The 72,089-nt window shown below is 44.3% G+C and overlaps 4 protein-coding genes across 11 annotated transcripts; 2 read left to right on the top strand and 2 right to left on the bottom strand.

Annotated features, from left to right (window-relative positions):
• Nucleotides 1–12,350: 12,350 nt before the first annotated feature.
• On the bottom strand, nt 12,351–13,422 carry LOC108165268 (ADP-ribosylation factor-like protein 3). Its single transcript, XM_017301303.2, has 3 exons — nt 12,705–13,422; nt 12,552–12,638; nt 12,351–12,476 (listed from the first exon to the last, which is right to left on the bottom strand). The coding sequence occupies exons 1-3, from the start codon at nt 13,344–13,346 to the stop codon at nt 12,351–12,353; spliced, it is 855 nt and encodes a 284-aa protein (XP_017156792.1). The 5' UTR covers nt 13,347–13,422.
• A 6,627-nt stretch (nt 13,423–20,049) lies between these two features.
• LOC117186398 (G2/mitotic-specific cyclin-B-like) lies at nt 20,050–21,402 on the bottom strand. The gene has a single exon (XM_033387139.1). It carries the CDS (start codon nt 21,253–21,255, stop codon nt 20,224–20,226), a length of 1,032 nt encoding a protein of 343 aa, XP_033243030.1. The 5' UTR covers nt 21,256–21,402; the 3' UTR covers nt 20,050–20,223.
• Nucleotides 21,403–27,026: 5,624 nt separating this feature from the next.
• Nucleotides 27,027–38,043, top strand: LOC108153302 (mucin-4). Of its 8 annotated transcripts, none has more exons than XM_033387122.1 (6): nt 27,027–27,131; nt 27,200–27,250; nt 27,313–27,479; nt 27,546–27,844; nt 27,913–31,445; nt 34,944–38,043. In XM_033387122.1, exons 1-6 carry the CDS (start codon nt 27,127–27,129, stop codon nt 37,999–38,001), a joined length of 7,113 nt encoding a protein of 2,370 aa, XP_033243013.1. In that variant the 5' UTR covers nt 27,027–27,126; the 3' UTR covers nt 38,002–38,043. The 8 variants fall into 8 exon arrangements, with proteins under 8 accessions (XP_033243013.1, XP_033243010.1, XP_033243012.1 ...); XM_033387119.1 differs by having other exon boundaries at nt 27,028–27,131; nt 27,913–34,371; nt 34,834–38,043; XM_033387121.1 differs by having other exon boundaries at nt 27,028–27,131; nt 27,913–34,052; nt 35,574–38,043.
• Nucleotides 38,044–63,981: 25,938 nt separating this feature from the next.
• On the top strand, nt 63,982–66,116 carry LOC117186473 (G2/mitotic-specific cyclin-B-like). Its single transcript, XM_033387344.1, has one exon. It carries the CDS (start codon nt 64,983–64,985, stop codon nt 66,012–66,014), a length of 1,032 nt encoding a protein of 343 aa, XP_033243235.1. The 5' UTR covers nt 63,982–64,982; the 3' UTR covers nt 66,015–66,116.
• Nucleotides 66,117–72,089: the final 5,973 nt, after the last annotated feature.

The following is a 72,089-nucleotide window of genomic DNA, read 5'->3' on the forward strand; positions in this document are numbered from 1 at the left end:
GTTGATCGAACATATGTTTGGGTGGTTACTTTAAGTACAGTTAAATACGAAGATAATACCTTGCTTTTCTTGATTATTCTTTATGTGTTTCTCTGCGGCTTGGGAAATGGATATGACATCAGCATTGATGTGCCCGAAACAGCAAAGAAGCAAGCTGCAGTAATTATCCGATCGACATGATTAAACATTTTAAAAATTTGTATTAGGCGGCTGGCTCACATGTCTCCGGTTCGCAGATCGACCCCTTGCGATTGTCTACGTTCTCTTTGAGGAGCACGCTAAAACTTAGGTCCTCCGATTGCAAATGGCTACGTAGACGAAGCCCCACTTGATGACGGCACCGTCTTGAGCCAGGATTCGAGAAGCATTTGAATCTGCATGGCTCCAGTTAGACCTGCCCCAGAATATCGTGCTGCGGTTGCCGTGGAGACATGGCATGACACTCCCTCCCCGATCCCGGACGGGGCCATAGAGGGCCACACAGTGCGTTCGAGTGGAAATTTGTATTCAAAATGGAGCTCGAAATGAAATTATCGACCACAGACAGATTTCAGACGTGGATTCAATTACAAAACACACTTGGACAGTAGTTGTGGAGTGGGTTTCTGAGGGGGTATGGGGGTTATGGAATTGGTCATTGTCTTGGGCCGCACACATTCATACGCACTGTGTGTGTGTTATGACATTTGCTTACGAAATGAACAAGCACTTAACGGCCAGTCCTAATGTTAATTAGCTACACACACACACACACACACACACACACACGCACTCACACCTGTGCCACCCCGCACACCTCTTGTGCTTGTGAGTGTGTGTGTGCGTGGGCCGTGTTTCGGTATGCGTCTCGTAACGTATACGTAATTGCTCTGTATACAATTGTAATTATAAACCACTAATAAGATTCGAACACGAAACGATTTTCAAACCGCTATGAAACGTGGCAACGCAGCAGACTTCTACAGCACCCTACAGCACTCATCCTCAAAGCTCTGCCAAAGTCGCCCCCAAGCCCCTTCTCCATGACGCGTCTGAGTCTCGTCGCCGCTGCCACATCAACAAGTTAATTTTGCATCTGTGAGGGGAGGGGTCATTGCTGGTGGTGGTGAAGGCATTGGCATCTGTGCTTGGTGGCATGAGAAGCTCCTGGATAGGGTATTAAGAGAGAGAGCAGTCGAGAGGAGAGATGGGTACGAGTGGAGCGCTCAAGTGACTATTTAATGCGATTAAAATTGCAAAAGCTTTGCTCGACCCGGCTTCACGTGGATTCCGATGGCCGCCAGATGAACTCATGGGCCTCTAGTGGCATGTCGTTACGACATTTGAGCAGTATGGTCATCGGCTGGCCTCGAAGGAGTGTATTCAAAATTGATTCGCTTATCGATAGTTTCTCAAAGTTTTCAAATAATGAAATTGGTTTCATACAAAAACGATTCAAGATATACATTCTTTATTTCTCATACCCCAGTAAAAACATTATCAGAGGTTGCACTTTGGATATACAGTCGTAAACTGTTGTACATACTCGTATGTATGTCCTTCTGTGGTATAGTTTAAGGTTGAACGAAGCATCCACGAGGGGGTTTAACAGTAAGCGAAATGGATTTCAATTCGAATAATGATTTCTGCTGAACCAGTTCCATATCTGCATTGGATGGAAGCCTTCAATAGATGACCTTGCCGGACTGTACCTCTGTTCTAGTCCTTCACGTTCTCGTTCTCGTTCTCGTTTGGTCTCTATCTCAGCAGAGATTACGGGATTTTCGCCTTCATCCCTGTCTCTCTTTCTGGTTTTCCCGGCAAGTCGCCTCGAAATGAAAATGGAAATTGACAACTGGCCAACGGGAGCGGCATCCCTGCTGCGAACGCTGACCGACCGACCGACCGACCACCAAGAAGGAGTGCATTCATATGTGAAATGGAAAAATTATAATCCAAATAAGAGAATGTAAACGGAGAAGGAGACGGATACGGATACGGAGAGTGCTAGCTTCGAGCTTCGAGGTTCGAGCTCAGAGGCTTCTGGGGCAGACCTCAGGAGCGAACGGTGGCGAATCGGAATCGATGACGGATGCGCTGGCAGGACAACAAGTCATCGGTCGCCGGGTCCTCTGGCCACGTTCACATGTCGCTCATAGATTGGGTTCGCCGTCCTTCGTCCTCCGTCCGATGGTGATGGTGATGGCGACGGCTACTGCTACTGCTGTAGCCATTTTTGAAAATTTCTTAAAATTCAATAAATATTTATGAGTTGATAATACCAAAGGCACGCGTACTTATACGCACACACAGCTGACATGGTCGCTTGGTCGCTTGGTTGAATTAAATGGATAACGGATACGGGCACGGCGCAAAGGAACAACTCCATGCGAGGCGCCACACACAAAATGCAAACCCAGTGGGGCACGACCGTGTACGACCGGGCATGGCGATTGAGTGGCTCTTCGGATAGATGGGCGTGCATCTCAAAGTGGGGCACTCCCATACACTACACTACATTGCAGCCAGTAAATGTGCATAATTCATAGTTATCTGTTTGTAGCTGGCATTAGCCAGGACAGATTCTCCTGTGAAGGACAGACACAGAAATATAAGCAGTAATCTAAGCAATAAGTGCATTTCAGATGATCCCACAACCACACATACAAGCAGGTTATATGGAAAAGTACGCACTCATTTCCTGTTTTATATCAAAACATGTTTTGGAGGTATACATCGTACGGTAATTAATCAGAGATCTCATGGAAGCAGACTCTGTCATTAATCCTTTTAGGAATATCTGCACTTAAGGTGAATCAACAATCGCACCGTCAGTTGTTGGAATGGTTCAAAAGTTACCTTTCTCTCTCTCTCTATGTTTTATTTCCACACCTACGTCAAAAGTACTGGCCAAAGTGCTGTTCAGATGTAGAAGGAGAACAGGCGATCTCCTGAAAAATCAGTTTGGTAATTATTCACGGGTCCCCTCTGTATGTATTCTAAGCAATCGCCTAGTCTAGGAACTTCTTCGACTGGGCTCAACACCATTTTCCTGCTGAGGCAATGTGGAGACTGGCGATATTCTTACAATTGTGGTCGATTTTTGACTTGTTCGACCGCATGACAGCAGCACGACCCAATTGTCAGGAACTGAGCGATTCCTACCAGGCCAGGCCTCTGAAGAGGCAGAGACATGATATGAGAACATACACCTCAGCTGCCTTCTCCCAGATCCTGGCCATCAGCCATTTTATAAACTGGAACAAAATTTCCGAGTGTGACCAAGCCTCGATGTTGAAAACCCTGGTTCTGCTCGTTGTTTCCAAAGAGAGCGTCTTCAATAAAAAAAACATCTTTTCTACATTTGAAAAGAAGTAGCTGAAAACTAATCGCGCCGAGAACGAGAAGAATATACATAGATAGATTGCCACACTAGGAGATGATCAACTATCTGTTACCGGAATATTAATTCTTTTAATTTGAATCACATTATCTAACAATGATGACATCCATCGTTGCCCCGATGTGTTTAGCGCTTATCAAAATCACATGCGGTCTTACGCACTTCGCGGATGCGCTGAAGACGATGAATTTGGGTGTAGGTAGTTCAGCGTGAACAAGAGACGATCAACTAAAGAAGACAGGAATTTGTCACCGGCAGGAATGGGATTGATCGTACAATTGAAGATTATTGCAAAATGCAATTTAGATGAAACGTTTGCTTTGTTTTTTTTTCCTCATTTCCCATCCGTGGGCAGATCAGAAGAGTCGATCGAGCTGGAACCATCCGTATGTCCCATATGTCAAGACATATGTATGGCTGAGGCACTCCGCGGGTCTAGATCATTGGGATGAGGGGATTGTGGATATGGCATTAGTATTCTGAAGCTGTATATATTTATGCGTGTTCCGCCTATGAGTCAATGTGTTGATTGGGCGTTCTTTGTCAGCTGTTTGTGTGGGGAGGAGCGCTGGAATGGAATTCATCAGAAAGTAATTATTGGAAAAGTTTTCGGTCTGGTATCTGGCTGTGCAGCGGCGAGGCAATGTCCCAACTATGAGGGAGGTCCGCACTTCTTGGCCCCGTTGTAAGCCATCGACAAACACGTGGAACTTAACGGAAGAGATGAACAAACTTTGGCAAACAACAAGCAGAATCGAAACGCAAACTTATTTATAAAAACGACGAGCGAACCGAGCTTAATGAAATTCTGTGCATATTCCGGCAAACGTACGCCAGCCCGGGTGCTCGCTCGGTTTTTCTACATAACCTTAGGTTCGTTCTGTGCGATTGTTCTTGCGTCTGGCTGAGGCTGAGATAGTTCCTTAAGGGCAGTACGGGCAGGCGGACACGCAGCCGGAGCCGGAGCCGGAGAGCGCGTGTACGTGATGTTCATATTCTCATAAATTCAATAATTTATACGCGAATGTATGTACATATTATGGACACACACACACACACGTGAATCTGGCTTTGTTGGAGTGTGTGTATGCGTACATTGATACAAAAATATAATGAAGAATGAATATCGACTTACATACATATATGTATTTCAAGATCTTTACATTGGATATGGGTTGGCTTCTTCAAAAGCATCGATCTGGGGTCATCAGACATGTCTGCAACCATAAAAAACCGAGTAAGGGATTTATATTTATTATTTATTGTATTTTATGTCTAGGAATTTCTCACATTTCTTTAGCTCGAAACACAAAAAATTATAGTATGCGATGCAAAGATATTTAAATGGTATGCGAGATTGACTTTGGCTACTTTTGGGACTGTATGGAGAGCAGTCTGGGCAGAAGAACACGATGTACAGACTCTATACGATAGACAATGATGTCGACACTTTCAGTTTTGTAACTCGATTTTCAATAAAAACAGTACACAAAACTTTGCCCTCGCTGCTTCCTCACTTTGTTGATAACTTAATTTCGTTTGGCGCTGTTCACTTGGCTGTTTCACAGGCTAAAAGCATTTCATTGTTGGCCAACAACTCTTTTTTCGTGCTGATGCTGCTGCTGCTGCTGCTGCTGCTGCTGCTGAATGGCAAGTGTGTGGGCGAGGCGACGCAACAAGACCCAAGTGTCGGCATTTTAAACGCACACATACTCGAGCATCGACTAAAGCTTCCGCTTTTGGGTCCAAGGAAAACGCTCTTAAAATTGAGCTATCTACTGTCTAAAGCCATTGGCCATAAGGTTTAAGACAGAGAGAGAGGGGACATAGCTCTCGATTTCGATCAACGAGCAGAGTTGGAGGAAACGGTAACCTGTTGTTTCTGTTGTTTTCCTTATCGATTGTCCTCATGGCGATGGGTCGCTCATTATGCGTGTATGCTCTGCTCGCATCGCATAATGCCATTGTAGTCTTTTTAGACACTAATCACTCTCGAATATCAGACCAGTGGCGGCGTCATAATACAAATAATGATGCGTCATAAAGAACAAATTTCTCAGTACAATATACGCTCCTCCACCGCTGCTGTGGCTGTGCTGTTGCCGTTCCCGTTCCTCGCTGCTGGCCTTCTCCTTCTCGCTATCTATGAGTATGTATTGTCATAAATCTTTCATTGATTGCAAACGAAGACATCGACACAATGTCAACGCGGCGGGTAGGCGGGCGGCGGCGTGGCGTGGCGTGGTGGCATAGTGGCACCGAATCACGGGGGATTGGGGATTAAGGGTTTTGGCGGCTCCGTGTCGTGTGGCAGAAAAGAAATTCTATAAAGCGACCAAGCTGAAATATATATAAATATTTTAGCCATCGCCGAGCAATACGATGCTGTTGCTCTGTTGCTCTAAGAATTGGGTATATTAGGCTGCACATCAGGGCAGTCATACATATCCATATGTGTGGATGTTGGGAAGAAAGATCATTTCATATTCCATCTGTTCTCAGATGGTTGTCTGATAGGGCACTCGACATTCGCCATGACTTCCACGTATGGTTCGTCCCTTTCCCTGTTCGTTTATCTCGTTTATTGTGGATTTCATTATGGCTGTGTTTGCGTGTCTTTTGCTTCGCGGTGGCTTATTCCGCCATTCGATTTTGAAAATGTAAATCTCTTGTCGTCGTCCTCGTCCGCGTCCTCGTTTTCGATGCCTTTGGCCATTGGATTGGGTTTGGGTTGGGGTTTCGGTTTGATGCTGGTGTCGATATCGGTGGCGGTGTCGGTGACGGTGTCGGCGGCATCGTTTGTCAACATGTCACCAGCGCTGGTTGGTGATTTTGATCTGAATTATTAAGTTGCTTTTAATGCGTTTGTTTTTGGCTTTAGCTTTGACAGCGCTTGCCGTTTTGCTTCTTATTGGCACAGTTTTCCCAATGCCACCTGGCGGCACCTGGGGAAAGGCAGGTGAATAGCTGTTCAATTGCTAAGGCAGTTTCACTCGGTCTCCGTGAATCTGTTTCATTCCATTATTCAGAGAGCTCTCTGTTGATATGATCTATGGCCAGCATCGCCAGCATTGCCCCGCAAAATTCATAGAGGAACTCCCATCCTCATTATACAGATTTGTTTATCAAGGGTCCACGCCGGGGCGTACGTATGGTCCATGTGCTCGTGTCCGTCTACTTCTGAAGCCCTGGGACTTCATAAATCTGCCACGGCGGACTTTATCAAAACGCCAGGCCGGCAATGGTAACGCCTCTGGCCTCCTGCGCCGCAAGTTGAGCATCAACTACATAAGAAAGTAAATTGAGACACGACGGACACGTGAGTTTGATAGATTGCGGGATACATATAGAGGCATACATACTCGTGCTCGTACTCGTACACTCTCTGGCATACGTACATCATGCTGGCCAGGCGATGGAGATGGCAATGGCAATGGCGTTGCGTTGGCGATGGTGGCATTCTCAGCGTCTAGCATCCTTGCCGTGCCGTGCCGTGCCGTGCCTTGCCTTGCCTTGCCTTGCCCTGCCTTGGCTAGGGATTGTGCCTGTATGCGTATTTCATTAACGTCGCCTTTGAAAATCCATTCATTTATCAAAAGCAAACTTCAAACACGCACATCTCCGTCGGAGTGTGTGAGAGTATTCCATCCGTCTCTCCGTGAAAGCAAACACATTTATGTGTGTGGTGTGTGTGTGTGTGGCGTATGGTGTGTGCGTGTGTGTGTGTACGATGTAGATACTGCAACAATTTACCAGGGAATAACTGGCGTAGCAACATCGTAAAAACGGAGCGGCCAAAAGGATCAATGAAGTATGCCTAAGAATCTGTCATTTATGACACATGACATACTTTATGAGCCTGACAGAGACCCAGGATTGTGGGTCCGCCTGTGGCAGGACCAGGGCCAGGACCAGGGCCAGGGCCTGGATAATAACAGCAGCGATAATAAAGATAAGCTAAAAGAAACTTGGCCAAAATGCAATTGAAAGTTTTGCTCTTGGCAACTTGACGCCGTCGTCCGCAACATAAAATCCGTGTCCTGCGGCTATGCGTGTGCCTATCCTTGTATCTCCGTCTCCGTCTCCTGCCTCTTCCCTGCTTCCTTCAGCATCCCAACACTCTTTCCTCTCCTCCTGCTTTTGCCTAGGCCAAATTCATGTATGTATTTGTAACTCTTGAAATCTGCTCGTAAATCTCATAGACTTTGCTTTATCGAAGACTTTAGTTGTGGGTGTTGTTGCTGCTCCTGCTGCCATCGCCTCAGTCGCCTCCGTCGCCTCCGTCGCCTCCGTCGCCTTTGTCGCTCCTCCTCTGTTGCTCATTGTGGCATGTAATCCTTTTCTCCTTATTTCGGCTGCAGGCTCGTAAAGCGCCTGAGAATTTATATTTATGGCTTGCCATGTTGTACACACACTCGGAAATATTCCTACCGCCTCCTTCACACTCCTTCACATATATGTTACGAATCCATCTCGACGACATCGACATCCACACTCCATGGGGCCAATTTTATGCGTTAATTTTGTGTAGACGTTCAGTTTTGGCATATGGCACAAAAAAGTATCCATATTTGGGTTTCATTCCCATGATTAAGTACGATTCAGCATAAGTTTGTGGCGAACAAATGGAAATACAGATTTTATGCAGCACTCAATAGTCCTGGAGCAGTGGATGGCCGTTCACCTTTGCCCTGAGTTCGAAGATTTTCTGAAAGAAATAAAACATCTGTAGAAATCATGTGTATCAGAATGATTCATCTGATGTTTCGTGTCTGCCAATGAGAAGTCGTTATTTGTAAGACGAATTCCCGCCTTTTCTGTCTTTCCAATAATCTTTCTCCCCAGAATACAAAAATTAAATCAATAAAACTTAAATTACTATTCCGATTCCACTATCATTAAGTGGCATGAATGGAATGAATCACTCTGAAGTTCGTTGGCCTCTCACAGTTCGCCCTGCGCCCGGCTCCCTGCCCCCTGGCCCCTGGCCCCTGCCTCCTGCCGTGCTGGTCAGGTGGGAGAGTGACTGCGCCTCTTCCTCTTGAACATCGAGTGTGTAACCCCACACTGCCTGTGAACCAGGAGGCCTGTCCGGGACGGCCGGAAACCGAAGCCAAAATCCTCCTCTTTGGGCTCGATTCGTATTATGAATTAAGCACAAGGCAGCTCGTCTCGCAATAATTGCAAACTACTGAAGCATTTAATATTTTGAGTGCATTTCCGCGTTACGCGTTGACCAAAAAAAAAAAAAAAAAAACGAGGATGAACAGAAACGAACAGAAATAAAGGGGAGCCGGAGGAGGAGCTGCATAAGCTGGAGTTGGTGCTTTGGCAGGAGCAAGGGAGCAGGAGCAGTAGATGGAACTGAGGACCAAGCTGACCAAATCGAAGCGCATGGAAATTGAAAGTTAAAGAGGCAGCACAATCGACCTGAAGGGGAGAGCTGAGCCGCAGGCGGAACGGTCAGCGGAGGACGAGGAGTGGCAGAGGTCAGTTCTCACTGGCCCCACCGGCCGTAAAGTTAATAAAGAGCCCTGGGGGCGATAAACAATTTGCGTTGCGAAAAGTCGATCAGGGAGAACGAGGACGACGACGGGCGGAATAGGGCGGGCGCTTAAGGCGTCGTCGGGACACACGGAACATCGGACTGCGAACTTGAAATTCTAATTGGCATTTTATGCCGGACGGACGGATGGACGCATTTCTCTGGGATGTGGCATGGGAATGAGATTGGGAGGAGGGGATGTGACGCGAGGTTGATGTGATTGAGGTCCATGTCCAGGTCCATGGCTAGCTGTTGCACAGGTGTGAAATCGTTGAAGAATTCTCACGAATACATTTAATCCGCTTTCAGATTTTTTCAGTTTTCTCTCTGCCTCTGTGGGAGCACTGTGTCTGTGCCCGCTCCGTCCGCTCCGGCCTCCGTCTCTGTTTTGTGTGCCTGAGCTTGGAAAGGATCCATGGGTAGCAGCGGCGGCAGCAGGAGCAACCTCGACCGCTTTGCATTTTGTGGACGATATCATGTTGGATTAAAAAGAGCGACGTCTCCGTCGTCAACTCTACTGCAACTGCTGGTGCCATCCTTCGTCCTTTATCTAGTAGCCCTGAAAAATAATTTCGTGCACAAGTCCTGCAGCCTTTTTTCAGCAAGTTTGTTTGGCATCCAACGCCCTTGCCCGCCCCACACTCTTGCATACAATGAGCGTATCGGGTTACCCTTTTAGCGGTCCACCACTTGACCAAATCGCCTGGCTTTCGCCCTCCCGATCTCCCTCCATCTGGCTCGGGCGGTGCTCCATTTCTATCCTCACGTGTAAACCGCAAATACTAAAGCGGCGTGACTTTATTTGATTATGTTCACAGAGAGAAAGAGAGGCAATCCTTACTGGAGAGCTTCGTACGAGTACGAGAAACATTGGGTCCAGGCATAACACGATTGTGGCCTAAATTGAAATTGAAACTTGATTTTTTGGGCCAAGGCAATTGCTGGGGCCCGACCAATCCTCCTGTAAAGATACCAAACTTATGAACAAGTTTCTAGAAATTTTTGAAGATTAATTTACACTTTGGGCAATCCTCTCCAGGCTTTTCTCACCGGTCCTACACATCGTTCTTCCCGTCCTCACAGGAATGTGCATATCCATAATCGCATAATCGTAAAAAAGTCTTAAAAACGTAAAAAAAAAAAATGCCGATTAAATCTTTATTTTCCGCCTTGGCGCACTGCCGCACCACCATTAACATTACCACGGCGGATGACGAGGGTTGTGGAACGGGTTATCGATATTGATGAGTCGCTGCTGACCCGGCGGCACACACACTCGTATTTGGTTACACATTTCTGAGCCCTTGACTGTTGACAGACATGTGACAGCGGCTGATGGCGGCTGATGGCGGCGGATGACGGGTGGGCCGGATCGTACAAACAGATGATTTAATAACTCTCCTCGCAGAACTGATTAGGAATGCCGCAAAAGGAGTGACCGCACCAGAGGGGTTGGCATTGGCGTTGGCGATTTTGTAAATATGCCTCTCGTGTGTTGACAAAAACTAACCACCACCCCATGTGGGTGGGTGCTCCCGGTGGGACGTTGACGTTGCTCCTGTTCCTGCAGTTCCTGTTCCTGTTGTTCGTCTTGTTCCCCTTGTCACCGCAGCATATCCCCTTTTCTCCTGCACCCGTGTTTGTGTGTGATTGATGACAACGCGAATAAGCGATGATTGATGCTTATTTTACACTTTTCGCTACAACACACGGCGACATGTTTGTCTGGGAGTCGGGTGCAGCGCACCGGCGTTGGGTTATATATCGAGGGATTATTATGAGCACACGTTCGAGCGTCTCCAGACAACGACTACGACGACTACGACGACGTCGACAAGGACGAGCCGCAATCATCAATGTCACCCATCAGCGGGTGTGGGTGAAATCTCTGTCGGTGTAGTAGTAATTGTTTGATTCTGCCCTCTCCTGCCGACGCGTCGTGTGTGTCATTTTGTGTCTATAGGATGCTTCTTCGTATGGGTTTGGTTATTGGTGTTCGGCAATACATCATCGCCTGGGTGACGGGGCCCAGGCACACCCACACCCATTGACAGACCCCACTAGATCTGGACAAACCGGATGACTGAAACCGACTTTGCATAGCAGTCTTCTCTGCTGTCTGGCCGCATCAATGCGGCGCATGGTTCTTTAAATACATGTAGTTTGAAACGCCATATAATGTATAGACGATAGGGCGGCGACTAATTTGTTAAGCTAAGATTGTTAATTAGAGCCTTCAAACGGACAAGGATTATCATAAATTGTGTGAAATACGAAATGCTTTCACTAACCGAATCGATTGATTCATTTTTGTTCCGTGAATAACGCTTCCCTGTGGTTGCGATGCCTCCAAGTGGATAACAATAACATAGTAGAGCATTATAAACCTCTTACTATGCATGATTTTTCCACACAGTTTCCATTGCTGGTCCCACTCTCTTCTATTGAAATGCAGTGGATAACGACGAATAGTACGCTCTATGCCCAATCTGCATCCACAATCATATGCAGATCGAGCGGAAGCCTTGTGCGCCGGCAAGGGCCGCGGCTCTACTATGTACGAGTATGTGAGCCTATGATAAATGTAACTGGTAAAATATATTTTGTAAATATCGGAATCGTCTCTCTGTCTTTAGGTATTGCTGATTGCAAAAGTGACGAATCTGTTGTTTTTTTTCGGGGACGGGTTATCTCTCCACGACTTCTCTTAACTTTTGTCATGATGAAAAAGGAAGAAACATAGAGAGAAAGCTAGGAACCATGACCACTAGTTGATTAGCATTTCAAAATATTTTATCTGTTTACATTTTTTCCATTTCGCTACATCTGTCTTGTACTGCGCTCCCCTCTTCCAGGAGCCACACATGCACGAGGAAAAGTGTCCGGGAGAGAAAGAGAGAGAGGGAGAGAGAGAGACAGAATGAGTAAGCGCGTGAAATGGCGTTGCGTAGCCACTGTAATTTGATAAGTTCATTATGGCTATAATAGTGGTCCGATCTGATCCAAATTCGGCAATCTGCTAGAAACGGTCATTGTCAATTATTCTGCGTTTTTGGTTATTTTTATTAAATACATAAAGTTGTATGAAAAAAAATTGACAATATTATAAACTTAAGCATCAGCAAACATGTTTATAGTTTGTTTTTCGCACATTAAAATTTGTGTATCATTTTAGAAATCACAATTTGCGAAAACTGGACTATGAAATATTGCGAGTGGACAGTCAATTTGCCTCTTTTTGCGATAACCGGAGAGATAACCGACTTTAAAATGGGATAAAGCGTGAAATTACCCGCAGAAAAAACCATAAAATCTTTACTCAAACCTTAACCATAAAATACTGCTTAAATCCTATAAAGGAAACGTAAGGCCTCTGGTAACAAAATGCTTTTGGCACGTCGGACGCGGACACGTGACAGAAAGCTAAGACGCTGCTTGCTCCGGATTTGGCGCTGCCTCTTGTCGCAAGCGAACTAAGAAAATTGTCGGCGGCGCCGTACTGGGACGCACCGTTGTCTGATTAACACTATCGACTGCCAGAGGCCAGAGCTGTCGAGTGCAAGGATATATGTTAATAGGTATACTCATCAATAAGCCTGAGAAATCCTTTCGAAGGATGGCTACCTTTCTGTTTGGGCGACGGAATCGGCCGCGATGCACTTGCGCCATCTTGCTGCTGGAGAGGAGTGTCTTCTTGCGTCGGTGCCAGACCTGCTGGAGGGAAAACCAAGTTGAGGTGAGAAAGATGACGTGTGTGGGCTTGTAGTCGAATATAACCTGCATGTTGACGTCGTAGCGGACGCGCTGCTCGAGCATGGGACGCCGTGCCACTAGCTGGCGGCACAGCCAAACAATGCCGTGTCCCAGATCCCTGGCGTCGTCCATGTGGCAGATGTGAAGGGGGCAGCCGCAGGAGCGAGCCAGCTGGTCCAGGCCAAAGGAGTGCTCCACGTCGTACAGTTGCACTCCGTCGCGGTGTCGCTTGGCCACCAGCAGCACAGGCTTTCCGTCCAGAGCCGTGCCCTGAAGGCACTTGCGCAGCAGCGCGAACGTGTCCTCCAGCTCCTCCATGCCCGAGCCAAGATCGAAGCAGTAGATCAGTGCATGACTGGCAGCGTAGTAGTGCTTCCAGAGGCGCTGCATTTCCGCATTGCCACCGACCTCGGTGAGCTGCAGATCCACAGCGATCTCCTCGCGCTGTAAAGCCGCCGACTCCATGCGGTAGCATCGCACTCCGTTGGTGGGATCCAGATCGTCACCGCCGCGCTCTCGACCGCTCACCCGGTGGCCCAGCTCCGTCTTTCCACTGCCAGCGGGCCCCAGAAGCAGCACCTGGAATTCCTCAGGCGGTGGCAAGGCCCTAAAACAGCAGCAGGAGGAGCAAAAGTAGCGGCACAGCTTGGCGCATAGCACACCCATCTAGGACATGGCCATACCGACCACCAGCTCTGATTTGTTTGATTATTTTTACTGTTTCAAATAAACTTTTGCTCCGAGTTTCCGTTAATTAATGCGGATTTCAGTTTCTGTTTGTTTACATGCCACAGGCGGCGGCCAGCTGATTGTGCCACGGAGTCGTCATGGGCAACGCAAGCAAATGCAGTGTTTTGGTCAGTGTTCCACTGCTCTTTGCCATGGAGACGCCGACGACAAGGGATGGGATGGAAACGTAAGCGACTCGCAGACAAGCGATTCCCTACCCGCTAACTTTTCTTCATTCGATTGTTCGAATGGTGGTGCTTCTCTGTTAACTGGAATCCATGTTACCCTCCCTGTTTCTTTCGCTGGTAGCCTTTCGAGAATCCCCCTGTTAGGCAGCGTAACAGTTCGAAGTGAGAGCTTTCTCTCTCGAGTGATAGACGCCAGATGGCGTTTTTGTCCCAATTCTGAAATAGTGGTATATCGCATATCCCAGTATCTATGTTTATCCGATACAGTGTAGTTGGGACTTTTAAAGTTGGGACCTTTAAAGTTGGGACCCATGATGTTCCCCATATAAAATTTGTACGAGTATATTTCAATTAGGGCTCATAATTCCTTGCAGACCTCCAACAGGCTTTGCAATTATTGATTCGGTTTAATTTCCTGATTGCCCCTGCATCCCAAATGCCAGGACACAGCCCGTCGTTGCCAGCTCCAGTGCACACACATAATGCATATTTGATGAGGCAGTGGCAGTAGAAGTAGCAAAAGCATTGGCTGTTGCAGTGGTCGTTGCGGCTTTGTGGCTTCTATGCTCTGCTGGGGAGCAGAGCCAAAGCTCTTCATACATTTGCGCTAATCGCTCTCTGGCCGTATTTGCCCAGGCCTAAGCCCTGAATGGAAGCCTCTTGTGTGTTATTCCATTGCATTATGATGTGCTCTGCCCATAACAGTAACGGGTAAACACATGTGGCCCGCTTCCTGCCCCATCTGCCGCATCTTTGTGTCGCTGCCGCCAACAAATTGAAAAGTAAGCAAGTTAAACGTTCGCCGAACTTTCGGTGCGAGTGTGGAGAGTGAGAGTACTAGTACAGGCCCCAACTCGTCTGTAGCCTAGAGGCAGTCGCCAGCAATCCTTTTTTGCCGCTGCTGCTGCGCCTCCTGCTTCAGCGCCTCCTCCGGATTTGTATCCTACCTATATGAATACCAAGTTGCTTGGTCTATGGCCAACACCTGACATTAGTTTTGCATGACTTCGTCGTCGTCGTCTCTTTTGGCAGACGCATTAATGCGGAACAAAGCGGTGCGAAATGTGACAACACGGACTTAGGCTGGAGCACACCTCAGGTGTTCAACTGGGCAAGGAGTTGGCCACGGAAGGTGAGTTAGAAAGAGCAACAGGAGCAATACCTCGTTCGGCACTTGATTGCCGGCGAGAGGAGGAGAGGAGAGGAGCCACATGCTTACTAGCCAGGAAACGATTTCTAACTGCTTGAGATAGTGTAAAAGTTATTTGTCATCGGATCTAATTTAATTCCATAGACTGCACCAAATTCTTAGATGATCATTTATGGCACTTTTAACATTGAAAATAAAAAAAGGAAAAAGCACAGCACATTTATGTACCTACATATATATGTATTTATATCAAAGTTTTTTCGAGACAAAGAATGCTGATTTTTTGCATGATTTTTGTAGTGCACCCTGAAATCGTCAAAGCCAAAGAAGATGTCACACTTTTGAGAGCCCAATACTATCTCTAAGAAACCTGCTGAAATGTTCCGAGGTCACAAGAGAACTATCCACTCAAATGTCACTATCGCAATATTTGAAAACGCAAAAATAGGTGCTCCCGTTTTCGCAAAAAGCAATATGTTTCTATTTTCAAAACGGAAAAATTTGTAAGCGAAACACTAATAGATATGCAAAAAAATAGATAGCTGATTGATGCATTGACATCATTAACAGGGCAATTTTTCATTTGCCTTTTTTCTAACTATTTTTTGTATACCCAAAATTCCAACAACACTGCGTTTTCGTGCTAAAAGTGACAAAACATCGATAGCCAAAAATGTTACTTTATATAAAGAAAGCGAGCGGAAACGTTTTATATTTTACGTATATTATATTATATATACTATAGTATATTATACGTAAGTATAATATGCGCCGGATATCGTGTCGGAACCGATGACTGTCGCCTGCATCTTTTCTCTGTCTTTTTTGTATCGCTTTTCAGAAAAGTGACGAATTTAAGTTTCGGTTAATATATATTTGGCTGCCTAGCTCTTGTAGTCTCTGACGGGATGAAAATTCATCGGTCGATCGACAGCCTGGATCCGCCACCACCCATTGCACTTTTGGCTTGACCAATATTGTCTTAAAGATATTAACCGTCTGGATATACATACATTTGATTTTATATGAGATTTCAATGTGTATTTGGTTTTTGTGTTTTTTTTTTAAATCTTTATTGACCACTTCGACAAATACAAAGTTATTGCTGGACCGGCTCGATCCTTGACCCTTTCGCTGCTTCCAGCGTCTGTCGCTCTTGGTTAAACCTGTGGCACTCAAAGAGGGATTGATGCACGCCCTCGACTGTGCCTGTGCCGCGCTCTCGGCAATCGTCTTCTGCCTAGTGGCTTGAGGTAGATATATGAAAAATGAGGATGTGCGTCCAGCGTCCCTTGGGATAAGTTGTTGCAGCGGGTCTGTCATCTTTCTACACTCTCCTTGCGGCGTCCTTCAGCACACCTTTGGTGCATACCTCCATTTGCTGTCCTGCATGGGCTCCCAGGTAATTTATTGACCTCTGCGATTGAATCGTGGTCCCACTGGACCGCATTCTGGCTGTTTCGACCACTTTCCGCTAGCATCGGGAGCCGTAGGACCCCATCGTACATGGTGGTCGTGAACTTCTTCTTGCCAGCTGCCGAGCAAATAAGGCATAGATAAGGCCCTGCTCCCTGCTCCGCAACGTTCCTGGATCCTACAGATTGTCCAGCCGATCCGTGAGTCGCCGCGCTGTAGAACAGCAGCACATGGAGCAGGGCAAGCTGACCACCGCCGTCGGGAACTCCGCATATCAGCGGCAGCGTAGCAGTACAACACTACAGGAAAGGAGCACAGCTTTAATTATTTGTGACTTTTGAGTCACCATAGAAAGAATCAGTGCTGCCAGGTTTTCAGAGTAAATACAAGCTAGATTTAAACAAAACGAGGGGGAACGTTGTGAGTTGCTGCGGACACCGCAACTCTACGGTTATACCCGATACTAAGTCAGTATGGCTCTCCTCCGGCAGACGCCGCTAATATTAAACGACACGACAAAGAGTGCGTGCGAGAGAGACAGAAAATCAGTCTGAGCGTGACGTCGGGCGCTGCGTAGCCACTGCAAATTGATTTGTTTCTATTGGCTATAAAAATGATCTGATCTGATCCAGATTCAGCAATCTGATAGATATGGTCATTATTATTGTGTATTGCGCCTTTTGTCATGTATTAAATAGAGAACGACGCGTCTGTGCTCATAAGTGGTTTATTCAGAACTGAAGAGATGACATGTGTACATATGTACTTACATACGAATAGGAGAGACGAGAGATAACAGAGGCTCTCGCTGTTCATGTACATTATGTTAATTAGCGTTGCCAGACAGATCATATTATGGTTACACTTCAAATTTCAACACTTTTGCTTAAGCATAATATTTTGTGATTACAATGTATTAATCAATTAATCCAAGCGATTTTACAAATCTATAATGCTTTTGCTTACATAAACTTTTGGTTAATACATCGGCAACGTTTTTCTGTGTGGATACATATTCAAGTTTTATCTCTTTACTTTCTACTTTGTCTCTAACAAAATGATATTTTAAATCTATATGCTTTGTGCGTTTATGGTGAATAGGATTTTTCGCAATATGATGCGCACTGAGGTTGTCACCATAGATAGTCATTGGCCCTTGATTTGAGTATCCAATCTCTTGCAACAGACCTTGTAGATATACTGCTTCTCTAGCGGCTGTTGATAGCGCCACATACTCTGCTTCGGTGCTGCTCATGGCGACGACGCTCTGCTTGGCTGATGTCCACGAAAACGCACTACCAGCTAGGAAGAAAACGTATCCGGAATATGATTTTCGGTCCAGCTTGTCATTTGCCCAATCAGCATCGGCGAACCCTTTTACTGGCTCTCCAGACTTTTGGTAGATGATGCTCATATTCATTGTGCCTCGTAAATAGCGCAACACATGCTTAGCTGCAGTTTCGTGCTCCACATGAGGGTCTTGGTTTCGCTGTGATAGTTTGCTCACAGCATGAAGAATGTCGGGCCGGCTCAAAACTGCTAAGTACATGAGCGAACCAATAAGTGATTGATAATATGTCTTATTTACCTTTACACATTCTTCATCTTTACAACCAACGTGAAAACCGGGGTCAAGTGGTGTTGCGACTGGACGGCAATCCTGCATACCGAAAGTATTCAAAACGCTTTCAATATACCTCTTCTGGCATAACTTGAGGGCGCCTTGTTTGCCTTCTCGATGAATTTCCATGCCTAGGAAAAAGTTGAGCTGACCTCCATCTTTCATCTCAAATACGGATGCGATATTTTGCTTGATCGCGCTGACGTCCATCTCTTTTGGACAGATGATTATCAGGTCGTCGACGTAAACTGCTATATAACTGAAGCCTTGTTGATGCTGTTTGACGTATAGACATGGCTCGTGTTGACTTTTTTTAAAGCCCATGTTAACCAGCACCTCGTTCAATGTGTCATTCCAGACACGTCCAGACTGCTTCAGCCCATAGATAGCCTTTTGAAGTTTGAGTACCTTGTGGGGGTTCTGCTCATCTATAAAGCCTACGGGTTGCTTCATATAGACGACTTCTTGGAGTTTACCGTTGAGATACGCGTTAGAGATATCCACCTGATGCATGTGTAACTGCTTTTCTGCAGCAATCGCAAATAACATTCGGATTGTCTCATAACGTATCACTGGAGAATATGTCTCCCAGTAGTTAACGCCAAACTGCTGGCCACATCCTTGTGCCACAAGTCTCGACTTAAACCTTTCAATGTCCCCGTTTTGGTTGCGTTTGATTCTGAAAACCCATTTTGAACCTATAGCCTTTTTTCCGGGCGGAAGATTGACAGGAGTCCATGTATTATTTGACACGAGTGCATCGAATTCCTTTCGCATAGATTTTTTCCATTCTTCTGCATCGTGGCTTTGCAACGCCTCTGCAACGGTCCGTGGAGTCTCAATGTCATCGGAGCAGCTAAGATTGTTGAGGACATTGTACTGCTTCTTTGGTCTGCCAGGTTGACCAGTACGAATGATTTTTGGCCTTCCTGGGCCACGTATTTGTGGGATGTCTTCTTCATCTGAGCTGCGGCTCTGTTCTGGATCGCTTGCACTTACGAAGTACTCCTCCTCATCATCATCGCTGTTGTCAATGTTGCTAATCGTTTCGTCTTCGGGCTCAACAACAGTTTGTACCTGCACAGGTTCTTCGTTTGACTCAAAGCGTATGATGATTTTTGCAAGATCCTCAGTCTGATCTCTATTTTCGTAAATATCATTTACTTCCTTGACGAACTCACCCTCCACAATTTTGACGTCTCGGCGTTCCACTATCATTCGCTTTTCTTGGTCATATAATCGATATGCTTTTGCTGCAAAAGAGTAGCCAACAAAAATGTACTCCTTTCCTTTTGCAACGAATTTGCCTTTTTTGGTTTTTTCCAGTGCAAATGCGCGTGAACCAAATATTTTCAGATGGTTTACCGACGGCTTGCGCTTGTTCCAAGCCTCGAAGGGGGTGCATCCATTTAACGCTCTGGTCGGACATCTATTTCTCAAATATACTGCAGTTTGAACGGCTTCAGCCCACAAAAATTCTTTTAAATTTGCATGAATTAACATACTCCTAGCCATTTCAACGATTGTACGATTTGCGCGCTCAGCAACGCCGTTTTGCTGAGGTGTGTAAGGCACCGTTAGTTCTCTTTTTATTCCGCACGCATTTAAAAAATTTGTAAATTCATTGTTTATGTACTCAGTACCGTTATCGCTTCGCAAGGCTTTGATTGTTTTTTCGGTTTGGCACTCAACATAACTTTTATACATTTTAAATTTCTCAAAAACTTCATTTTTGGCGCGCATAAAATATACGTGAATTTTTCGCGAGTAATCGTCTATAAATGTAACAAAATAACGGTTTCCAGCCAGAGATTAAACATTCATAGGTCCGCATACGTCGGTATGGATCAATTACAGAACACTTTTCGTAACACGTTCTGCCTTTTGTGGGAACGGCAATGCACATATTTTAGCCTTATTGCATGTGTCGCAATTTGTGTTTACGGATACGTTTTTAATTTTCATCCCGATTACACGTTCTTTCTCACAAAGATTCTTTAAATTTTGAAAATTTAAATGCTCGTAGCGGCTATGCCATTTTTTTGCAAGAGATATATCGGATATCAAATGCACTGCATCAGTGGTTTTTTCCACTCCATACACGTATAAATTGTTTTCTTGTACCGCTCGCAACATTATATGTCCATGTTTATTTCGCACTAAAGCTTCTGAATTTCCGAATGTAGTGACATTCCCGAACTCGGCTGCTTTGCTTACCGACAAAAAATGCATTTTTAAATCCGGCACATACAACACGTTTCGCAATTCTATATTTTGATGTTATAATATATTTGATCTTAAAGCATTGAACGAATGAACCAGTTCCAAAAAAACTTAAACTCGAATACAAAATATAAAACAAGTAACAATCATAACGTCAAAAATTTGAAATTAAAACTAAGAAAAAATCAAAATTTAAACATTTGGGGAGTCACAAAATTAGTTGTTTTGGCCCACAATGGAGTTAATCAGGGGGCCGCTCAGCTCGGGCCTGTTTGCGATCTCAAAGAACTGCAAGCCTTGGTGTTTTTTGTGGAGGGCCTGCAGCTCCGCCTGCGGTGCCTCGCGCGCCAACTTGGCGATCTGCCGCGTGATGGGCCGCAGGTGGGCGGCCGTGTAGCGGGAGTAGTGAGCCAGAGTCGGTGTCCAGAGCTGGTCGTTGAAGCCAGTGCCGGCGAGGTGGTTGCCATTGAGCAAGTGCAGCGACAGGAACAGAGCAGCAGCAGCAATCTCTGATGGCTTGCGACTGGCCAAATCGTAGTCAAGTGAAGCCAATTCCACAAAATACTTGGACATGATGTGGTGCTCACGTTGGGCCCCAGCGGCCTTCGTGAAGCGCCGCAGGAAATTAATCGGCAGCGGACGCGACAAATTGTAATCGATGGCCCGGAGGATCTGCAGCTCCATCGCGCGGATCTCACTGGCCGAGTAGGTTTCATCGGTGATGGAGACAAAGTGGTTAATGTTTTTCTGGACCGTCTCCTCGTATTTGGCGGCAATGATGAGGGCCGTCACGCCCACCAGCTGCAGGTTGTCGCGCTCCGTGTTCTGGACCGCCTGCAGATAGCGATCGATGATGGCCACGGTCAGCTGGAAGGTTTCGGCCTTAAACTGGAACCCCCAATGCATCTGGTTGATCGAGTCGATCAGAATGGCACGCATCTTGTGGTCGATTTCGCTATGGCCGGCCAGGTGGTTGTTGCGGATCGGCTGCTCGGCCTCCAGCTTGTACAGATGGTCGTGGATTTCGTTGGCATACTCCGAGACGAGCACGAGGCGCCCCCCGTCCTTGGCGTCGATGTCTTTGATGGCGGGCCGAATGATTGTCGATGGCTTCACGATGTCCCCGCAGTTCTGTAGAGCGCCCAGAAAAGCACGTTTCGGGGCTGCCTCATTCGAGGGCACTGTCGGTCTATCCAGCTGGACCTCGTCCATATTATTCGAGGCGTGATCGTCAGCCCCGCAATACATTTCGAATAGATTTTCCAAAAAAATGTACAATTAACACACACGAAACGACGCTTTGTTTACATTTGTAGCATTTTCCTCGAAACTCGCGATGCTCGTTGGATTTCTGGCCGTCTCGTTTGCTGTCTTTTCGACTGGCGCCGTAATTCTTCGAACTCGCACCGTTTCTTTGAGTCTGTGTGTGTGCGTACACTGCCTGTACAGCAAGCTCACGATCGTCTCTTTCGTCTTTACGTGCTCCTTCTTCAAGTATTTTTACTTTTACCGTTTCGAACGGCGGCAGACTGTCGCGTGTTTCTATCGCCACGACGAAATTTTCCCAACCGCTGGGCAAGCTCGACAACAACATTATTACTTTAAGCTCGTCTTGAATGTCGATATTTAGCTCGGCTAACTTTTCAGTAATTTCCACGAAAGAATTTACATATTGTACCACGTTATCACCGTTTTGCATATTTTGCCGCAAAAGTTTTTGGTATAACTGTACCTTTCGCACTGGTCCCACTGACACATGTACATCGCGTAATTTTTGCCACGCCTGCTTCGACGTTGTGCACGACTTTATGTGCATCAACTGCGTTGCTTTTACATTTAATATAATACATGCCAACGCCTTTTGATCAGCCTTGTCCCACTGTGCCAAGTGTTCCTGTGTTCCTGCTGCTTCCTCCTGTGGCCTTTCGGTTTTACCACTTACATATGTCCACAAATCCGTTGTGATCAATACACTACGCATGGACATAGACCACACATCGTAATTGTCTTCCCCCAATTTTTCAATTTGCAGAGACACACTCATTTTGTTTTAATTGCTACACGCCACTTTCTAACTGGTGCACGATTTATTTGCAATTGCATCAAACAAAATATTAACTTCCAGTTCTACCACGGTTTTTATACCCGATACTCAAAATGAGTATTGGGGTATATTAGATTTTGTGGTAAAAGTGGATGTGTGTAACGTCCAGAAGGAATCGTTTCCGACCCCATAAAGTATATATATTCTTGATCAGCATCAATAGCCGAGTCGATTGAGCCCTGTCTGTCTGTCCGTCTGTCCGTCCGTCCGTCCGTCCGTCCGTCCGTCCGTCCGTCCGTCCGTCCGTCCCCTTCAGCGCCTAGTGCTCAAAGACTATAAGATCTAGAGCAACGATGTTTTGGATCCAGACTTCTGTGATATGTCACTGCTACAAAAATATTTCAAAGCTAGAGTAACCAAATTTGGTATCCGCACTTCTGTTAGATCTCACTATAAAACGTATATCTCAGAATTTCGCCCCACCCCCTTCCGCCAACACAAAGAACGAAAATCTGTTGCATCCACAATATTGCACATTCGAGAAAACTAAAAACGCAGAATCATAGATAATGACTATATCTATCAGATTGCTGAATCTGGATCAGATCAAATCATTTTTATAGGCAATAGGAACAAATCAATTTGCCCTGGCCACGCAGCGCCCGACGTCACGCTCAGACTGATTTTCTGTCTCTCTCGCACGCACTCTTTGTCGTGTGGTTCAATATTAGCGGCGTCTGCCGCAGGAGAGCCATACTGACTTAGTATCGGGTATAACTGTAGAGTTGCGGTGTACGCAGCAACTCACAACGTTCCCCCTCGTTAGTTTTCTCGAATGTGCAATATTGTGGATGCAACAGATTTTCGTCCTTTGTGGGGGCGGAAGGGGGTGTGGCGAAATTTGGACACGAAACGGTCAAGGTCCGATATCACAGGAGTGTGGATACCAAATTTGGTTGCTCTGGATCTTATAGGTTCTGAGATCCTTGAACTCATATTTTGCAATTGGCAAAGCTGACCATGAAACCTGTGTGTTAGAGAGAGACAGAGCGAGAAAGAATGAAATTGTTTTCTTGATTCTGGCTATAATAATTATACGATCTGGTTAAGACTTTACACTCTAGAACATATAGTCATCCTCTACGATTCTGCGTTTTTGGTTTTATCGTATCTTTAAAAATGTGGATGCCACAGATTTTCGTCCTTTGTGGGGGCGGAAGTGGGCGGGGCGAAGTTTTGAAATATTTTTGTAGCTGTGACATATCACAGATGTCTGGATCCAAAACATCGTTGCTCTAGCTCTTATAGTCTTTGAGCACTAGGCGCTGAAGGGGACGGACGGACGGACGGACGGACGGACGGACGGACGGACGGACGGACAGACGGACAGACAGACAGGGCTCAATCGACTCGGCTATTGATGCTGATCAAGAATATATATACTTTATGGGGTCGGAAACGATTCCTTCTGGACGTTACACACATCCACTTTTACCACAAATCTAATATACCCCAATACTCATTTTGAGTATCGGGTATAAAAAGCTTAAATCAACCTCATTAACACCTTAAAAGTATACAATTTTGTGGTTCCAGTGATTTTGTTATATGTACTATCTATAACCTAAGTACATATATCATCATTATAAATTCAAATATTTTAATGGCAATTCGTAGTTGTGGCCACATTTTCCATTTCTGCGCAATCCTATAACATATCAAACAGGGTTCAAATGTATTATTATTAAAAATTAGTTACTTAAATAAACAAACCCTATACTTAAGATTGTATTTAACGTTTTTATATGCAAGCCGTTGCGCCATTTAATTTAATCTATTTTCATTTGACGGAACACCCGCTCCACATCAACGTTTGCCCATAGGATAGAGAGCGTTTGATTAGACATAGAGCAAGTGGCTCAAATGGTTTGCGTCTCCCTGCATCTAAAGACGTCGGCATAAGTATTTTGACAAACTCTACGCAACGTTTAGTGTTGAATTTAGACGAATTGCTACGTGTTATCTGATTTACCACTAAGTAAATGTCTTCGTAGTTGCATTTTGCGTTATCTTAATATGCTTCTTATTCTCACTCGAAAGCTGATCTGGGCTGGACAAAAGTATTTTGTCAGAACTTCAATTAATTTGCATTGATCTGCTGTTGATAGAAAGCGAAACCATTGTTACGGATTATCTCAGTTTAGAGATTTTAAATGCTGATAGAAATTGTTTTCGTTCAATAATTTGTGAAATATGAGTGACCGAAAGGAATTCAGTCAATCTCTTAAAAATTAAATAATAGTGAAGTTCAACTCTGGTGTTTCAGTGCAAAATATCAGTAGATTATAGTATATTTCACGACAGACAATCTGCTATCAAAACAAATTTTATAAAACCAACACTGCAAATAACGTTACACGTTGTGGCAGACCACGAAAGACAACTGCCAAGGCAGATGCCTTTAATTTGCGGCAATTTAAGAAGGATGTCTTGAAAACTCCTCGATCCAATGATCCAATTGCCAATGACTCAAAGGAAACAGGAAATTTTGATGTCAGTGAACGGACAATAAGAAGCCTAAAAGAACGTCGCAAAAAAGTGGCACCCATATGTGAAAGAGCGATCCATGGAGGTGGGACCATAAGGTTTTGAGGACGCGTCGCCTACAATGGCTTGCGAAATTTAGTTCCTGTTGATGGTAGCATAAATAAAGAATAATATTTGGAAGTGCTAAACAATCAGGCTTTCCCCTCTGGACATAATTTGATTGGGGAGTCCTTTACATTCCAACAGGACAACGCCCGTGTCATAAAGCTAAAGTCGTTACCCAATTCTTGAAGGACATTAGGGTTAATACTTTGGACTAGCCGCCTCAGAGCCCAGACTTAAACATTATCGAGAATCTCTGGTCGTATATAAAAAGAAACCGGACTCCAAATTTGACAAGGAACCGTGACAATACAATCTGAGAGGTGAAATCACTCTGGATAGAAATTCTGTTGGATTATATCCACAGCTTTGTGGAGTCAGTTCCGAGACGTCTGTCAAAGGTGAAGAGGCAAAGGGAGGATATATATTTGGCTGATTCATCATAAAATGTTAGTTCGTTCCGTTCTTTTTAGCTTTTTTTTACATTTTATAAAATGTCAAAATCCTTATGCCACCACCTGTTTGGGAATAATTAATTTTCATTTCACAATAAACGCACTTATCATTTTTTTCTTACATATTGTTAATAGCTTAATATAATACCTATCTACGGTAAATAAATATAGTTTCTACTTTGAGAAAATAAGAAATTAAAACCGAATATGTTGTGCATAATTTTTGTCAAAATACTTATGCCGAAGTGTGTATGTAGGCAGCACCTCTGCCCAAAAACTTAATAGTATTGTCGGTATTTTTCCCTTTGAACAAACCCATATTATCGTACGACTTTATACTGTAGGAGTTGGTAACCTTACTATCTTCCAAAACTTCCACAATATCGTTGGTATTTTGTGCCGCAGCACTTTGACAACGGAAAATACATTCAGGAAATTTAAAACTATAGGGTAGCCTAAAATTTAACAGAACCAAATTGCTCTTATGAATAAAGTTTCCATCACAAAATGCATAAAAAACAAGTTAATATTTTTCATTCAACAAAAAATCTAGAAAAGATAGAATTTTTATTAAAAGCAAATATAAGCTGAATAGCATATAAGCTATTTGCCAATTTTATAAGCTAGTCAGTCCACTTTTAAAAATGCTAGATCTAGCCTGAAAAAGGCTAAACTGGCAGCATTAGTAAGAATACATAGTTCTATTAAAAATATCGTATGGTGTATCGACTCTGGCATATGGCGTGGATGGGCTTGGAGTCTGCGTTTTTTGAAGCTCAAGTCAGAAATTTTCAGACCCCAACTCCAACTCCAGTCCCATGCCCATGCTCAAACCTATGCACATTCCCAGGTAAATGAAGCGATACGGCGTAATCGTTTATCCTCGTATCCTACGAGCAGCTTCGCTCCACTGGACGGCCAGCTATGGGAATGGCTTCCGCGTAAGCTTTGGAGTCAGCTCTGGCTGAGGTTCTGGCCGCTGCGTTGGCTTTATTCGATTATTTGTGCGCAGCAGCATCATTTCGTTTGCTTTCCGGCTGTTTTCCTTTATCCTCTCTACCCGGCTCCGTATCCGCTGCCGCCACCGCCACCGATAGCGAGACCGTCACCGTCTTCGCTCAAGCTGGTCTTTGACTACGACTTTGAGAATGCCACATGGCGACGTCATATTTCCTTCTATTTCAGGACCGTTTTTTTTTTTCTCTTTCTGCTGCCCTTTCTCTGTCTGCCGTTCTTGTCATGCCGTTCACCGTGGAAAAGTTTAGCGGGCTTAGCGCCGGGCACGCCAGTTTGCCCAGGATTTCATTTCCGGCATGTTGCGGTTGCGTTAAGTAACGGAGATTGCATCGCTAATGATGCAATTGTGTTTGGCGGAAATGAAAGCGGTTTTGTGTGACGACTTCTCAGCCCAGCCAAAAGCCAACGTACGCCTTAAAAGTCCCACCTAGAACCACACCCATTCCCTAGTACTCAATCCCCAACCGCATCTCCCATCTCGCATATAGTTTCGAGGAGAGTCTGTCTCTGACTCTCAGTTTCATTTAAAGTCATCAAAAGCCAATGAAGTTGAAGCAAATTGAATGCAGAGGAAGCTATGTGCCCGCTAATTGCATATACAGTCTTCAGAGAGCGAGAGCTGAAGCTCCTGAACGGAAGTGGTTGTCGAGTGGCAGCCGCTCCCGGGGCTCCTTGAACAACCTGCTTTAATGAGCTCCGCTCCGTATAATTGTTTAATTGGATAAGAAAAAGTGCACGGATGCTTGACACACTTTGCAAACGGTACATTGATTGCTGGAAGTAGCAACGATATCATAACGAAATTTTTTCCGAATCTCAGCAAACTTTTTATCCCTTAGGCTTTGTAGCTTTCCAGATACTGATTTTACTCATAAGTCTGGCAACTCTCGAGCCTCTCACATCAAAATTTATGATTCTCCAAGTCAAAAAATCTTTTCAAAATTTTAAGTAAACATGAGGTACGACGTACAGTTGATATTTCAAAATGAAAAATGAACTAATAAATGTTTAACTCTTCATCCGTAAGCTCCCCGAATAATAGTCCGAATAGAAAAATTGCGCTGCAATGTGAGAGCAGGTGAGTGACGTGATCTGACAACGCAGTCGCGGCTACTGATAACGTTACCCCATATGCGAAAGGATCAGTCTCCGACGCAGCGGTGGAACGCAAAACGATCTCGTAAATAAACTGGAGCATTTGCGTCCGGGATTCAGTCTCGGCGCGCCGGTACGCCGGTACCTTCCCGCCGTGTTCGGTGTGATAGACGGCGGCACCCATCCGCGCAGCATCCTACGCGATCAGACCCGTAAGTGCTTCGCGTGAGATGCAGTTTCAAGGCCTGCAGGTATAACACTGCCGCACCCACTTGCAGATAAAACCGATGCAACGGAGGTGAAGAACTTCCGGCAGGCCCAACCGCGACGCCAGTCCCGTGGCCGACAGCAGTTTCAAATAGCCAATCTTCCGGAGGAAAATATAGCAGATGTGTCGGCACCCAGCTTTGAAATGAAAATGCCCTCTCAACGGTCCAATATGGCGGAGGCGCCGGTGGCCAGCGGCCACACGGTCGAGACCGTGTATACGGAAATTTTCGATAGCTTTGCGGACCCCAGGGATATGATGACGCCCGGCACGTCCTTACAGATTAGAGACAAATCCCTTAGCCAAAAGGTAACTACAATTTTCCGAAGTGTGTATTTAGTTTTTGCCCTAATTCTTATGTCTCTTGCGTCTTGAAGACTACCCACCGCAAGGTCACTACGCATCGTGACTCCCACGGAAATATTACAAGTCGCATTGAAGAGACGACCACAGTGTGCACTGCGCCCCGGGATAGGCCACCGTCCATCACACGGCGCATTAACTTCTCCACAGAGGATGTGTCTAAAAACGTGTCGGACGAAACGATGCTCATGCTCCACGATGACTCTAGGCCAAGGACGCTTATAGGTCAGAGGTACATGCCCAGCCAGTATCCGGATGGGCAAGGACCTCTTCAATATCGCGATCGCAGCTCACAGCGCGAGAAATTGGAGGACGAACCAGCGCATTCTTTCAATGGCATTTCGGGAGCTACTCGCCCATGGCGAGCACCCAGGACTATCGGGTTCCTGAATGACCAGACAATACCGTCTTATATGGCATACACCACCGGCTTCTCTGACAGGGCACAACAGACGTGGCCCAGTGCCTACAGTGAACAGCAACGGCGAAAAATGAGATCCCAAGGAACGGCTCCGGACCGGACCAGTTTCCCGGACAGGTCACAACAGGACAGTCCAAGTGAAAACTTAGAAAGTGATCACCGAAGATTCCGATCTCAAAGTCCAGAGGGCAGACGCAGTCAGTTTCAAGTGGACCTCAGTTCCGCGACACGCCAACGAAGCTTGTCGCAAGGCTCAAATCCCAGAAGGCAGCAGATATCACAGCAGTCGCAGAATATAAACGATAATTCTGCTCCTCAATTCAACGACAGTCCACCCAGAGGAGAGGTTTCGCCTTCTTCGAGATCTCCAAATGGCAACGCCCACCCCAAGTCAGTGTCTAGTGAAGCCGCCCCCTTTCGCAATGAAGCCGGGTCGATAAAACGGAGTAACGATTCTGTAAATAAGGGCCCAGTCCCAGTCACTGATCAAAATCTGGATGATGTAACCATGCCGTCGTTTGGAGAAGCAGCAACTTCATCCCACCGGCATGTGACACTACCCAGCGAGGACTTACGCGAAGTGTCGGCTCGGGAGGTTAAAATTAAAGGCTCTGAAAGATCGCCTCAGAGGCTTTCAATGCCCGCAGAGCAAATAGGTGATGAATCGGCTCCTACCTTTGCAAGTTCAGATCACAGAAATACTTACAGTCAGAGGCGATCAATGCCTTCAAGCAACATTAATGATGTTTCAGCCCCCACATTTGACAGTACCGGTCGTGGAACTGCATACAGTCAGAGGCAATCCATGCCATCTCAAAACATATTTGATGAATCAGCACCCACATTTGAGAGTACTGGTCGTGGAACTGCGTACAGTCAAAGGCAATCTTTTCCTGCAAATACTCAGAGGAAATCCATGCCTTCAGCAAACATATGGGATGAATCGGAACCTACTTTCGAAAGAACCAGTCTTGGAACTGCACACAGACAGAGGAAAACCTTGCCTTCAGGTACTCATCGACGATCTATGCCTTCACAAAACATATGCCATGACTCCTGTCCTAAATTCAACTGTTCCGGTATTGAACCTGTACCTACTCAGTGGCAAACCATGCCTTTCCAAAACATAAACGATGAATCAGAACCAACATTTGAGGGAACCGGTCGTGGAACTGCATACCGTAAGGGGTCATCAATGAGTGCAGCAGCTCAAACGAGATCCATGCCTTCTCAGAACATAAACGATGAATCGGAACCGACATTTGACAGTACCGGTCGTGGAACTGCATACAGTCAGAGGCAATCCATGCCATCCAAAAACATATTTGATGAATCAGCACCCATATTTGAGAGCACCGGTCGTGGAACTGCGTACACTCAAAGGCAATCAGCTCAGACGAGATCCATGCCTTCTCAAAACATAAACGATGAATCGGAACCGAAATTTCACAGTACTGGTCGTGGAACTGCATACAGTCAAAGACAATCCATGCCTTCTCAAAATATAAACGATGAATCGAAACCGTTATTAGAAAGTACCGGTCGTGGAACTGCATACAGTCAGAGGCAATCCATGCCATCTCAAAACATATTTGATGAATCAGCACCCACATTTGAGAGTACGGGTCGTGGAACTGCGTACAGTCAGCGGCAATCCATGGCCGCGTACAGTCAAAGACAATCAATGCCTTCTCAAAACATCAACGATGAATCGGAACCCACATTTGAGAGTACCGGTCGTGGAGCTTCATACAGTCAAAGACAATCCATGCCTTCTCAAAACATAAACGATGAATCGGAACCGAAATTTCACAGTACCGGTCGTGGAACTGCATACAGTCAAAGACAATCCATGCCTTCTCAAAATATTAACGATGAATCTGAACCCACATTTGGGAGTACCGCTCGTGGAACTTCATATAGTCAGAGGCAATCAATGGGTGTATCAGCTAAGCCGAGATCCATGCCTTCTCAAAACATAAACGATGAATCGGAACCAACATTTGACAGTACCGGCCGTGGAACTGCATACAGTCAAAGACAATCCATGCCTTCTCAAAATATTAACGATGAATCTGAACCCACATTTGGGAGTACCGCTCGTGGAACTTCATATAGTCAGAGGCAATCAATGGGTGTATCAGCTAAGCCGAGATCCATGCCTTCTCAAAACATAAACGATGAATCGGAACCAACATTTGACAGTACCGGCCGTGGAACTGCATACAGTCAAAGACAATCCATGCCTTCTCAAAATATTAACGATGAATCTGAACCCACATTTGGGAGTACCGCTCGTGGAACTTCATATAGTCAGAGGCAATCAATGGGTGTATCAGCTAAGCCGAGATCCATGCCTTCTCAAAACATAAACGATGAATCGAAACCATTATTTGACAGTACCGGTCGTGGAACTGCATACAGTCAGAGGCAATCCATGCCATCTAAAAACATAATTGATGAATCAGCCCCTTCATTTGAGAGCACCGGTCGTGGGACTGCGTACACTCAAAGGCAATCTTTACCTGCACAAACTCAGAGGAAATCCATGACTTCAGCAAACATATGGGATGAATCGGAACCTACTTTCGAAAGTTCCAGTCCTGGAACTGCACTCAGACAGAGGAAAACCTTGCCTTTACGTACTCAGAGACAATCGATACCTTTAGAAAATATATGCGCTGAAACCTGTCCTAATTTCAACTGTTCCGTTGTTGAACCTTCAACTATTCAGTGGCAGGCCATGCCTTCCCAAAACATAAACGATGAATCAGCACCAACATTTGAGAGTACGGGTCGTGGAACTGGATACAGTCAGAGGCAATCCATGGGTCCAGCAGCTCAGACAAGATCCATACCTTCTGAAAACATAAACGAGGAATCGGAACCGACATTTGACAGTACAGGTCGTGGAACTGGGCACAGTCAAAGGCAACCCATTGCTGAATCAACTCAGAGGCAATCCACGCTTTCGAAAAACCTAAACGATGAATCGGAACCGATATTTGAGAGTACTGGTCCTGAAACTGCAGACAGTCAAAGACAAACTATGCCTTCTCAAAACATAAACGATGAATCAGCACCCACATTTGAGAGTACCGGTCGTGGAACTGGGCACAGTCAGAGGCAGCCCATTGCTGAATCAACTCAAAGGCAATCGAAGCCTTTGCAAAACCTAAGCGATGAATCGGAACCAACATTTGAGAGTACTGGTCCTGAAACTGCAGACAGTCAAAGACAAACTAGGCCTTCTCACAACATAAACGATGAATCAGCACCCTTATTTGAGAGTACGGGTCCTGTAACTGAATACAGTCAGAGGCAATCAATGGGGCCAGCAGCTCAGACCAGATCTATGCCTTCTGAAAACATAAACGATGAATCGGAGCCCACATTTGACAGTACGGGTCGTGGAACTGCGTACAGTCAGAGGCAACCCATGGGTGAATCAACTCAGAGGCAATCCACGTTCTCGAAAAACCTAAAAGATGAATCGGAACCGACATTTGAGAGTACTGGTCCTGAAACTGCAGACAGTCAAAGACAAACTATGCCTTCTCACAACATAAACGATGAATCAGCACCCACATTTGAGAGTACGGGTCCTGTAACTGAATACAGTCAGAGGCAATCAATGGGGCCAGCAGCTCAGACGAGATCCATACCTTCTGAAAACATAAACGATGAATCGGAGCCCACATTTGACAGTACGGGTCGTGGAACTGCGTACAGTCAGAGGCAACCCATTGGTGAATCAACTCAGAGGCAATCCTCGCTTTCAAAAAACCTAAACGATGAATCGGAACCGACATTTGAGAGTACTGGTCCTGAAACTGCAGACAGTCAAAGACAAACTATGCCTTCTCAAAACATAAACGATGAATCAGCACCCACATTTGAGAGTACCGGTCGTGGAACTGGGCACAGTCAGAGGCAACCCATGGGAGAATCAACTCAGAAGCAATCCACGTTCTCGAAAAACCTAAACGATGAATCGGAACCGACATTTGAGAGTACTGGTCCTGAAACTGCAGACAGTCAAAGACAAACTATGCCTTCTCACAACATAAACGATGAATCAGCACCCACATTTGAGAGTACGGGTCCTGTAACTGAATACAGTCAGAGGCAATCAATGGGGCCAGCAGCTCAGACGAGATCCATGCCTTCTGAAAACATAAACAATGAATCTGCACCCACATTTGAGGGTACCGGTCCTGGAACTGAATATAGTCAGGGGAAATCCATGCCCTCAGCAAATATATGGGATGAATCGGAACCTAATTTCAAAAGTTCCAGTCCTGGAAATGCACTCGGTCAGAGGAAAACCTTGCCTTCAAGTACTCAGAGACAATCGAAGCCTTCAGACAATACATGCGCTGAATCCTGTCCGAATGTCAACTGTTCCGTTGTTGAACCTTCAACTATTCAGTGGCAGGCCATGCCTTCCCAAAACATAAACGATGAATCGGCTCCAACATTTGAGAGTACGGGACCTGAAACTGCAGACAGTCAGAGACAAACTATGCCTTCTGAAAACATAAACGATGAATCGGAGCTCACATTTGACAGTACGGGTCGTGGAACTGGGCACAGTCAAAGGCAACCCATTGCTGAATCAACTCAGAGGCAATCCACGCTTTCGAAAAACCTAAACGATGAATCGGAACCGACATTTGAGAGTACTGGTCCTGAAACTGCAGACAGTCAAAGACAAACTATGCCTTCTCACAACATAAACGATGAATCAGCACCCACATTTGAGAGTACGGGTCCTGTAACTGAATACAGTCAGAGGCAATCAATGGGGCCAGCAGCTCAGACCAGATCTATGCCTTCTGAAAACATAAACGATGAATCGGAGCCCACATTTGACAGTACGGGTCGTGGAACTGCGTACAGTCAGAGGCAACCCATTGGTGAATCAACTCAGAGGCAATCCTCGCTTTCAAAAAACCTAAACGATGAATCGGAACCGACATTTGAGAGTACTGGTCCTGAAACTGCAGACAGTCAAAGACAAACTATGCCTTCTCAAAACATAAACGATGAATCAGCACCCACATTTGAGAGTACCGGTCGTGGAACTGGGCACAGTCAGAGGCAACCCATGGGAGAATCAACTCAGAAGCAATCCACGTTCTCGAAAAACCTAAACGATGAATCGGAACCGACATTTGAGAGTACTGGTCCTGAAACTGCAGACAGTCAAAGACAAACTATGCCTTCTCACAACATAAACGATGAATCAGCACCCACATTTGAGAGTACGGGTCCTGTAACTGAATACAGTCAGAGGCAATCAATGGGGCCAGCAGCTCAGACGAGATCCATGCCTTCTGAAAACATAAACAATGAATCTGCACCCACATTTGAGGGTACCGGTCCTGAAACTGAATATAGTCAGGGGAAATCCATGCCCTCAGCAAATATATGGGATGAATCGGAACCTAATTTCAAAAGTTCCAGTCCTGGAAATGCACTCGGTCAGAGGAAAACCTTGCCTTCAAGTACTCAGAGACAATCGAAGCCTTCAGACAATACATGCGCTGAATCCTGTCCGAATGTCAACTGTTCCGTTGTTGAACCTTCAACTATTCAGTGGCAGGCCATGCCTTCCCAAAACATAAACGATGAATCGGCTCCAACATTTGACAGTACGGGACCTGAAACTGCAGACAGTCAGAGACAAGCTATGCCTTCTCAAAATATAAACGATGTATCACAACCCACATTTGAGAGTACCGGTCCTGGAACTGAATACAGTCAGAGGCAATCAATGGGTGCAGCACCTCACACGAGATCCATGCCTTCTAAAAACATAAACGATGAATCGGAACCAACATTTGAGAGAACCAGTCCTGGAACCGAATACAGTCAGAGGCCATCCATGCCTTCTCAAAACATAAACGATGAATCAGCACCCACATTTGACAGTACCGGTCGTGGAACTGGGCACAGTCAGAGGCAACCCATTGCTGAATCAACTCAGAGGCAATCCACGCTTTCGAAAAACCTAAACGATGAATCGGAACCGATATTTGAGAGTACTGGTCCTGAAACTGCAGACAGTAAAAGACAAACTATGCCTTCTCACAACATAAACGATGAATCAGCACCCACATTTGAAAGTACCGGTCGTGGAACTGAATACAGTCAGAGGAAATCCATAGCTTCAGAAAAAAAAAAACGCCAAAACATGAACGATGAATCTGCACCCACTTTTGAGAGTACCGATCCTGGAACTGAGCACAGTCAGAGACAATCCATGGCTGCAGCAGTTCAGAAGAGATCCTTGCCTTCTGAAAACATGAACGATGAATCGGAACCAATATTTGAGAGTACCGGTCCTGAAACTGCAAAAAGTCAAGGCCAATCCATGTCTTCTGAAAACATAAATGATGAATCGGCACCCTCATTTGAGAGTACCGGTCGTGGCGCTGAGCACAGTGAGAGGCAATCCATGCCGTCCCAAAATATAGACGATGAATCAGCACCCACATTTGAGATTACCGGTCCTGGAACCGAATATAGTCCGGGGCCATCCATGCCTTCTCAAAACATTAACGATGAATCAGCACCTACATTTGACAGTACCGGTCGTGGACCTGAATACAGTCAGAGGCAACCCATGGCTGAATCAACTCAGAGGCAATCCACGCTTTCGAAAAACCTAAACGATGAATCGGAACCGATATTTGAGAGTACTGGTCCTGAAACTGCAGACAGTGAAAGACAAACTATGCCTTCTCACAACATAAACGATGAATCAGCACCCACATTTGAGAGTACGGGTCCTGTAACTGAATACAGTCAGAGGCAATCAATGGGGCCAGCAGCTCAGACGAGATCCATGCCTTCTGAAAACATAAACAATGAATCTGCACCCACATTTGAGGGTACCGGTCCTGGAACTGAATATAGTCAGGGGAAATCCATGCCCTCAGCAAATATATGGGATGAATCGGAACCTAATTTCAAAAGTTCCAGTCCTGGAAATGCACTCGGTCAGAGGAAAACCTTGCCTTCAAGTACTCAGAGACAATCGAAGCCTTCAGACAATACATGCGCTGAATCCTGTCCGAATGTCAACTGTTCCGTTGTTGAACCTTCAACTATTCAGTGGCAGGCCATGCCTTCCCAAAACATAAACGATGAATCGGCTCCAACATTTGAGAGTACGGGACCTGAAACTGCAGACAGTCAGAGACAAGCTATGCCTTCTCAAAATATAAACGATGTATCACAACCCACATTTGAGAGTACCGGTGAGACGAATGAGAAAATAGAAATGGACGACGAGCGGATGCCCGAATATGATGAAGTGGGAGGCGTCAAAAGAAGAAAGATCTCCAGAGGACAACAGGTGTCGATGCCATCGCAAAATATCCCGGCTCCACGGTTCATGCCCTCGGGTGGTGAAGTTTCCGGAGCAGCTAGAAGCACCGCGAGACCGGAGGGTATCATGCCATCGCGAAACACTTTTGATAAGCCCGATCCATCCGAAGTAAGGTCCGAGACTACGCAATCATTTGTTAAAGTCGCGAGCTCTTCCAGGACGCCGACCAGTGTGCAGAGGGGGACTCTCTTGAACACCGCAGGAGTCAGAGGCATTGAAAGAAGAGATCTCCTTCCACCTGAGGCAGCCAATGTTGTGATGGCCGCATACCCTACTGGACATCGTGGAATTGAAACATATGAGCGCATCGAGGGTGTCTCTGAAGCCGCGCCAATATCCATATGTGCTGCCTTGATTAAAGAGTGCATGCAAAACCTGCCCAGGCAGGCGCCCCCATCCAACATAAGCGAATTCATCAAACTGGAAAACGGTTATCATAGTGGCGGCCAGGAAGTTGATCCTCGCGTGTTTCAGATGACCAATGAGTGTGTGGCGAATGAAACTATCCAACCTTTGCCGTATGTGTCGGAACAGCCTCCGTTAGGCGCCTATCAGCAAACCGAGCAGCTCGGTAGACCGGTGTCACAGCGTGTCTCATATGCGTCTTTTTCCACGGGAATTCTGGGTAATGTAAATACGCTATCTCATCCCTCCGATACCGGAGGTAATCAATCGTGTATGTGTGATGGAAAGCGAGAGCAGTCACTGGGTCAGACCTGGACAGACAGGATGGACCGCTCGACAACCAATAAAATAGAAGATGTCAGTATGAAAGCCTTCAACAACCTTTCTGTCACACCGCACCACCTATTGCAAATGCCCAAGACGTGTTTGGATATAGCCACCGAGACGCCACTCCAGCGGAGAAGTCAGTCGCTAGAGTACACACTTTCGGACAATGACAGCGAATCGGATTTCCTTACATGCAAAAGCTCTACTGACTTGCGACAGGAGGACAAAGGCGCTATTCCCTGTGGTATATGCGAGAGAGTGCCCTCAGACCGCTACTTCCAGTCGATGGATGTTGGTCCCCATGACCAAGTGGTGCAAGGGGTAACCGTAACGACATCAATGTCCATAATTTCGGGGACGCGATTAAATCAGGACCAGAGAATGCGTGCGGAGGTTCAAATGCCGAACTCAATGACGAACTATGATTCAATTAATCAGGTCATGCAGTCAACCGGCCACAAAAGCACTGGAACAACAACACAGAACAGCTATTCCATGGAACAGCAAAATCAGAACCAAAAGATGCGTGCTGAGGTTGAAATGCTACAGAGCCGACGCAAGAATGGATATTCCAACCGAAGCATCAACGGATTCGACTCAATGATCAACTATGTTTCGTTCGATCAGGTCATGCAGTCAACCGGCCACCAGAGCGCCGGAACAACAACACAGAACAATTGTTCAATGGAACAGCAAAACTATCAACCGAATCAGCCCTGCCCTGGTTGTCCCACCGGAGCTTCCCACGCCATGAAGATCCAGAGAGCATGGGAACAGGGTTTTATCATTTGTGGAAGCAGGCTTGGCACATCACCCATCACCATCACCAATTACCATAGCACTGGAACAACAACGCAAAACGACCATTCCATGAAGAAAAGAGACTTTAACCCCACTAGATTTGCAGCCGAATGCGATCAAAACAGCTATAGCTCCGTGCAGGCGTGCACCTGCCAGCAGTCTCAAGGCGGGGGTTCGGACTTTGCCGTCGAACTCCCTTGCGGTTGTTCGCCGGATTCGGAGTCCCAGTTCGATTCGGAGACGGAATGTAATGCCGACGGCTTCACCGCCAGATCGTCTAGTCCAGATGAAGTAGAAGCCGGTCCCCATTACGACGACTATAAAGCCGTAGAGGAGTGCAATGATAACGACAACGATGCCAGATCGCCCGGAGCCTACCCAAACCCTTCCAAAGCCGTGCTGAACTCTGGTGCTAACAACTGCAACTGTCCACTGAAGTCAGAGGATGACTCCAACGCCAGACCGTACCGTCCCCTTAGAGGATCGCCTGGACCCTTTTTCTACGCAGTTCAAGACACTGGAATGTGGGGGATTACCAGCGCTTTTCTGCCGGAACCAGCGATCGCCATATCGCCATGTCTCAATGGACCCTGTTCGTTAGAGTCGGAGCGCAATGATGACTACCAGTCTGCCCGATCGTCCATTTCCAATGAAGAAGATCGTGGCACCTATCGGCCGCCCTGCTGGGTATATCCCTCACCGATTCGGATGCTTTTTGATGGATTGGTTCGACTTGGGGAATCTCTTTAAACAATAAATTGTCTACAATAAATTGTAGACACGACATGTTAACCCAGCTTTTAGATAAATCATTTTTGAGAAGCAACATTTAGGACCCTAAAATTTATAGGGAAAAAAAGGATAAACGTGGTGGGTTTCTGTTATGGCCGCAACTTTACATTTGTACATTTGCGAGGCGAAATTTTGAAATACACTTGAAACAGTGAGATATCACAGGAGCGTGGACACCAAATTTAATTTCCCTAGTCTATGAGATCTACGCGCTCATAGGGTTTTGAAGTTTGGAAATGAATCAGCCAGGCTCTGGCCTACACTTTTCCAAAGTTTTCCGATTTAATTTTTAAATCCGGAAGAATTCTCCGTTTTCAAAACAATATCACAGTGCCAGTAGACTCCATACGAAGTACAGTAGTGGCTCGTGATAAGTTTTGTTCTTGTTATTTCGTTCGACGAAATTTTGTACAGTCACTGTACGTCATATCACATCGCAAATGTCAGTCATCAGCTATTGGAATTACATATACATCGAAATACCCAGCTTTTGTAGAGCCTGTGGCAGCTATTTGACACTCTACGAGTGTCATAGGCGGCAATGTGTTAACAATTTACGCCAGGTGGCTGTGATTGGATCCCTTGTGGATTGCCGCCCAGAGCGAATTGGTGTTGGAACTTGAAGCCCTAGCGAGTGGCTTTAAAATACAATTTTGGAAAAAGTCGCGCGCCACACGAGTGCGGGCTCGGGCCTGGGACTGGGCTCGATCGAGTGCCGCAGTTGCAGCTGCTGCTGGCCTCAACGCCCCCCGGCCTTCCACTCACATAACTTTGGCAGCATTTTTGCAGAATTACAATTAACTGCCTATACTCGACCGCGCCCGATGCTGGTCTCCAGGCCTGGGGGCTCTGTCTTGTCGAGGCCACTGCCACTGCCAGCAGAGCCCAGGGAACACGACCAGGAGCAGTGGAGGCCGCGCAATTGCAGCCTAACAGTATGCAACCACACTTGCAGGAACTACTCCCACCATGAGGCGGATGGTGGGTGAGTGCGAGTGGGCGGGACTAGCGCTCGGGTTGGGATTCGGGATGGAAAATTTGTTCTATTTTACGCTTTACACACAAAAACAATAAATCGCTCACAGCATCAACACAGCGTCAACTTTCCTAATGCAGCACGTCGCTGCCATGCCGGATCCGCTGCCCACGCTGGATGTAGAATGCAGGATGCCGGCTGAAGCGACCAGGATGCCAGCAATTGAGGCTGAAGCCATTTTAGCTGCCACTTGAATGGCAAGAGCTAAAAATAAACAGGAAAGAATCCTATCGTCGCGTATTGCGACTATATGATACCCGATTGTGTACTTACCATTTTTATATAAACGTACTAAAAAATTGATTGGTATATTCAGGGGCCCTATAGAGAAATCGAGCATAAATTACAGTAGGGCTTATTTATTTTGTATATTACTCACGAATTACAAGTGCTAATTATTTGGTTTTGGCGTGAAAGAGTTCCGAAGGGAGATACTTTTGAATATGGTCTTCAAAACGCCACTCTTAAGGAGAGATCGTCGACTTGACTGAAATCTATGTCATGTCATTTTTCTATGTCCCCACTAACGTGGTGTCTGGCTTCCCTCTGCCTGTTGCGCGAACGCAGTAAGTCCTTGTATTCTTAGAGTACAGGGTGCGAAAAAAGGTTTAAAAAAACTACACATGTATGTACTTTATGTAGATATTATGGGAGTGTGCCGTTCTGTGCGGGCAAACGAGTCTACGGGGGCTAAAAATTTAAATTGTAATTTTCAACTTTTAAGTGGCTGCCACGTGTTATGCAGTCGCCCCTCCCAGCTTCCCCTGATTCTCTACGGGCTGATGGAAAATAGAAATTAAAATCAACATGAACACGGTCCTGTTTTCCCTTCTACTCTACGCCACCCCTAGTTCAGTGTTTGACAACTGCGCAATAATCTGTTGACTAAAAAAAACCGTAGTTTTTATATAATAATTCGGAGTTTTAATTATAGTATTGGAGTCTTGAATACGAGTGACGGTGGAAAACAGAAAGTAAAATTCACCGAGTGATCGATTGCGTTATGGTAATTCCGTCCCAGGAGATCTAGGTGAGGAGTTACTGGTTCCAAGGAAACAAGATTAAGTTTTCAGCCAATAATCGGTCGAACCGTTTGGAAGATTTTTAAACATAAGATTTGATCTGTTTCCATTTTTCTTTAATTTTTTGTAATTTAGATATGGTTATTCTCTACGATTCTTGGTTTTGGTTATCTCGTATCTTCAGAATTGTGGATGCCACAGATTTTCGTTCTTTGCGGTGGCGGAAGAGGGCGGGGCGAAATTTAGAATTAAACTTGTACAGTGTGATATCACAGGAGTCTGGATATAAAATTTGGATGATTTAGTTCTTATAGTTTTTGATAGCTAGGCGTCAAAAATGACGGACGGACAAAGAGATATGTCTATATCGACTCGGCTATTGATGCTGATCAAGAATATATGGGGTCTATACTGGGTGTTACACCCCTTTACTCTTTGATTACCGGGTATAAAAACGTATCGTCGCAAAATTATAGACCTAAAGGTAAAATAGAGAGAGGGAAAAAAAGGAAGTGTCATTTTACTGTTTTTCTGCACGCTTTTTCACCGGTTTTTCATTATGTTATGAGCGTGATCTTATTTTTTTTTTAGTGTAGATATTTTGTTAGTATTTGTTTGGTTTGAAGAGTTTCTTCTCCTGCGGGCTGTTCACCATGTTTCTTGTCAATAAAGCTCTACTTGCCTCGATCAAAATGATATCGCATTTATGTAAAGCGTAAGATGCCTAATTAATGTCATTTAATACACGATGTATGAGCTTGTATGAAGGAACACGAATTTGAAATTGTACCATTTTGGCTTTAATACTTTCACTACGTTTATATTTACTGAACGTCTTAAGAACTCTTTCGGATAAAAGTTGTATTTCATCGAAAAAACCGAGATTTATTGCAGATATTGTACTGACCAAACTGTACCATCTAATTTTTTGTAAATACAAGTTCTGGGCCCCTGAGCTCGAGGGCCGTGGTGTGCCACAACTATGTATGTCTTCAGGTAGCCGCCTCGTTTAATTTACACCCTTCAGCTCCAGTAAATCCATCCGAGGAAAGGCACTTCAGACAGGGACACATGGTGAAATTCTATCTGGCTGCTCTGCTTCTGTTGCTTATCAGATCAAGAGCCAAGTCCATTGTTGGAGCCGGAGAAAGAGGAGGAATAGACAGAGGTGGGAGTCTTTGGACACATCTTCCACATATCTTTCTGGGTCAGTCACAAGACACGCACCCACATAGGGAGGTGCATGAAATCGTTGTCTAGGCTACATGTTGTCCATGAAATGATTGAATGGAGAAAATATACAAATCCAGTTAGTGGGAGTGGGAGTGCAGCGACATCTACACATCATGGCATATGAAATGACAGGGAAAAATTGCTGAAAATATATTTGAATGAATTGAATGCAAACACATGGACCCATACCACCCATTCATCGCATCTGTATGCCAGCCAGCAAACGTCTTTCCTGCCTCCTGTCACTGCTGTTCAAACACGTGATCGATCTTCAAGGGGGCTCGGGGCTCGGGGCTCGAGGCTGGGAATGAGAATGAGAATGGGACCAGGAGTCGCCTGCTCAGGTGTCTTTTGGAGCAAGTTTTCGTGCAAAGTTTGCTCAGCACAAACATCAAATGTTGCGCGTCTCCCTCCTTCCGTCTGCCTGGCTCTGCCACACAGTCTGCTCTCTTTACGTATACCTACTGCTGCCTTATTCTATTCTCTCCCCCAATCTCTCTAGTTGTTTATGTGGATTTCTTTTGGTCGTTTTATACCCTGTGAAACGGTACTAGACGAGATCAAGGGTATATGGCATGAAAGAATGTTGATGAATCTTTGTAATTATAATCATCTGTTCTACATCTCGGAGACTTTATCCAAGCACAAACTCTTTACAGATAGGTGTATGACAATCATACGTACAATCAGTTACCAATATTGTCTGTAACCAGAAAACCGATTAATCTGCAAGTGCTTTATTCTTGTATTATAAGTTATGCAACCAACTTCAAATACCTACGGTTTCATTTGTTTATTCAATGAACTATCTATATTTATATCGACGACTATGACTATAGAAAAATAAAGCTAGCCGAAGATTGCTGCAATGTATCTGCAAGGGTATGCTAAGTTCTGCATCTATGGGTAAAGCTATATAAATCTAAAGGGTATGCAAGGGTATGCCAAGCTTCGGATCCCGAGGCCAGATTTTCTTTATCTAATTTTTTGTTATATTTGCTGTTGCTGTACTTGCGCCGCTTTCATGTTTTCAGTTGGTTTGTTTGTCCGCCTGCCATTTTGTTTGTCTGTTTGAGTTGCTGTTAGAATTATTTTTTCCACTAAGGCAAAGCCGCGCCGCACACACACACACACACACACACGCGAAAGGAGGAAGAAAGGTGTGTATGTGGCACTCGTCCTGCCAAGTTCTTCTTTGCGAATACATATGAAAGGCAAACAAACAAGCATAGATTTAATGCAGCTCTTTTGCTCTCTTCTCTCCTGCCTCCTCGGATAAGTTTTAGCTGAAGTAGGAGTATGAGACTGTCCTGTCTCAAGTCGTATCGTTGTCTCTCTGTCTCTGAATATATTTCTCTATGTGTGTCGTGGTCCAGGATGCTTCGTTAACTTGGCAAATTCCCAAGTCTGCCCATTGCCTACCCCAAGACATTTCTAGATGTGTGCTATGGCGCTATATCAATCCATAACCCAGACGAAATAAAGCCACACAAAGCCATCAGATGGTTTACCATCATAAATATCATATAGCTTTTTCAGTCTGAAAGATCTCAGTCCAAAAGAGCAAGACAATAGGCTTGTTCTTCCGTCCTTCTTTTCTTCTTAATTATTTTTCTGTATTTTCAATGTATCAATCTAATCTATACTATTTTACTTTTTTTTAAATATACTTCTTTAGACGTTTTATTTTGCAATTTGGGGGGTATATATACAACATGCTTACTGGCTAATTAACGGTAACAAATTGCTTTTTATATACATGCATAGAGATAGAGACTAAGCTCTGACTTCTCATGGAGATGAATCCATAGTTCCATTCAGTCGACCCCTATGGTGCCACCACGTTCACCGTATTTTCATTTGCATTGAATAGCCCCCTCGACTATAACGTCATCCAAGTCCCTCCACTAGATATATGTAGGTGTAATGAAGGAAAAGTCAAACTCAGGCTTAAATCAAAGTTCTCGTTACGTCATAGTCATTCTCTCTGTCGTAGCGGTGGCATGGTACATAGCCTCCTCCATCACCATCGTCGTCCTTCGGCACCGCATCCAGGCCCTCTTAAAGTTCACTTGTCACTCACTCACCAGCGCCAGCCCCAACCCCAGTCCCAGTCAAATACCCATCCTCGTCATCGTCATCCTTGTCGTCCTTGGCCGGTATAGCAGGCGCCATTCTGCTTTTGCCATCGCCTCGCTTTGCTTTGCTTCGGTCCTGATTTAGTCGGCTCAGGTGAATGATATAAACTTAATTGCGGAAATTGGGTTAAAAAGGGAGGGGGAAAAACTTTGACACATGTGCGGGTTAAACAAATTGATGGGCGACCAAGAGCGAGTGTGAGTGCGATGCCGTTCATTGACTTGACTTTCCTTTGCCCATTGCACTATGGTCCAAAAATGGGATTTACATGGATATAAAAGCTGGTAGAGGTAATTGCATTATGGAATATAGAACACATTACAAAATATACGAAATACTTTAGCAAGGTAACCATTTGATAAATCCATACCATTCGATACATCTCTCTCTCTCTCTCTGGCCAGAGAGAGAGAGAGAGAGATGTATCGAATGGTATGGACAAATCTAGAATATTGGTCACTAAGTGGAAAAAGCCTGAATACATATGTACATACATATGTATGTATATTGTATAAGCAGCGGAGTGCCGGATAGTACAGCAGAAGTACCGCGAATCCCAACGTTCCGATTAGCTTGAGTTCATTTGACGCCTGTATCTGTAGGAACGAAAACAAGTTTTTCAGGATCCAGGATACTAAAGGATACTCGCATATTTCGTTATCATACATTAAAAGAACTTTTTTCCAATTGAAATTGACTTTTAGACCATAGTGTATAGAATACTCGTAAAAATAGAAGCAAGGCGAAAGTTTTTTGCACACGTCGTTGCCCTCGTGGAGCCCCATGCCCGCCGTCGGACAGCCCCCACACCCGGGTTAGCCCCTTTGAGCCAGGATCCTGGACCCGGGCCCCCGCTTGTGCCGTTATAATGCAATTTTATTTCATTTCATTGAAGCCAAGTTTCCACAGAAAATTCTTTTACTTAACTTCTTCCTTCACTTGGCCCAATGTTCTCGGTGCGTACGATTCTACTCATACGATATCCCTCGCCCGGCCTCTCACCTCGAAAGCAGCCTGGCAGGGACAAATTTGCCATTGCCTTAGCCCCAGGTCCCCCAGCAAGAGCCCGGCAAGCACCCTTCCGCAGGGAACCCCTAAGACGATATATGCAAATCTTTGATGTAAGTAATAACTTCCTTCCCGCATAAGAAGGAGAAAGCTGGAAAAACATACATATGCTCGTACATACTCCTACATACTCGTATATACATACATACATATGTACGTATTCGTATGCAGAATGGCAGCGAGTGAAAGATGGAACTTTGCGATTGCAAAGCACAATATGAGCGTGTGAATATTGCTTTTAGCATTGCGAAAGTTCCGGCACTGATTTTCCGAATTCGCCGAACGGAAAACGCCGAGCGGGTGGGAAAATTCCGGATGAATCATCCAGTGCGTATTTAAACATACGATTAATCGCTCGCTTATGATACGCTTATGGTGCATCTTGATGCACGAACAGAAGAAAAACATTTTAGATTATTTATATCTTAAATTTCCATCGCAATTGAATTGCGATCAATAAATCGGCCAATTGTCGCTCAGACCGATCACCAACCAAAACCGATGCTCTTTGCTTCACTTCATTTCTTTCATTAGTTAAAATGCCTTTTTTAATTTTCAATTAATTTTTGTTCAATACTTCGATCCTCTGCCTGCGTGCAATGTTGGAAGATCTGTTTTAATATGAAAATCGGTCAGAAATGGATCCATAATGCATAATACTTATTGTTGTACCAATATATAATCATTTCTTTCAAAGTTAAGCCCCAACGTCTACACCATTGAAAGGCCTTTCACCGTTGGAGTATGTGAGTTTGAAAGAAAAAAATTCTAAAAATTATCCAGGAAATACTATGAAAAATAATATTAACCAAATTATCATTAAATAATTTCTATTAAGCATTAGCGAGCACAAGGATACTTGCATTTAGTCCATTTTGAGAGAGCGCAGATTTTCCATTTAATACATTGAATTTATTTTATCCAAAAAACCTTTTTTATTACCTAAATAATGTCTTGAACGGCGACCTGGAGAACTAAAAGATAGCTATTCCAGAAGGGGCAACACGGTATATTGAATATCTCGGGTAAGGAATGGTCGAGGAAGACCTCTAGACCACGCCCACAGGAGCGTTCAGTATGGCAGAAGATAGCCTTATATAATTTTGTAGCTTAGCTACTATGAAACTATCAGATGACTTTGTACCTTTTCTACTCTCAATACTTTTTACCTTACACCAACTTTTCCTTGACGATTGCAGGTTCCATAAAATATATTGGGCTGCGGCTAAGCCATAGCCGGTGCCTGCCCGGTTCCCAATATATGCTTTTGGCTCTAGTTCCTTTTTATTTTCGCTCTGCCTTGTTGCATAGAGTGGGAAAATGCAAAAATTGTCGAACAGTGCGGTTTTTCAAGGAGCCTCTTCTCTGAACCCCAATCAAAAAAAAAAGACGAAGAATTACTGCAATTTTGTAACTTTTCCACGTGAGCTTTACCCGAGTGTGTTTGTCTTTCCACACTCTTGAAACATTCATAAAGTTGATTTACGCTCAAGTAAACCCGAAAAGTGTAAAATGATTTCATCTGATGATGATTTGGCTTTGCAAATTGCATGCTCCACTGCGTCACTTGCGAGTCTTGCATCTGTGTGTGTGTGCGTGGGTGTGTTCTGCATATACGTATATACAACTACATACATTCATACAAAATATGGCTTTCAATTATGTGTTATTACAAGTAAATCCATCAATTGCACATTTTATGTAAGTGGAACAAACAAAGCTGAGGGCAATTTCATTTAACAAACCGAAATTCCACTTATTTGTGAGCAAACACAGTGAACACTCTCCGCAAGTGCCTTGATTCGAAATGAAACGACCACATAGGTAAACAGTCGAGTGTACCGCCAAGGCAACCCTTCCATGCACTTGCATGCATTTTGGAAAAGATTATCAATGATAATTCCTTGTAGCGTGTCTGTAGAAGATCTCCAACTAAGGCGGTTTTGAACAGATACAAAGTCTAGTCTGATATTATATCCCTAAGGACTGACGATTATCTCAAGAAGAACCACCAGGAAAATGCGTACTCGTGTCCGTCTGCAAAAGCACTTGAGTGAGAAAAATATGTATAATTTTTTGAATCCTGAATCCTAAATCCTGATTAAACCAGAATACCCGAAGTAACATTTTATGATGCGGTAGCGGCAAGGCGGACCGCAGGTCGCGGCCTGCGGCCACAGGGAGCTGTCAACAAAATGCATCCAATTGAATGCACTCGACCGTGTCGGTTAACTGCTACTTGAGCGATTTGGATGCGGTTTTTTATAAAAAAAAGAAAAGAGAATTTTGCGGAGAGCCACCCAAAGTGCCAAAGAGGTCGGCGCCTGTGACAGTGTCAGTGAGGCATTGGCATAATCCCTTCACAAATCTACCTCGCGTAACGAGGGGACGGGCGCAGGCCTGGGGATCCCCAGGAGAGCGACGTGTGGTGATGGCCCGGTGATTAGCAGCCAGAACCACAGCAACGCAGAGATACAGTTTCACAAAATGCCCCAAAAAAGCGACCTGTAGTAAGAGTTTCCCAGAAAGGGATTTCCTTGTAATCAAGGAATAGGAACTAATACCAAAAGTGTAAAAAATGGTTCCTGTGTAGAAAAAATCAAAAAATAAAGTAAAGATAAAGAAAATTGGTGCGGCAGTAGCCCTAATTAATGTTTGAATTATTCTGTATCAATATGTAAAGGTTGTATACAATGCCTAAAAATAGGGAAGTGCGGGGGTTTGCGAGTTCATATGCCACTTGGAACAGGCACACTAGAAGCCCACAACCACAGCAGAACCTCAACTTGCAGTGGGTGAAAAAGGTTCCATTATTGTCGAAAAACGTCGGAGGGGTGGTGTGTGTTTTGTTATGATGAAATGATGATGATCCTGGTGATGATGATGGTGATGGTGATGGGCAAATATTTAACGTCAGTAATTAGCGCCCTGGCAGAGCGCTTGAAACTACTATGTAATGCGATAATGCCAGCAGCAACATCTACGAGTATTATGTACAAAAATTCATAATGACGTTAAGCATGGTGGTGGTACGAGGAGGTTAGTGGGTTAGGGGATTGGGGTGAAACAAAAGGATGCCAGGAGGAAACGTAAAGAACACTTTTCTAGGCATTTGCGTAGCTTTATCCCCTCGCTCTTTCTTTATCTTACTCGGTCTCTCTCTTTCTCTGTTCTTCCCTCTCGCTCTTCTTGTATATCTTTCGTTTCACCATACTTATATACCCCTCCATATTTGGTGCCATTCTTTACGTTGTTATTTTTGATGCTCTTATAATTAAATAATTTTCCTCAAATTTTCGCACAGTTGCTGTCTCTCCTACACACACACACTCACACAACTGTACCAGAAACCAACACATAGATACACGTATGCCCCAGATAAGTTATCATTGACATACTCTCATCATCTCCGTGCCGCTCGGTCCCTTAGTTCTTCTCGCTTTCGGCAGATAATGAGAATTTAAATCGCAATAAAGTGTCGGAAAAAGCTGGCAGCCAAAGAAACAAGGTAAAATAAATGTTCAGATGAATCAGAAGGAGAGAAATCCTTGGGCAGAAAGGCTACAGAGGCTATGACTTCTACATGGGAGGTGGAAATATGGGTTCCTGGAGAAAAGCTGAAAGGGTGTTCGAAGGTCTGGAGAGGTTCTGGAAAGCTATGGAAGTGTGGGGACCTAGGGATCGGGATGTCGTGAAGTCTAGTGCACAGACAGTGAAAGTGCTGCCCACCATACGATTAGCGCCTGTGTTTGACTCCGGGTATCTTTGTGTGTTTGCATCTGTATATGTTTACGGATATGCGTGCGTTAATAAATTGTAATTTTGAAACGTATTTAAGGCAGACTCAGAGTCCCAGTAAAAGTCACAGCCAGTAATAGCTTCCATCTCTATTAATAGGATTATGAGCCACTGGGAGTGGTGTTCCCGAAATGAGTCCCATTTTGTGCAAGTAAACGGAATACATGGTTAAGATATGTCGGAAAGCCTTTAAAATAGCATCATATGGCCAAGGTTTAAGGATCATACGATAAATAACAATTATATTAGAACCAACAAAGCTATTTTTACAATCTTACCATAGCATGAAATTATATCCATTTTGGAAACTATATTTATCAATACTAACCTTACCCTTAATGAGTACCGGGTATGAGTGGAGCCGCGACCCTGTGCCGCTACTGACAACGTGCCAACCATCTGGTAATAACTGATAATAATCTTCAGTGGGATTTCTGGCTTACTGGGGTGAAATGCAGGTGAAATCGTTTGTTGGAATCGCCCGGACAGTGCCGAAACGTATGTAGACTTTTGCTTAGAAAGAGACGGAGACGTTGACACACATACTCCTAAGTGATTATTAGCATTAGCAGCGCATTATGGGCATTCAAAGAACCCGCACTCACCCACCCACCCACGCACATCCTGCAGTTACCTCGTTTCCCGCTGCTCCCATGCTGGCTTTAACTTCACACGAAACTATTTCACTCTCAGCTCTCAATCTCCCAACTTCCCTGCCTCGACACGTGTCCGTCTGCTTCGTTTCAGGTATTGGCTTTGCAGCTGGCATTTGGCATTTGCCACCAGTCTCCACCCATTGTTATTTGGGGAATACGAGAATGGTCGGGCGGGGGCATCAGGGCATCGGGGTATCGGGGGGATCGGGGGCGAGTGTTTGCATCGGCAATGCTGTTTGGGGGTTGCAAAACAAACCGAAACCGAATCCGAGCCAGAGCTTTACGCCGCATATGAATCCAGCTCAAGCTGCAATTAAAGCAATACATAGTTGCATTTGCTGGGTCCGATAGCTCGCTTTTTGGCAACCCTTAAGCCCATTTAGGCAGAGCAGTGCTTCGATATGCTGCATACTACGAGTATACTTCTGAATAATTTGGAAGCGAATAGAACGACTATGCAAAAAGCAGACTAATTTGATGATTGGAATCTCTGGAACTTAATACAACTTTCATGTTTTCATGGGACTGTGTCAGACAATTCTAGTTGGGAGTTTTGGATAGTATCTGCTTATTCTGTATTGTGTTTGATCTTGGACTTCAGTTTTGTTCGATGGCTTTTTTCTTTACAGATGATATGCCAAAGAAGGTTTTTTATGTTTTTAGATTTGAAATTAGTAGTAGTAATATCCATGTTCATAATGAAATAAAAATTTTTTTTCAAACTTAAATACTTTTCAAGTTATTTATAAAGAAAGTTGATATAGACGAGTGTCCGAATAAATGTTGTGCTGACTGTATGTCTGATACTTTCCATAACGTTCCATTTTGATTTTGATGGGACTGTACTGTTTTCCACTCGAATGTCAATTTCAGTTCGCTCTTTCGATAAGAAATTTAAATTAATTGGTTGCAGAATAGTTGTTTACTTATTATTACTTTTTATGATTTTTAGACGCTCGATCGCTAAATTGAGATCCATTCTTTGATGCGACATAGCTGCTAGTTTAAATTGCGGCTTGTCTCTCTTTGGTTCGGCTGCAGACTCGAACAGCTGCCAAATATTCGCCAAGTCCCTCTTCACCTTCTCCGCACTCTGCTGGCCTTCTGCTGACCTTCTACTGGCTCTCCACTGCTACTCCTGTCCCTCTCCTGATGCTCTTTCCCATCCGCTGATTTCGTCACGCGCAACCGGAAATTACTTTTCGCTGGTTTTTTTACGCTGGTATTCCCTTTTTTTTCACAGTTTGTAGTAGTTCACACTTGGCAGATGCGACTACTTCAGCAGGGGGCGATATCCTTTCCACCAGCTACATCTACTCCTCTATCCTCCATCAATGCAATCTGCACCGCATTCTGTTGGGTAGGGTTGCTGCTCGTTTCTTCCTTTTTTTTATCAATAACAAAAGGATGCCTTATTAGAGTGTTCCTTTATTTGAATGCCACATTTCACGCCATGTGCGTGGGGAAGGGGAGGGAAAGAAAAAGAGTGCAAGGATGCTCAGAGCAGGGTGCGGGTGCGGGTGCGGGTGCGGGTGCTGTCATTTCTTTTGTCAAAGTTGGTCTTTTTCTGCTAGTTCACCGAGCTCCAAGCCTCCTATTGTCAGCCATTGTGGGCTCCTTTGTTTTACCAAAGGCTTTGTCAGGGATTGCACCTCCTCCTTCAGTCGCTTCAGCGGGGTTCTCCAGCTCCTCCGATCATTCCTTTAGTTAATGCAGTCCCATCCCGTCTGTCCCCATACTCCCCATTGTTATCCCATTACAGTTGCTTCGGCAAGGTTTTTATTAACCAAAAAAGAGTTGGCTGGAATTGGCCTGAAATGAGGAAACTATAGCCCCATAAACTGCTTCTAATCAAAGGATCTTTCTTGAACTGGAAGAACGTATCACTATCTGGCGATTTCCATCTCTTTTGGCTTCCCTCCCATGTGAAGCCAATGAAAGTCAGCCACTTGTGATCTGATTTCATCATTGAGTGGCTACGTGTCCACTTTAAACGCCAAATTAAACAGAATAAACAGGCCAAGAACCATACAGACGGAGCAAGAGGATAGGGAGAGAGAGAAAAAGAGGGAGCTCTGACTTTCGTGGAGCAACAGACGTCTGGGCTCCACGTCTCATAGTCCACATAAAGCCGGCTAAGAAGATGAAACTGAGACTGAGACTGGGGGGACATCAACTAATTGAAATTGCGCGCCAATTTTGTGGCTGAAACCGCCTTCCCTCCTCCGAGCCAGCATCCCTACCTCAATGCCACCCACGTGGACATGCGCAGGGATCCGAGGCCTTAGCCGAAGCGGATAAACCGAGCACGCAGACGGGGCCGAGCCACAGCCGAACCGGACTTCGTGCGTTCTAGTGGGTCGTGTCGGGACTGCGTCTGGCTGCGGTTCGTGTTCGTGTGTATATGAGTGTGTGCGTCTTAAATTTGCCAAACCAAACATCAGCGAATGCAGTCCGTGTCGGTCTCTGCAGCGCCTCGCAACGTCCACGGGCGCCATTCACCGTTACCGTTACCGTTACCAAGCAGTAGCTAAGCAGTGCGTATCGCCTATCGCCTATCGTCTCCTCCGGTTGACCCAATGAAGAGCCGCGTCGTGTGATTCCGCCAATACAATACGATACGATACGGTTTCGTTGCGATTCGCGTGGGGAGTGGAGTGGAGTGCAGATTCTGCCGCTTGAATATTTCTTGGCGCGTCTTTCTGCATTCGATTTGAATCTTGGTTGTTTTTTTTTTTTTTAATTTTTGTTTCCTGCTTTCAACAAGCCCGAGTATCCAGCAAATCAACGCCTGGCCCTATGCTGCGTCTGCTCCTTGTGTGTGTACGAGTGTTTTAGTGTGTGAACTTCAGGTGTCGGTTGCGGTCGCCATTGATGAATGGCAAACAAATTGAATGGCACTGGCCGGTAAATAATACGCGTCCGCTTTGAAAGCCCCCGCCCCCTTCCGAAAAAGCGCTCCCAGCAAACACAAACCAAACACCAAACCCAAACCGAAAGCCGACCAGCCGAAAGCCGTTCCAGGGTGCAGAGGTGTGTGTATTATTCACTCGATTTCAGGTAGGTAGTCCGCCAAGTGGCTTTGAAGAACATTTCCTGATCTATTTGTCACTGTGGATGTGTTTTTGGATTTGCAAAAGAAGATCATAATGGTATGTCAATGGGGAAATGCTTTTTTATTGGGGATAATTAACTGAAATTGGAACGCTGTAGAAGATCTTGCAAGGGATTTTAACCAAACACCAAAGAATGATATCTATTTTGGAATGAATATTGCTGGAATACCAATATCTCTATATAATATTTAATAGTTTTGAGTCGTCGTCCGATATATTACTTATCAGTAATATAACCCATGTAACACCCAAGCTATGCGCAATCGCAACAGCTCAACAATACATAATCACAGTTCATACTCATAAATGATTGTATAGAAAGAATACTATCAACCGGATTGCAGAATCAGATTAAGGATCAAAATGTTGAAAGCAATTTCGCATAGTTTACTCCCCTGCCACGCGCTCGCTGGATACGAGTTTACGAGTGTGTCGCGGCCCGTATGTCTCGACTGCCTCTCTCTGACTCTCGACATTTTAACCAATCCAACAGTTCTTGATGGAGCCAATTCAATTAAGAGACAATACAACTTTAATGGAACATTAATTAAAATTTAAGTGATCATTTTTCGCCATTTTTCAATCATCATGATAAGCAGAAACGGAGCGCGAAAATATCACGATAACTTTTCTTCTTACTTGAAAAATTATGGCAGAGAAGTCGATAAGAATATGCAGACCAAATCGAGAAGAAGATGAAAGTAAATAAATCTTTAGAATTTGATTAGTATTAGCACGCATTGTTTTTAATTCTATTGCTAGCTTACTTGATAGCTTGATCAGAAATCAAATTTAGATAGGGATCGATAACAGTTCCTCCCTCAACGAAATTTTTTGGTATTGCAATAAGTGTAGGAGATCCCGAATCTGGTGCACTGTAGATATAAAAAAAACTCAAAGAAAACTGCAATCAATCGATTGAAGCAAGACAATGTTGATATATCATGATGGTCCTACAGAAGTTCAAGATCAATATGATCGTATTATTACTTAGATTTGAGGTAGATGTGGGAAACACCCAAAAGGAACCATTTCCGACGACATAAGTATGTATATTCTTGGTCAGCATCAATAGCCGAGTCGACATAGCTATGTCTGTCTGTCCGTCTGTCCGTCTGTCCGTGTTATTTGACACCAAGTTCCTGTCCTAAGCTAATGTAATATCACAGTGAATTAACCAGATTGCCGAATCTGGATCAGATTTGATTACTATTATAGCAAGAATGAGCAAATCAATTTTCTATGCTACGCCTTCCACGCGCTTACTCATTCCCTCTCTTTCGCACACCCTCTTATCGTGCAGTGTGCGCCCTCTGACGGAGGGGAGCCATACTAACTGAGTATCGGGTATACATGTAAAGTCGCGGCCCTAGCTGCGGCGCACCGCGCTCCCGCTCGTTAATGGTTGGGGTTTATTTTTTGAAGAATTTAAAACTGCTATTTTTGCTTCACTCTGGAACAGCTTTGCAATTATGAAAAGTTAATGAATGCAGCTACCTTCTGGCCAACAACAATAGTCTAATTTATTTCGACTTTCCCTGAGTTTTTAAAGTAAAAGATTGAAAATAAATACCGCAAAAAATTTGCAGAAACTCGGATTGTTGCCAGGAAAAAAGGGTACAGCATTTTTTTGTATTGGTATTATTAAAATGAGTTTTTCCATGGAGAATTTCTATGGATAAAATTCGATTTCTAGCTTTGGAATATATATCAATATCAGTTTGTGGTCGAAGTGAACATACGTAGGACTCCCGTATAGCTAGGGTTCGTGTGGTAGTGGAACCTATTCACAGGGCCTTCTGATTTATAGTTTTTAGCCGTGTACACAGTACGCGCTGCTGTCTTTCTGCAATCCCCGGGGTGGCATTAGCCGGGATCAACTGGACATTTTGGCCCTGGCAGCGTAATCGTATCGAAAATTTGTTTGCCAAACGCTTTTACCCAGGGGTCTAATTCGATTTGGTCAACTGCAGCTAATAAGGTCGGAATGCGACACGGCCGTGTGTTTTTGTGGGGACTAAAATAATTTGCATTTTACATGACATGAGAATTATTGGGCCCCACCTGCCCTCCGGTCGGCCAGTGCCTGCTGGGCGCTTCATCATCGACGGATGTCGAATGTCGTTAATAATGGGCCTGAACCACTGGCAGGGCCAAGGCAAAAACATTCCATAATAATTAAATTAAAATCTGTTTATTTATGCACTTAAGCCGCACAAAAATAATAATCGTAATAAACAGCAACAATAACGGTTGTAACGCTGGCATTCATCCTGGTCGGTCATTCGAATGAAATTTCTATATTAAATATTATTTATAATTAAAGCAAACAACTGACGACCAATCCGCCCTGGTGCTACCACCCCATCCAAAGGCAGCTTCGGAAATGTGTATTAATTAAAACAAAACATAAATGTACACTTGCATTCGTACTACTGGTGTAAATCCTGATTCGCATCAGTACGGGTATTGCGGCCATGGTGAGCAGGCGGCCAAGGCGATTCGCCTTGCTCTCAGATTGGCTTCCAATCTGAAATTGAAATGATACTGATCCCGTGTCAGCTGCCTCGTGTACCGACTAGAAACATGTATGTACATCTCTCTGCTCTGCTCCGTCTTACATCAAAATTAATTGGAGAAACTTGGAGGAGATTGGTGCCATCTCCTTTGGACTGTCTGCATAATGAAAATTAAATATTTATGGTCTGTATTGGGTCCGGGGCTCGGCAAAAGGTAATCCAATCAATGCCCGCACACGATGATGAGGATTATGGGTGGCTCTGTGGCCAGTAAAAATGAGCTGAAAGACAGTATTCTCATGCGGCACCAATAAAGCCATAAAAAATATGTTTGGGATGTTTATAGGGCTCGAACTAACAAGATTCAATAGCAGCCACATGATATAGTAGTGCTGGGATCCGATCCAGGATATCTTTGCAATTATTTACCAATCTGCGGAAAGACGCAAACATCTGGTAGGAATCATGCTTCCCTCTGTAAGGTTATACAATTAAAAAAAAGCATCCATAGGAAGTAGAGTTTCAGATTCAGTTTTTCTCTATGTTTTTCTTGGATGTTGCCACTTTGGTTGTTATTCTTTTTTTTTGTGGTTAATTCATGGATATTCGAATGCTCTGGACTTTAATGCTCCTGCTCCTGGCTGCTTTTCTGCTGCTGTTTCAGCAAATAATATTTATATTGCTTGTGTTGCTGCTGCATAATTCCTGGCTGCCCGATTGCTGGGCTTCGTAGCAGCCAGAATCCGAAGCAAAGGCTAAGACACTTGCCCCGCAGGAAGGCGAGCAGTGGAATGCTTTGAGCTCCTTCCATTCGAATGAAACTATACTTTCGTTGTAGGACATCTTGAATTTCTCCGGTGTTCAGGTGCAATGGCACATTGCCCGCTTCCGGCTTGTCTTGTCATCGATTTGTGAGCAGGTTGCATACTCGGAATTCCTGCAAACAATTCTCTTGCCTCTTGAAGATGCTCTATGCTCCATGTATACTTATTTTCTGGTCCGGGCCAGACATAACTCCGGGCTCCCTGATGGACCCGGACGGAGCGGCGTAATGGGGACTCAGCCTCTGGCCACAATCAACCTTTTTATCGTACTCAAATTGCAAAATTTACATTCAAGCATCGATGGCAAATACAATTAGGCTCGGCCGTATGCCGTTGCAGACGATGCCTGGTCGGATGGAAACGGGATACTCTCGACCAGGGAAAAGTTCATAATTGATGGTTCGTCTGTTGCTGGCGGAGCCAAGTTATTGACTCTATTGCTGGATTAATTTCCGATGAATTTTCCAAGTGGATTTCGGCTTGTCCCAGTTCTCAGCTCCTAGCTCCCAGCTTGCAGTACCAATTTGTCGTCGATCCGATCCATTACATTGAAAACTGACTGAGTCGACTGCTCTGCCAAATGCTACTCATAATATTTAATGAATGGTCTGTACATCCTGCTACTTACTGGAAAGGCAACCAATTTGCATGGAATTTAATCGGCTGTCCATAATTATTCTATTCGTTTTTGTTTTCAATGAACTGAAGGATGCCGTAGAATGCTCGTTCGAGTAAATGGGTCACATTTAAGATACTCTTGGGGAGGAGCTTACGCACAGGTCGCTGGCTAGGTCCTGGAAGGGTCTATAATCGCATTACTGCAAGCACTTTGGTGAGTTCGTTCTATCAATTTTGGGTATCTAAAGATGATTCAAGGGACTGGTTAGGATTTTTAAATGGATTATGAAAGCTGTAGCTGTATTTTCTGTATCTTATTCTGTATCTATTTCCTTAATCATGAACACCACAGATTGAAATACTATCATGGATGAATATTCCAGATTGAGTCACAATCCTTGAAAATATACTTTTAATCTAAAAGTGGATGCCAGGCCGGACTTTCCGGACTTCTCCTCACATTAGCAGTGTCACGTTCCATGCGGAGCGGAGGACTCGAGGCGCTCGTTTGATAACTCAATTGCACCGGCCCGACGCCTCTAATTGAATTTCATATTAATTAACTAATTTCAGCACTGACTTCACTTTTAATTAGCTGGGCTCCCAGAGCTCCCCCACTCTCCCGCATTCACCTATATCTATATCTTTATCTTTATCTATGTCTTCCTATCTTCCATCTTGTGGCAACTGCGACGCTAATTTCATTTGATTCTGGGCAACATTTGAGGATTCCCCGCCATCTGTCAGCCTGGGAGATAGAGCGTCTGTTGGCGACTCTGAGGTGTCTTCGTTGCGTCCGCTACGTTGACTTCACGTAAATACACGTGCCACCGCCTCGCTGGCCACTAAGGAATACCCGTAATATCCCCACACTCGCACTCACACTCACACTCACACTCACACTCCCATCTAGAGAAACATGGAGAAACACTCACAAATACTCGTACGTATGTACATCGATGTGCAACGTGTTTTTCCGGCTTAATACCTTTCTGAACTGAATGCGAATGGAAATATAGGTAAAGGTACGATGTTAATAGGTAGAGGTACGAGTACGAGTACATATGCAGGAACAATTTTTACGAAAGAGCGACCAACCTCATGGCTCCGCATCCTCTAGCCTAGCTTCAGTGTGTGTGTGTGCATGTGTGTCTAAATGTGTGACTATCTGTGAGTGTTGCAGCTGAGCACGCGCCGCTTTACGTTACGGTCGTGACGACCACACACAGACAGTTGCCAGAGTAACAAGAAGCCGTTAGATGGGGCGAGATGCTCCGCTAACATTTGGCCAACAAAAAAAAAAAGCGAAAAAGGGAACGAATTTCCGAAAATTTTCTTTTCTTTTTCATGTGCAGGTGCAGGCGTGTGCCATCCGTTGCGGCAGGTAAAGGGGCGGGCGACCACCAGAATGAAGACTCGCCAAACGGCAGACATGGCTCTCAAAAAGATTTCCCCAACCGTCCGATGACTGACTGACTGACTCACTGGCCAAAAGTCAAGCACATCGAACACCGGCATTATCAAATCGACAGGGAGAATGTGCGAGGGCTTGCATGATTGATCGTCCACTCCAGCTTAGTCCCTGATGCACAACTGTACGAGTTTGTTTTACAAAAACGGGTGTAGATTTATAAGTGCCCGTTCTTATGGGAAAGCATAGTCTTCGGTAAAGAATGTACTTACCCCCCTATTCCGTTTCCTTTCAATTAAGAGCCTATACATATGCAATACGCAAGCCGAGCTTCACAATTGTTCTCCATAAAAATATCCGTGCTTATTTATCCGTTTTTTCGATAATAGTTCATATTTACAAAGACTTTTGTTGTTGGTATTTTTGGAGCTATCGCTGTACCGCCCTTGTTTATCTGCGTCTCGCTTTGCACACATTTTTTCCATCGCCTCGCTTTCTTTTCTATACGTTTGCTCTGTTTGCACAACTTCTCTTCCATCTCCATGGGCTCATCTGTGTCAATGCCTTTTGCTCTGCCTTTGCTGCTTTTTCCTCTCCCTCTCTCCGCCTGCTCTTGTGTTTTCCTTTCACTTCTTCGCTTATTTTGTTTCGCTTGCGCTTTGTGCAGAAATTGTTGTTTGTTTTCTGCTTCCCCCTTCTGTCGGCTGTTCAGTGTGTCAGTGTTCTAGACAGTCACACACACACACACGTACAGCTAATCGTGTACGATTGTTGTATTAATATTGGTGGCAGGCAGCGTTCGGTTTCTGTTTTAAATTCCTGATATTCGATGGGGTACGAATTGGTATACGGGTATATGCGAGACCCAGAAAACGAAAGCCGTGTTATTCGTTGATTGCTTTTAGAAAATATGGCACATATACCCGTACCTCTGTTGTATCGATATTCAACACGTTATCGTTATCTGACAGAAATACCCCAAATTATCCTTCTTTGCTAAGTCCGGAGACATTTATATCTGATACGATGTTTCCAAAAGCTGGCATCTGAAGATCTGCTCCTACTCTTCCCCACCGATTCATCGATAGTTGAGTTAATTTTTATGAAGAAAAACTCGTCCTTGAACCTACTAAAAGACCCAGCATTTGTAGAATGTTCTTGCCATTTCTGATCTTAATTGACTTGAACATTAATTACCCAAAAGAAATATGTGCTTGAAGGACTTTAGTATTCTTAAAGCTGTACATATATAATCTATCTATGCAGACAGATAGATGGAGGATGGAAATATAGATATGTGGACTCCTGTCTGAGAACTGCTCACACAAGTCCCAGTGACATGCTTGGTCTAATCTTTTGTTCCAGCTGATGGTTGCCCTAAAACATACAAATACATATGTACACACACACACACTGCCTCTTTGCCCCATCGAAAACTGGAACCAAAGTCAATCTAAAAACCATAGCATACCTTTTAGGGCATCAAGCAATCGGCTTATGTTTTCCCAGTGAATGCTCGTATTTCCGCATTTCGGTTTTCTGCTGCTGTTGGATTTTTTTTTATTTTTTATTTTGTCGCTTCGGGGGAAATCGCGTGCCAGAAATCGCTAAAAACTGCCGCTGTGTTGTTTTTGTTGGCTATTTCCGTTTGCGTTTATGTTTTACTTAAATTCCCCTTAACCGGCCTCAACATCCGACCGGGCTTCGCCAGGCCTCTGCCCATTACGCCCACCCATCCATCCTTCCTCCTCCCTCCTCCCCCATCGCCCTAACCCATTGCCCTGAATGAATCCCACTCCGTTCGTGGCAACATTTACGCATTGAGAATTTTTACGCTGTTGCTTTTATTATATTTTGTTTTTTGTTTTTCTACTTTTCTCTCTTTACGTTTTCCTTCCACTCTTTTGCTGTTGATTATTTTTGTATTTGCACTATCACGTAACAGAGCAAATAAAGCCGTAAAACGTCGTCCCACCCTCCCGCTCACCCCAGTTCTCTCCAGGTAAGCCCCTCTTTCCGCTGTGCTATACGTAATGCTTCTCGATTCGTTGCCCCCTCTCTAGTAGTCGGTAACCCGTAACCTCGTATATTCCGCTTTGGCATCCGCTTTTGTCCACAGCATCGAAGTGTGTTCAATGGATTTGATTTTGTTGAGCCGGGCACGAGCAACGGCGTATTGAGCTGGTGGAAATCAATTCAAGTTCAATTATAATCACGAGAAGAGCGGACCACTTGGAACAAGGGAGAAATGGAAGTCCTTTGTCTAAAAAGATCTGTTTGATATACTCGTAGTCCTCTGATTGTGCCAGTATTTGTAGCAATTGAAGTGTAAAGTATATTTTTCGGATGTCAGTGGTATTTTGGTAGTGGTACTTTTTCCAATTCTAGTTTATTTTAATTAATTAACCGATTTCCTCACCGACGGGCAAACATATACAGCCCCTGCATGGGTATAGCACGTATGGAATTAATGGAAGGCAAATATCATTGTATCTAACATCTAATGATGGGCTTCCTTTCCGGGTGCAGCTATCCGCTACTTGTTTCGCAATAAGCTGCACTTTCACTCGAGCAGAATCAGTGGCTGGCTTTATTTGGGCCGTTTCCATGCCAACTATCATATCATGTACTCGTAGTGCTTCAATTATCCTGCAGCAGAGAAATATCTTGCTAAGTTCAATGGGGTGCGGACATGGGGCATGGCTGTATCGATATTGATATTGTTCGGAATATATACATGGATATGCTCGCGCATATGTATCCTTATGAAGGGTACAAGCGGTGAGCACTGGCCTGCGGGATGCGGAAGCTTAAGGTTGCGGCTTGGAGTTGGGGAACAGCTGTCATCCAAGTGGTTTCTCATTAAGCGCCGATGCATAAATCAAAGAGCCGCCAAATAAACACACAAAAACCCAATGCGGAAAGGAAAGCCAAAAACAAGCGAAAGTTCGAGAATAAACGTAGGGATGGTAATCGGAAAAACAAAGAGAAAGGAAAGAAAGTGAAAAACCCAACTTTAAAATAACAGTCGAGCAAGGGAAAACTTTTGCGTGTTTCCTGACGTTGGAAATTCATTAAAAAAATCATATAAATTATATTACCAGGATGTCATTAGCCCCCTGTCACAGGACCAAAGAGTCCCCAAACTCAAATTCATCAACTTCCCCACAAAACTCTCCGATACACTCTTATCCATACATCAACCCAATATCTACAACTCAACAACCATTAACCAATTAATTAGTTTACCAACAACAACTCTCTTGTATTAGGTCGTGCAATATCGTGTTGTTGAGTTGTGTTGGATCGTGGTCAGTCATACAAAAACTCACCAATACTCCCCTACGCCAGCGCCAATACACACACGAACACCAATCACCAACCCTCGACCGCCGAGAAGTCAGAGTCTACGTTTCGGATAAATATATTTGGGGATTAATTAAAAAGAGCCGATTGGCTGGAGTGGAAATATTGATGCCCAAGCATTAAGAAGATTATTTTTAGTTGATTCGATAAATCCGATAAAATGAGGCCAGCGGCTGGCTGCGCGGGGGGAGAAGACAGGGTGGTGAGCCTTTAAAGCGCCTTAAGCCCCTGCAAAAGCAGTGCCGAGGGCAGCGCAGCTGAGCAGCAATCAAGTCTGCTTAGGCCTTTGTAAGTCAGCTTAGCCACAAAATATGTGTGCGCTTCAAGATGCTTGACCCCTCACACCACACACACACACAAACATGAGTATAAATGCGGCCCTACGCACACATACACAGAACGTCGCAAGCAAATCTGACCAAAGTCCCACCTCAAAGACAAGCGAAATGACCTAAAAATTCATCAGGGACTCCCCCCGAAGCTTGGTTGACTTCCACTTCCCTTCCACAGTAGTTAACCAGGATTTTGATGATGATGATGATGGGGTTGGGGTTGGGGTTGGGCAGAGCATGCCTCCGATTTCATTATCATTAGCATTAGCCAAAAGCTAAAGGGTAGGGGTAGGCTGCGTAAAGGCTTTGCCAAGGCGAATAGTCCCGCTACGAATTCACTGACTAGGCAAAAATCGGTAACAGCTCATTATTGATTTCGTTTGCGAATCAAAATGAGGCAAGTCTATTCGGTGTCGGGGGTCGGCTTAAGCATTGGGCGTTGAATCGTTGACGCGACAATAAAGAGTCGATTTAGGATAGGGTGGAGCAGGTTAGAGTACAGTTGAGTAAAAGCAAGCAAGCAGAGCACACTATCCAATGAATCCAAAATATACTAATATACAGTTTTCGAGTGTATTTGGTTATCAATCCCAAATTCGGTGATCAATGGAAAAACAAAGTACTTCAGAGTCGAATAGTATAGATCGGGAATGAGTGGAAATTAGTTTAAAGAAGAAAAGTCCATCAGAAAACAAAGAAAAGTGGTCAAGAGGTCAGGGCAGTTGTGTAAATTAAAGAACTAAAAAGAAGTCTTCAAAGGAATACCAATCGAGAACAAAAGCACAACCAAATATAGTAACGAGCAGTTTCCTCTCTCCTAAAGGTGAAGAGTAGTAGGTTCGACTAGTGTCGAGTACGGTAGGGTAGGGAAAAGCTCAAGTCCTTCGAGAATGCAAGGTCATAGTACGAAAGGGAGGCCAAAGTCGGTAAGAGTGGCAAACATGTAGAAGAGAAGGGATGGAATGTAGAAGAATGCTCGGTGGACACAACTGGGTCCAGTGTCACCACAAGGCTATTAACAACAGTTTGCGCAAATGGCACTGCAATAAAGTATAGCGCTGAAGAAGGAAAAACATTAGGCAGGCAGGCGCAACAGCAAGATACGATGAGGCGACAGTCACCACATAGGGATATGGTCTATAGGATATAGGATATGGCAACCCGTTCTCCCCACTAACACCAGCTCTCTACTACTCCCTCTCCTTGACCACTGGTCGGGGAATGTCTTATGCACAGATTTATTATGTGGCCATAAATAAATTAAAACACCAACACTCGCACACACGCATTGAGATGGCGACCAAAAATGTCTGCCAAGGGGCCAGCTGGACGGAGGATGCCTGCTCGGACGTGGACGAGCACGTGGAGAAGCGGGGAAGTCGGGGTATGCTCCTGCGATTTATATGATAAGGGTTAAAGGGTCCGATGAAAGGAGAACGTCATTCCGGGCCTGTAATGCTCATTAAAATGCATAGAAAATTGTAAACGATCTAATTAGTGGAATATTTTCACCATAATTAAGCATCGGAACGCCCGAGCAAAAGAGAAACGGAGAGAGCATTTTTGCAGTGTCTAAGGGAATGTGATATAAATGTAGGAGGTCCTGTCGGAGAGTAGGCGAATCAAGTGGAAAAAATGAGAGGAAGTCCAAAACAATGAGAAAACCAAGCGAAAGAATTAAAATTAAATTCCCTGCCTGGGTAACGGTAAGGTTGAGGTATGTAAATGATAGGAATTTAATAAATTCACGGTAGATGGAAACGAGTTTTATTTTTATACCCGATACTCAAAATGAGTATTGGGGTATATTAGATTTGTGGTAAAAGTGGATGTGTGTAACGTCCAGAAGGAATCGTTTCCGACCCCATAAAGTATATATATTCTTGATCAGCATCAATAGCCGAGTCGATTGAGCCCTGTCTGTCTGTCCGTCTGTCCGTCCGTCCGTCCGTCCGTCCGTCCGTCCGTCCCCTTCAGCGCCTAGTGCTCAAAGACCATAAGATCTAGAGCAACGATGTTTTGGATCCAGACTTCTGTGATATGTCACAGCTACAAAAATATTTCAAAACTTCGCCCCGCCCACTTCCGCCCCCACAAAGGACGAAAGTCTGTGGCATCCACAATTTTAAAGATATGAGAAAACCAAAAACGTAGAATTGTAGATAATGACCATATCTTTAAGACTGCGGAATCTGAATTGGATCGTATTATTATTATAGCCAGCATCAAGAAAACAATTTCATTTTTTCTCGCCCTGTCTCTCTCTAACACACATGTAGCATAGGCGGCTTTGCTTAGAGTAAAACATTAGCGCCTAGATCTCAGAGACTACAAAAGCTAGAGCAACCAAATTTGGTATCCACACTCCTAATATATCGGACCGAGACGAGTTTCTTTCAAAATTTCGCCACACCCCCTTCCGCCCCCGCAAAGGACGAAAATCTGGGGATATTCAAATATCTCAGAGAGTATTAAGGCTAGAGTAACCAAATTTGGTATCCGCACTCCTGTTAGATCTTACTATAAAACGTGTATCTCAAAGTTTCGCCCCACTTCCTTCCGCCCACACAAAGGACGAAAATCTGTTGCATCCACAATATTGCACATTCGAGAAAACTAAAAACGCAGAATCATAGATAATTGTTGAAATTTGAAGTGTAACCATAATATGATCTGTCTGGCAACGCTAATTAACATAATGTACATGAACAGCGAGAGCCTATGTTATCTCTCGTCTCTCCTATTCGTATGTAAGTACATATGTACACATGTCATCTCTTCAGTTCTGAATAAACCACTTATGAGCACAGACGCGTCGTTCTCTATTTAATACATGACAAAAGGCGCAATACACAATAGGTTATGGGCCCAGATCACCGAAAGATCGGGCGTGTATTAAAGACAATTAAAAAACCGTGGTAGAACTGGAAGTTAATATTTTGTTTGATGCAATTGCAAATAAATCGTGCACCAGTTAGAAAGTGGCGTGTAGCAATTAAAACAAAATGAGTGTGTCTCTGCAAATTGAAAAATTGGGGGAAGACAATTACGATGTGTGGTCTATGTCCATGCGTAGTGTATTGATCACAACGGATTTGTGGACATATGTAAGTGGTAAAACCGAAAGGCCACAGGAGGAAGCAGCAGGAACACAGGAACACTTGGCACAGTGGGACAAGGCTGATCAAAAGGCGTTGGCATGTATTATATTAAATGTAAAAGCAACGCAGTTGATGCACATAAAGTCGTGCACAACGTCGAAGCAGGCGTGGCAAAAATTACGCGATGTACATGTGTCAGTGGGACCAGTGCGAAAGGTACAGTTATACCAAAAACTTTTGCGGCAAAATATGCAAAACGGTGATAACGTGGTACAATATGTAAATTCTTTCGTGGAAATTACTGAAAAGTTAGCCGAGCTAAATATCGACATTCAAGACGAGCTAAAAGTAATAATGTTGTTGTCGAGCTTGCCCAGCGGTTGGGAAAATTTCGTCGTGGCGATAGAAACACGCGACAGTCTGCCGCCGTTCGAAACGGTAAAAGTAAAAATACTTGAAGAAGGAGCACGTAAAGACGAAAGAGACGATCGTGAGCTTGCTGTACAGGCAGTGTACGCACACACACAGACTCAAAGAAACGGTGCGCGTTCGAAGAATTACGGCGCCAGTCGAAAAGACAGCAAACGAGACGGCCAGAAATCCAACGAGCATCGCGAGTTTCGAGGAAAATGCTACAAATGTAAACAAAGCGTCGTTTCGTGTGTTTTAATTGTAAATTTTTTTGGAAAATCTATTCGAAATGTATTGCGGGGCTGACGATCACGCCTCGAATAATATGGACGAGGTCCAGCTGGATAGACCGACAGTGCCCTCGAATGAGGCAGCCCCGAAACGTGCTTTTCTGGGCGCTCTACAGAACTGCGGGGACATCGTGAAGCCATCGACAATCATTCGGCCCGCCATCAAAGACATCGACGCCAAGGACGGGGGGCGCCTCGTGCTCGTCTCGGAGTATGCCAACGAAATCCACGACCATCTGTACAAGCTGGAGGCCGAGCAGCCGATCCGCAACAACCACCTGGCCGGCCATAGCGAAATCGACCACAAGATGCGTGCCATTCTGATCGACTCGATCAACCAGATGCATTGGGGGTTCCAGTTTAAGGCCGAAACCTTCCAGCTGACCGTGGCCATCATCGATCGCTATCTGCAGGCGGTCCAGAACACGGAGCGCGACAACCTGCAGCTGGTGGGCGTGACGGCCCTCATCATTGCCGCCAAATACGAGGAGACGGTCCAGAAAAACATTAACCACTTTGTCTCCATCACCGATGAAACCTACTCGGCCAGTGAGATCCGCGCGATGGAGCTGCAGATCCTCCGGGCCATCGATTACAATTTGTCGCGTCCGCTGCCGATTAATTTCCTGCGGCGCTTCACGAAGGCCGCTGGGGCCCAACGTGAGCACCACATCATGTCCAAGTATTTTGTGGAATTGGCTTCACTTGACTACGATTTGGCCAGTCGCAAGCCATCAGAGATTGCTGCTGCTGCTCTGTTCCTGTCGCTGCACTTGCTCAATGGCAACCACCTCGCCGGCACTGGCTTCAACGACCAGCTCTGGACACCGACTCTGGCTCACTACTCCCGCTACACGGCCGCCCACCTGCGGCCCATCACGCGGCAGATCGCCAAGTTGGCGCGCGAGGCACCGCAGGCGGAGCTGCAGGCCCTCCACAAAAAACACCAAGGCTTGCAGTTCTTTGAGATCGCAAACAGGCCCGAGCTGAGCGGCCCCCTGATTAACTCCATTGTGGGCCAAAACAACTAATTTTGTGACTCCCCAAATGTTTAAATTTTGATTTTTTCTTAGTTTTAATTTCAAATTTTTGACGTTATTGATTGTTACTTGTTTTATATTTTGTATTCGAGTTTAAGTTTTTTTGGAACTGGTTCATTCGTTCAATGTTTTAAGATCAAATATATTATAACATCAAAATATAGAATTGCGAAACGTGTTGTATGTGCCGGATTTAAAAATGAATTTATTGTCGGTAAGCAAAGCAGCCGAGTTCGGGAATGTCACTACATTCGGAAATTCAGAAGCTTTAGTGCGAAATAAACATGGACATATAATGTTGCGAGCGGTACAAGAAAACAATTTATACGTGTATGGAGTGGAAAAAACCACTGATGCAGTGCATTTGATATCCGATATATCTCTTGCAAAAAAATGGCATAGCCGCTACGGGCATTTAAATTTTCAAAATTTAAAGAATCTTTGTGAGAAAGAACGTGTAATCGGGATGAAAATTAAAAACGTATCCGTAAACACAAATTGCGACACATGCAATAAGGCTAAAATATGTGCATTGCCGTTCCCACAAAAGGCAGAACGTGTTACGAAAAGTGTTCTCGAATTGATCCATACCGACGTATGCGGACCTATGAATGTTAAATCTCTGGTTGGAAACCGTTATTTTATTACATTTATAGACGATTACTCGCGAAAAATTCACGTATATTTTATGCGCGCCAAAAATGAAGTTTTTGATAAATTTAAAATGTATTAAAGTTATGTTGAGTGCCAAACCGAAAAAACAATCAAAGCCTTGCGAAGCGATAACGGTACTGAGTACATAAACAATGAATTTACAAATTTTTTAAATGCGTGCGGAATAAAAAGAGAACTAACGGTGCCTTACACACCTCAGCAAAACGGCGTTGCTGAGCGCGCAAATCGTACAATCGTTGAAATGGCTAGGAGTATGTTAATTCATGAAAATTTAAAAGAATTTTTGTGGGCTGAAGCCGTTCAAACTGCAGTATATTTGAGAAATAGATGTCCGACCAGAGCGTTAAATGGATGCACCCCCTTCGAGGCTTGGAACAAGCGCAAGCCGTCGGTAAACCATCTGAAAATATTTGGTTCACGCGCATTTGCACTGGAAAAAACCAAAAAAGGCAAATTCGTTGCAAAAGGAAAGGAGTACATTTTTGTTGGCTACTCTTTTGCAGCAAAAGCATATCGATTATATGACCAAGAAAAGCGAATGATAGTGGAACGCCGAGACGTCAAAATTGTGGAGGGTGAGTTCGTCAAGGAAGTAAATGATATTTACGAAAATAGAGATCAGACTGAGGATCTTGCAAAAATCATCATACGCTTTGAGTCAAACGAAGAACCTGTGCAGGTACAAACTGTTGTTGAGCCCGAAGACGAAACGATTAGCAACATTGACAACAGCGATGATGATGAGGAGGAGTACTTCGTAAGTGCAAGCGATCCAGAACAGAGCCGCAGCTCAGATGAAGAAGACATCCCACAAATACGTGGCCCAGGAAGGCCAAAAATCATTCGTACTGGTCAACCTGGCAGACCAAAGAAGCAGTACAATGTCCTCAACAATCTTAGCTGCTCCGATGACATTGAGACTCCACGGACCGTTGCAGAGGCGTTGCAAAGCCACGATGCAGAAGAATGGAAAAAATCTATGCGAAAGGAATTCGATGCACTCGTGTCAAATAATACATGGACTCCTGTCAATCTTCCGCCCGGAAAAAAGGCTATAGGTTCAAAATGGGTTTTCAGAATCAAACGCAACCAAAACGGTGACATTGAAAGGTTTAAGTCGAGACTTGTGGCACAAGGATGTGGCCAGCAGTTTGGCGTTAACTACTGGGAGACATATTCTCCAGTGATACGTTATGAGACAATCCGAATGTTATTTGCGATTGCTGCAGAAAAGCAGTTACACATGCATCAGGTGGATATCTCTAACGCGTATCTCAACGGTAAACTCCAAGAAGTCGTCTATATGAAGCAACCCGTAGGCTTTATAGATGAGCAGAACCCCCACAAGGTACTCAAACTTCAAAAGGCTATCTATGGGCTGAAGCAGTCTGGACGTGTCTGGAATGACACATTGAACGAGGTGCTGGATAACATGGGCTTTAAAAAAAGTCAACACGAGCCATGTCTATACGTCAAACAGCATCAACAAGGCTTCAGTTATATAGCAGTTTACGTCGACGACCTGATAATCATCTGTCCAAAAGAGATGGACGTCAGCGCGATCAAGCAAAATATCGCATCCGTATTTGAGATGAAAGATGGAGGTCAGCTCAACTTTTTCCTAGGCATGGAAATTCATCGAGAAGGCAAACAAGGCGCCCTCAAGTTATGCCAGAAGAGGTATATTGAAAGCGTTTTGAATACTTTCGGTATGCAGGATTGCCGTCCAGTCGCAACACCACTTGACCCCGGTTTTCACGTTGTTTGTAAAGATGAAGAATGTGTAAAGGTAAATAAGACATATTATCAATCACTTATTGGTTCGCTCATGTACTTAGCATGTACTTTGAGCCGGCCCGACATTCTTCATGCTGTGAGCAAACTATCACAGCGAAACCAAGACCCTCATGTGGAGCACGAAACTGCAGCTAAGCATGTGTTGCGCTATTTACGAGGCACAATGAATATGAGCATCATCTACCAAAAGTCTGGAGAGCCAGTAAAAGGGTTTGCCGATGCTGATTGGGCAAATGACAAGCTGGACCGAAAATCATATTCCGGATACGTTTTCTTCCTAGCTGGTAGTGCGTTTTCGTGGACATCAGCCAAGCAGAGCGTCGTCGCCATGAGCAGCACCGAAGCAGAGTATGTGGCGCTATCAACAGCCGCTAGAGAAGCAGTATATCTACAAGGTCTGTTGCAAGAGATTGGATACTCAAATCAAGGGCCAATGACTATCTATGGTGACAACCTCAGTGCGCATCATATTGCGAAAAATCCTATTCACCATAAACGCACAAAGCATATAGATTTAAAATATCATTTTGTTAGAGACAAAGTAGAAAGTAAAGAGATAAAACTTGAATATGTATCCACACAGAAAAACGTTGCCGATGTATTAACCAAAAGTTTATGTAAGCAAAAGCATTATAGATTTGTAAAATCGCTTGGATTAATTGATTAATACATTGTAATCACAAAATATTATGCTTAAGCAAAAGTGTTGAAATTTGAAGTGTAACCATAATATGATCTGTCTGGCAACGCTAATTAACATAATGTACATGAACAGCGAGAGCCTCTGTTATCTCTCGTCTCTCCTATTCGTATGTAAGTACATATGTACACATGTCATCTCTTCAGTTCTGAATAAACCACTTATGAGCACAGACGCGTCGTTCTCTATTTAATACATGACAAAAGGCGCAATACACAATAATAATGACCATATCTATCAGATTGCTGAATCTGGATCAGATCAGATCATTTTTATAGCCAATAGGAACAAATCAATTTGCAGTGGCTACGCAGCGCCCGACGTCACGCTCAGACTGATTTTCTGTCTCTCTCGCACGCACTCTTTGTCGTGTCGTTTAATATTAGCGGCGTCTGCCGGAGGAGAGCCATACTGACTTAGTATCGGGTATAACCGTAGAGTTTCGGTGTCCGCAGCAACTCACAACGTTCCTCCTCGTTTTTTTTTTGATTGAAGCTTTTAGTGAAGCTTGGAAATCCGACTTACAACCATATTTTAATGGCAACTCTTCAAATCCATATAATAGGAAGGGAACTCAAAGCGTATTTACTGAAAGTATGTAAATTATTGGTGGAAATTTAACTAGAGTATTTGTTTTTCTTGGAGTACTTCTTTTGATGATCTTACATTAGGTCCAAAACTGTAGAGAATAAACTGTGCTACAAATTTAAAAGTTTTGTAGGCTTGGATGCGTAGATCATCTCCTCATTCTTCAAATTTTTATTATACCCCCATAATTTTGTTTTTCAAATAAAAAACGAGGGGGAACGTTGTGAGTTGCTGCGGACACCGCAACTCTACAGTTATACCCGATACTAAGTCAGTATGGCTCTCCTCCGGCAGACGCCGCTAATATTGAACCACACGACAAAGAGTGCGTGCGAGTGAGACAGAAAATCAGTCTGAGCGTGACGTCGGGCGCTGCGTAGCCACTGAAAATTGATTTCTTGCTTTTGGCTACAAAGATGATCCGATCTGATCCAGATTCAGCAATCTGATAGATATGGTCATTATCTATGATTCTGCGTTTTTAGTTTTCTCGAATGTGCAATATTGTGGATGCAACAGATTTTCGTCTTTTGTGGGGGCGGAAGGGGGTGGGGCGAAATATACGTTTTATAGTGAGATCTAACAGAAGTGCGGATACCAAATTTGGTTACTCTAGCCTTTATAGTCTCTGAGATTTGTGGATGCCCCAGATTTTCGTCCTTTGCGGGGGCGGAAGGGGGTGTGGCGAAATTTGGACACGAAACGGTCAAGGTCCGATATCACAGGAGTGTGGATACCAAATTTGGTTGCTCTGGCTCTTATAGGTTTTGAGATCCTTGAACTCATATTTTGCAATTGACAAAACCGACCATGAAACCTGTGTGTTAGAGAGAGACAGGGCGAGAAAGAATGAAATTGTTTTCTTGATTCTGGCTATAATCATTATACGATCTGGTTCAGATTTTGCACTGTAGAAGATATGGTCATCCTCGCCGATTCTGCGTTTTTGGTTTTATCGTATCTTTAAAAATGTGGATGCCACAGATTTTCGTCCTTTGTGGGGGCGGAATTGGGCGGGGCGAAGTTTTGAAATATTTTTGTAGCAGTGACATATCACAGAAGTCTGGATCCAAAACATCGTTGCTCTAGCTCTTATAGTCTTTGAGAACTAGGCGCTGAAGGGGACGGACGGACGGACGGACGGACGGACGGACGGACAGACGGACAGACAGACAGGGCTCAATCGACTCGGCTATTGATGCTGATCAAGAATATATATACTTTATGGGGTCGGAAACGATTCCTTCTTGACGTTACACACATTTATTCACACATCCACTTTTACCACAAATCTAATATACCCCAATACACATTTTGAGTATCGGGTATAAAAACGATTATGCATTTCATCTGCAGCGCTGGTATCCAAAACATTTGATGGGCTGGAAAGGTAGTTTTGTGACCTTCCCTACGATTTTTTATTCGTGTCGATAAGGAGAGATATGGCGGGCTAAATTTAAAATTTTGTTTTTACCATTTTTTACATATAATTTTTAAACTACAAAGTGTATTGGACCCATTGATAGTTACATTCACTAGATTTTTCAAATTGTAAAGTTCTTCAAAACTTGGTGGCATATATGTATATGTAAATATTATATGGAAAATACATGATTAGCTCTGAAAAAATATCTGTGGGCCCAGAAACTTGGGTTCATTCGTATCCAAATAAATGCAGAGTTGGCTTAGAATATTCAGGTATAATAATAGAACCAGAAGCAATTTGGTACATTTAGGGATTGATAAAAAAACATTACAACCGTGACCCAACAATGGCTAATGCCAGACACGCAGCATACCATAGGTAGACGTACTAACAGCTGCAAATATCCAATCGGGTACACTTATAGTTATGTTTTATTCTTCCTCTTTGAAAATATTGTTTCAAGCTTTCTGTTAAGTCTACTTTCTGAACACGCTTGTCGTTTGTTTTTAAAACCAAACTAAAACTTGCAAAAAACTTGAAAAAAATCACTCAAAAAACTATAAAAATAAACATAGAATATCTATTTTTTTAAATTTTTTTTTAACAATTCATACTTTAAATTTAAATACTTTTTGGGAAAGATGCATTTAACTGGCCCTCTCAAGCACGCTCTTCACATCGTTTCAAAAACAGACGAATCATTCAACTTTGAGTAGCGAATATTTAAAAAATAAAACTGTTTTTAAATATTCAACTTGCGGTTTAGAATAGTTTGATGGATTTCCAATTGAACTGTTAACAAAAGTTTTGCCAAATTCGGCTGAGTTGCTGGAAAACGACTGTTTTAGTTTTCAGTCGATCGCTCATACGCGTGGTGTGC

Source organism: Drosophila miranda, chromosome XR (assembly GCF_003369915.1).
Source record: "Drosophila miranda strain MSH22 chromosome XR, D.miranda_PacBio2.1, whole genome shotgun sequence".
Classification (NCBI taxonomy): Eukaryota; Metazoa; Arthropoda; class Insecta; order Diptera; family Drosophilidae; genus Drosophila; species Drosophila miranda.

Bases quoted from the DNA above. Each gene is read 5' to 3' on its own strand.
- LOC117186398 (XM_033387139.1), bottom strand. From the start codon at position 21,255: ATGTATTGCGGGGCTGACGATCACGCCTCGAATAATATGGACGAGGTC.
- LOC117186473 (XM_033387344.1), top strand. From the start codon at position 64,983: ATGTATTGCGGGGCTGACGATCACGCCTCGAATAATATGGACGAGGTC.
- LOC108165268 (XM_017301303.2), bottom strand. From the start codon at position 13,346: ATGGGTGTGCTATGCGCCAAGCTGTGCCGCTACTTTTGCTCCTCCTGC. The intron at 12,639-12,704 runs GTTATATTCGAC...TCCCTCCAGCAG, and splicing joins GCTACGACGTCAACATGCAG to GTCTGGCACCGACGCAAGAA. The intron at 12,477-12,551 runs GTAGCCATCCTT...TGCACTCGACAG, and splicing joins TCCGTCGCCCAAACAGAAAG to CTCTGGCCTCTGGCAGTCGA.
- LOC108153302 (XM_033387115.1), top strand. The intron at 27,480-27,545 runs GTAAGTGCTTCG...ACCCACTTGCAG, and splicing joins CATCCTACGCGATCAGACCC to ATAAAACCGATGCAACGGAG. The intron at 27,845-27,912 runs GTAACTACAATT...TGCGTCTTGAAG, and splicing joins ACAAATCCCTTAGCCAAAAG to ACTACCCACCGCAAGGTCAC.